The sequence below is a fragment of the Pelodiscus sinensis genome, chromosome 17, assembly GCF_049634645.1.
Source record: "Pelodiscus sinensis isolate JC-2024 chromosome 17, ASM4963464v1, whole genome shotgun sequence".
NCBI lineage: Eukaryota > Metazoa > Chordata > Testudines > Trionychidae > Pelodiscus > Pelodiscus sinensis.
In genome coordinates this window covers 12,928,433-12,989,380 of record NC_134727.1, presented here as the reverse complement: position 1 = coordinate 12,989,380, position 60,948 = coordinate 12,928,433, and the positions used below count along the sequence as shown (strand labels likewise).

General features: G+C 51.3%; 1 long non-coding RNA gene across 1 annotated transcript; it reads left to right on the top strand.

The window, feature by feature from the left end:
* The first annotated feature begins 23,420 nt into the window (after positions 1-23,420).
* LOC142818662 (uncharacterized) lies at positions 23,421-29,020 on the top strand. The gene is made up of 3 exons (XR_012896244.1): positions 23,421-23,524; positions 25,633-25,872; positions 28,343-29,020. It is a non-coding gene; the product is annotated as an uncharacterized LOC142818662 (long non-coding RNA).
* Positions 29,021-60,948: the final 31,928 nt, after the last annotated feature.

The following is a 60,948-nucleotide window of genomic DNA, read 5'->3' as shown; positions in this document are numbered from 1 at the left end:
CACCCCCACACACACTTCTGTTAAATAAAGAAAGTTTGTGTTAATGAAAATACGTGTATTTTATTTGACATCAGGAAGGGAGGTTAGGGAGGGGTAAATGGAAGGACATGAGGGAGGAATGAGGCAAAAGCCACCAGTGGGGCAGACCAGGGAGGCTCTTAGTGCTCCTCAGGGTGGAAGCTCTCTCACAGGGCCTCCTGGATACTGACAGCCCCCCGATGGACCTCCTGGATGGCAGCCTGCAGAAAGAACAGCCATGCTCACAGCAACGCATCCAAGAGAAACACCAGAGTGCCCAGGTGCAGCTCCGGCTCCATGTTGCAGAGTGCTATGATGTCCCAAGTGAGGGCAACCAGAGCACGCAGAGACAAAATGCTTTGCTGTCCCTCATCAAGGTAGACAAGCAAGCAGGGAAACCTGAGAACTGCTTGAAAAAGCACTCATTGCTTTTCCTACTGATATTTGAGCTACTGCAGCATTAGCAATAATCAGAGGGTCTTTTCAAGTCATATTGACTCCATACTGTCCTCTCTAAACCAGACGACTCTTGTGGTCGAATTAGAGGAGAACCAACCTGTAAATATTGGAGGAGAGAGAGAGCTGCATCTCTCTGAACATGAGGAGAGAAAAGGAAGCTCTAGGAATTGAACATAGAGATAGAAAGGCCTAATTTAGTCCTGTGCAGATAGACTTAATTTGAGAATAAAGGGCTGATTTAAAAGAAAAGAGAAAAGCTGACTGTAAAAGAACCATTGGAAGGAAGTCTCTGGGGGAATCCAGATTAGAAGCAGCCATGACCCTGAGTTAGGATGTTGGAAGTCTTTATTATCAGCTCAGGAACTGCAGCTGGTACCATTTTGGAGTCCTTATGTGCAGGAAAAAGAGGCTCAGCCTAGAGTCAGAGGGTATGTCTACACTACAGCACTAATTCGAACTAACTTAATTCGAATTAATTAATTCGAATTAGTGCATCTAGACCTAAAAACTAGTTCGAATTAGTGTTTTGCTAATTCGAACTAGCATGTCCACATTGAGTGGACCCTGAATCAAGGTAAAGGATGGCCGGAAGCAGTGCCAGCAGGGCATCAGATTAGGACTTAGAGCGTGGAGCTACTGTCTCAGGCTAGCCGAGGGTTGTGCTTAAAGGGACCCAAACCCCACCCCGGACAGACAGTTCTCAGGGGTTCCCCGCTCGCTTGTCTAACTTGATGAGGGACAACAAAGCAGTCCTGACTTGGAGTGCCCTGAATGACCATACTCGGCATATCACAGGACTCGGCCATCAGCCCGGCTGCACTTGCCGCAGACTGCCATCCAGGGGAGGGGGCAATCGAGGGGCTGCAGGAGAGCTTCCACCCCCAGAAGCCCGCAGAGCCACCCCAGTTCTCCCCATCGGGGGCTCGTACCCCATTTCTCCCTCACCTCCTTCCACTTACCCCTCCCTAGCCCCCCTTCCTGATGTAAAAACTAAAGGACACGTGTGTTCAAAAATAGAAACTCTCTTTATTTAACAAAACTGGGGTGGGGGATTAACCTCTGGGGAGACTGGGAAAAGGAGGTGGGAGAGGGGAAGAAAGAGGGTGGCAAAGGGGAGGGGGAAAACTGGGAGGAGGGAGCTGGAAGGGAGAAGCCAGGGGAGGAAGGAAGAGGGGAAGTATCAAAGTATGGTATGCCATATCTTCAGTACTGAGTACAGATGTGATCTCCTCACCCCAGAAAAGATATTCAGAAAAGGGCGTTGGAAAAGATTCAGAAAAGGGCAACTAAAATGATCAGGGGTTTGGAACAGGTCCCATATGAAGAGAGGCTAAAGAGACTGGGACTTTTCAGCTTAGAAAAGAGGAGACTGAGGGGGGATATGATAGAGGTCTATAAAAGCATGAGTGGTGTGAAGAGGACCAATAAAGAAAAGTTCTTCATTAGTTCACATAATAGAAGGACTAGAGTACACCAAATGAAATGAATGGGTAGCAGACTTCAAACTAATAACAGAAAGTTCTTCTTCACAAAGCAAATAGTCAACCTGTGGAACTCCTTGCTGCAGGAGGCTGTGAAGGCTAGAACTATAACAGAGTTTAAAGAGAAGTTAGATAAAGTCATGGACGTTGGGTCCATCGAGTGCTATTAGCCAGGGGGTAGGAACGGTGTCCCTGGTCTCTGTTTGTGGAAGGCTGGAGATGGATGGCACGAGACAAATGGCTTAGTCATTGTCTTCGGTCCATCCCCTCAGGTAGACATACCCTAGGTTTGCAAGCCTGCCCATGAAGACAGTCTGTCCTCTCTTGGTTAGGTGGATCCCATCTCTTCCTAACAACCCTTAAGCCCAGAACAGAGTCCCAAGGTCAAAGAAACCAAAGCCCTCTCTCCAACACCACCAGCGCAACCATGCTTTTACTTCCTCAAGTCAATGATCCCTACTTGGACCTTTTCCTTCAACCAGGAGAATGGATGAGAACATCACTTGCACTTCAAATTCCTTGGTCCATCTTCCCAGCGCTAGATAATCTGCAGTGACCTGCTCAAGATATCGTTAGTTCCTACATGGAGAAGCAGGAAGGGGTAGTGATCCAAAGGTTTGATCCATTTTGAAAGGCTCTCGGTAACATCCTGAATGTGAGCTTTTCCCCCACCCCCAGTCCACTGTGTACAGTGCCCACCCCCCTGTCCTGAGGGTCCCCCTTATGCAACGCCACCATCCCCCATGCAGGGGCTGTATCCCGTGATGTACTTACCTGCATGAGGATGGCCCTGATGGTGGACCTCCCCACCCCCAACTGATGTGCCACTGAGCGGTAACTGTTCGAGAGCGTGATGGTGACCCGCTTCTGTAGGCATAGTAGGCAAAAGCTGTGTTGTCCCCAAAAAACACAGTGCAGACGCAGCAGGCACTGCTGAAGCTTTGCTTTGCCAAAGAGGCTAGCAAGCAGGCAGCAGAGTCAGAGAAGCGGCTGGACAGGGAGGGTCCCCTTAAGCACACGTCTCTGGGGGGCTCTGGCAACAGCACTCAGGGAACTGGTGACCTCTAGCCTGGCCAGAACTGGTTCCAGGTGGCTTTTATATGGGGCAGAGCGTCCAATAGTGTAGACACTGTCTTGTGCAAAAGCGTATCACAAAAGCGATTCACTCTGAGGTGTGGACGCATTTTTGCGGAAGAAGTTTTTGCAGAAAAACTTTTGCGCAAAAGGCTTCTTGTGCAAAATCCCTGCAGTGTAGATAAAGCCTGTAAGTAATCACTGTTCACCCAAATACATGAGGAGAGGAAGGAAGAGATGACAAAGGTGCTGGGAACAGAAGACTGTTTAGAGGAGGTGGGGAATTGACCATTTCCTGTCCCATGTAGGGCCCCTGGAAGTGAACATAGGCCAGTGGAGCAGGAAGAATTCAGTCAGCTCTTTTCCTCTGCTCTGCAATGTTCTGGAAGATTCTGTGCCTTCCAAATACAGTGTCCTCCACTGTTGCTGGGGGACCCTCATGAGCCCAGAACTTTGGAATGTTCACTTCTGCTGTTCTTTTGCTAAAAGGTCCCTATGCAACAAAAGAGAGGAGAGGAAAAGGTGATTTTTTAAAAACAGTTTATATCTAGTAAAAACTGAAATAATTTTTTCATGAGATTAACAGAGATACATTTCTAGCCTCAAGGTTTCCTCATTGTCAGACACCAAATGTCTGCTGCACACAATCAGAGTGAGAAGGCTTCTTTGCAAAAACAAAACAAAATAACGCCCCCCCACCCCACCAAGAATCCTTAATAATGGAATGCACTAGGCCAACCAAACATTGGGATACATACAACTTTCCTTCTGTTTTTCTTTAAATATTCTAAAAGAGAAATTACATTATAAGATGTTTATGGGATTGTAAAGTTCTTCCTAGCAAAACTGAGGTTTGTTGGTGAGAGTTATTATTGCTCTGGCTCCTGGTTCAAATTTTGTTCAGATCCCTGTGTTTTTATATTTCAGCAAGAAGACTTACCCAGTGTTGCTTGGGTCCTTCAGGGCAGGGGGCTGGCAGTGTGGGGATGTGAGAGTCAGGGCAGGGTCTCCGGATATGTGCGAGGGGGGGGGGGGGAGAGCAGGGTAGGAAGCTGGTGGTACGAGAGATGCAAAAGTCAGGATGAGGGTTGAAGAGAGGTTCAGGGCAGGGGGGCTAGGGATGTGTAGGGTGGTGCAAGAGTGAGGATTGCAAGGTGAAGGGGGCTGTGGGCAGGGGTCCCATCTGGTGGGGCTTTCTCCTTCCCCCCCAGACAGTAGGGCCTCCTCTCCCTCCCCTGCTGGTGGGGCCTTCTCTCTCTCCCTAGCTCCCCTGGGCAGCAGGGGTCTTCTCTCCCCCAGCCCTCCTGGTTGATATGGGACTTCTGTTAACTTCCAGCCACCCCCCAGCTGGTGGGGGCCTTCTCTCCCCAGTGCAGCAGCCAATGGCTAGGAGGGTTTGGGGCATGGAGGCTATTTACCTAGTCTGGAGGCAGTTAGAGATCCAGCTCAGCTCCAGCTAGCTACTCTCTTGGTGGTGTGGCAGTGGTCACTCTGTATATAGCTCGCTTGTGCACTCAGTGCCCCCTGTGGCCACTCTCAGTATCACATCCCTCCTCTCTGTGGGCATGGCTATGCTGGAAGTTATTTCAAAAGAACTCCCCTTTATTTCGAAATAACAAGGCTAGTGTCCACACTATTATCAAGCCTGTTATTTTGAAATAATGGGCTTGTTATTTCAATATAATAACTCCTGCTTGTAAAGAGAAATTAGCTTATTTAAAAATAGTTATTTCAGGAGTTATTATTTTGAAATATCTTATTTTGACAGTGTAGACATAGCTTGTGACCCCTTCCATTCAATGTTATGGAAAACAGTCTTATTCCCATCACTTCGGCTGTGTCTAGACTGGCCAGTTTTTCCGCAAAATCAGCTGCTTTTATGGAAAAACTTGCCAGCTGTCTACACTGGCCGCTTGAATTTCTGCTAAAGCACTGACGATCTCATGTAAGATTGTCAGTGTTCTTGCGGAAATACTATGCGGCTCCTGTTGGGCAACAGTCCTTTTGCACAAAACTTTTGCGCAAAAGGGCCAGTGTAGACAGCCCAGATTTGTTTTCCGCAAAAAAGCCCCAATCGCAAAAATGGCAATCGAGGCTTTTTTGTGAAAAAGCGCATCTAGCTTGGCACGGACGCTTTTCTGCAAAAAGTGCTTTTGCGGAAAAGTGTCCGTGCCAATCTAGACGCTCTGTTCCGAAATGCTTTTAATGGAAAACTTTTCCATTAAAAGCATTTCCGGAAAATCATGCCAATCTAGACGTAGCCACCTTGTTCTAAGTGAGGATAAGAATAAGCTGCATTCAAAATGTGGTGGTCCTACCTCTTTTTTATAAGAAGTTCTTGAACAAACAGACTCATGGACAGACAGACAGATGCACATTTCTAAAATATATAGACTTAACATCTTTGTAGCAGCTGATATATTACACTGTCCATCATAGGCAGGACTTATTCCTCTTTCCCTTTGCTTCTTTTCCATAAAGAAAAACAAATTAATTCCCTATCCCAAGAATATTATCCTGCAACTATATATATTATTAGGATGCAAAGCAAAGTGACCAGAAACAAATAATGAGTTCCACCCTGTATAACACACAACAACAATTCAGGAACCCCAAAGAATAAAATTTTGAAAGAGGAATACAGGCTGCAAATTCATGGGTCCAGATGTAGAAGTCTGGATTACCCTTACCAAGAGATGGGAGTCATAAGAACATAAGAACGGCCGTACTGGGTCAGACCAAAGGTCCTTCTAGCCCAGTATCCTGTCTACCGACAGTGGCCAACACCAGGTACCCCAGAGAGGGTGGACCGAAGACAATGATCAAGCGATTTGTCTCCTGCCATCTCTCTCCAGCCTCTGACAAACAGAGGCCAAGGACGCCATTTTATCCCCTGGCTAATAGCCTTTTATGGACCTAACTTCCATGAAATTATCTAGCTTCTCTTTAAACTCTATTATAGTCCTAGCCTTCACAGCCTCCTCTGGCAAGGAGTTCCACAGGTTGACTACATACTGTGTGAAGAAGAACTTTCTTTTATTCATTTTAAACCTGCTACCCATTAATTTCATTTGGTGACCTCTAGTTCTTCTATTTAGGGAACTAATAAATAACTTTTCTTTATCGGTCCTCTCCACACCACTCATGATTTTATAGACCTCTATCATATCCCCACTCAATCTCCTTTTTTCTAAACTGAAAAGTCCCAGTCGCTTTAACCTCTCCTCATATGGGACCCGTTCCAAACCCCTAATCATTTTAGTTGCCCTTTTCTGAACCCTTTCCAAGGCCAAAATATCTTTTTTGAGGTGAGGAGACCACATCTGTACACAGTATTCCAGATGTGGGCATACCATAGTTTTATACAGGGGCAGTAAGATATTCTGTGTCTTATTTTCTATCCCTTTCCTAATAATTCCTAGCATCCTATTTGCCTTTTTGACCGCCGCTGCACTCTGCGTGGAAGTTTTCAGAGAACTGTCCAGAATAACTCCAAGATCCCTTTCCTGATTTGTCGTAGCCAAATTAGCCCCCATTATACTGTACGTATAGTTGGGGTTATTTTTCCCAATGTGCATTACTTTACACTTATTCACATTAAATTTCATTTGCCATTTTGCTGCCCAATTTTTTTTTTTGCCATTTTGCTGTGAGATCTTCTTGGAGTCCCTCACAGTCTGCTTCTGTCTTGACTATCCTAAACAGTTTTGTATCATCTGCAAACTTTACTACCCCACTGCTTACCCCTTTCTCCAGATCATTTATGAATAAGTTGAAAAGGATTGGTCCCAGGACTGACGCGTGGGGGACACCACTAGTTACCACTCTCCAATCTGAAAATTTACCATTTATTCCTACCCTTTGTTTCCTGTCTTTTAACCAGTTCTCAATCCAAGAAAGGACCTTTACTCTTATCCCATGGCCATGTAATTTACACAAGAGCCTTTGGTGAGGGACCTTGTCAAAGGCTTTCTGAAAATCCAACTATACTATATCTACTGGACCCCCCTTATCCGCATGCTTCTTAACCCCTTCAAAGAACTCTATGGGTATGTCTACACTACCACCCTAGCTCGAACTAGGGTGGTTAGTGTTGGCAACCGGAGTTGGAAATGAAGCCCGGGATCTGAATTTCCCAGGCTTCATTTGCATGTTGCTGGGCGCCGCCATTTTTAAATGTACGCTGGTTCAGACTCCGTGCCCGCGGCTACACGCGGCACAAACTAGGTAGTTCGGATTACGCTTCCTATTCCGAACTACCGTTACTCCTAGTGGAACTCCGGTTGCTTCTTTCTTGATGGTGGCGTTCCGTTGTTCGCGGGGGAATAGTTTATGGCTTAGATAGGCTAGGGGCTGCTCCTGTCCATCGACATTTTGCTCTAACACTGCTCCCAGCCCTACTGCCGAAGCATCTGTCTGTAAGATAAATTCCTTTGAAAACTCTGGTTGCAATAATATTGGGGCCTGTGTTAAGATTGTCTTTAATCACTGGAAAGTGTGTGCGCATTGTTCAGTCCATACCACCTGCTTTGGATAGTTGTTTTTGGTCAGGTCAATCGAGGGCAAGGCCACCGAAGCAAAGTTGGGAATGAATCGTCTAAAATATCCGGCCAGCCCCAAGAACTGCCGGACCCGCTTTTTCGTCCTCTATCAGGGTCTATACTTTGCTCGCCAGGGGTGAATGAGGAGTAATGGTAGTTCAAACTAGGAAGCCTAGTTCGAACTACCTAGTTCGTGCCCCGTGTAGCCGCGCTGCACGGGGTTCGAACCAGCGGGGTTTTAAAAATGGCGGCTCCCCGCTTATGCAAATGAAGCCTGGGAAATTCAAATCCCGGGCTTCATTTGCAAGTGCGGTATGCCTACATTACCCTCCTAGTTTGAACTAGGAGGGTAGTGTAGACATACCCATAGATAGTTGGGTTTGTGATGACCGGGAGAACCGTATGGTCTCTTGCCTGCCTGGTCAGAAGGTTGCAGATCTCACGATGCATCTAGATAGACTGATGTGTAGTGCTGGGGAGGAGCCGGTGGTCGTGGTACATGTCGGTACCAATGACATAAGGAAGGGTAGGAGAGATGTCCCGGAGGCCAAATTTAGGCTGCTAGGAAAGAGACTGAAATCCAGGACCTCTATGATGGCATTCTCGGAAATGCTTCCAGTTCCACGTGCATGGCCAGGTAGGCAGGCAGAGCTTCAGAGTCTCAATGCGTGGAACTCCTTGCTGCAGGAGGCTGTGAAGGCTAGAACTAGAACAGAGTTTAAAGGGAAGTGAGATCAAGTGAGGGAGGTTGGGTCCATGGAGTGGTATTAGCCTGGGGGTTGGAGTGGTGTCCCTGCCCAAAGTTTGTGGAAGGCTGGAGAGGGATGGCACGAGACAAATGACTTGGTCACTGTCTCCGGTCCATCCCCTCCAGGGTCCCTAAGGTTGGCCGCTGTTGGCAGACAGGCTACTGGGCTAGTTGGACCTTTGGTCTGACCCAGGACGGCCATTGTAAGCTCAGGACTCAGGGTCGGGGGTCTCAGTGGACCACCTTGATTTTCATGCACTCCTGCTCCTGGGTGGCCAGGCTGGCAGGTCTCCTGCCCTAGACGGCCACCTTCCTGTGCCTAGTGCGGAGATCGTGGACGAGGTCCACGATGTCCGCACTAGCCCAGGAGGGTGCCCGCCTCTTGCGGTCCCGGGCAAGCTCCCGGGAGCCGCCAGCCTGGTCCCGGGAAGAGGGGGAGGGCTGAGGGGCATCGGGTGGCTGGCTCGATCCGTGCCTTTAAGGGGTCCGGGGCCGGGAGGGGGGCATAGAGTTTCCCTGGTGTTGGCCAGAGTGGCCACCAGGGAAACCTGGGAAGCCTTAGCCTCCCACTAGTTTGAATTAAGGGTCTACACAGCCCTTAATTCGAACTAGCTAGTTCGAACTAGGCTTAATCCTCATAAAATGAGGTTTACCTAGTTCGAACTAAGCGCTCCGCTAGTTCGAATTAAATTCGAACTAGCGGAGCGCTAGTGTAGTGCCTATTAAAGTTAGTTCGAACTAACGTCTGTTAGTTCGAACTAACTTTGTAGTGTAGACATACCCCAAGTGAGTTATAAGATCAAGAACACATATTCCTGTGCATCCAGAAAAATAATTTATGCTATCATATGCCGAAAGTGTCTGTCTGCTATGTATACTGGACAGACTTCTCAGACACTTCGCCAAAGGATCAATGCCCACAAAACAGATATTAGCCAGGATCACAAAGAAAAAACAGTTTCTTGCCATTTCAGTCAGAAAGGACACTGTCTCTTCGACTTAATTATCTGCATCCTGCTTCAAAAGCCTTTTAAGACTGCACTTGAAAGAGAATCCTCTGAACTGTTATTCATGCTAAAATTCAACACTCTACACCTGAGTCTGAACAAAGGATCTTGTTATCTTACCTATTACAAAGATAGCTTCCCCAATTATCACTTTAATATCATTAGCTCACAGACATTTACCTCCCCCCGCCCCATTCCCCTTCGGTTCTGAAATTTGATTTGTCCTTTTCATATGTGTTCTTTTTTTTAATTGTATCCTTTGGTATATATGGTTGTGACAATTTTCTTCCACTATTTGATCTGAGGAAGTGGGTCTGGCCCACGAAAGCTCATCATCTAATAAACCATCTTGTTAGTCTTTCAAGTGCTACATAGTCCTGTATTTTGTTCCTTTCAAATTAGTGACAGATCACATGCCACTGCGCTGGATCCACACGATGAAAGATTCGAATCCTTGGGTGATGAGGTGGTACCTGGCTCTGCAGCTGTACAAATTTGAGGTGCAACACCGCCCTGGGACGAAAAATAAAAATGCCAACTTCTTTTCAAGGGCAATGGAGGAGGAAGGAGACCCCTTCGACATACCTGTGAGTGACCTAAAATGGGGTGTGTGTGGCGGGGCACCGGGCTCTGATCGGGTGGAGTTCCTGATGCCCCGCACTTCGTGGCCACTGAAGGAGGTGCTCAGCGGCGAGCGTGCCATGAGTAGTCCGGAGGGGGAGGCGCTAAGCCCAGAGATGGCCAAGTGCCTGGACCCCCGTACTGCTCACTGGCGATGTTGTCTGGCCTGCTCCGGGGATGTCAGGGGCCGGGCAGAAGCTGGCAAGGGGAAGACATCAGCTGACGTCATTGGTGAGTGCCGGGGATGGGCCGCCAAGGGATCTTGGGCCAGGACTCGGAGCGGGGGTGGGCCCGAGTCCCCCTCCTTCTCCGCAGAGCACTGGACCAAGTAAGTCTCGCTAAACTGAGACAGACTCGCGGGGATCACTGGGGAACTGTGAGATGAAGAGATCTGGGAAGGAGGAAGCACTGGGGTCGGGGAAAGGGCGAGTGCCCATTGGCAGGTAACCCAGATGATGACAGGGCTGTGAGCCTGAGGGGGAACCCAGAGCATAACGCGGCCATAGAGAGGAGCCCCTGAATGCAGGCATCACAGCCGGACCAAGCAGCCACAGGAAGTATCCCCAGAGTGCTTGTGGGGTGCTCTAAGTTCAAGGCAGTCTCCAATCAGTGTGGACGACTATTTCAGAATAATATTAATAATTTCAAATGATGTGACTTCCATGATTGGTCAGATAAGCTAACCAACAGCAAACTTCTTTAGAGCAATAAAATAATTTTTTGTTCAAATCTTTACTCCAGACAGAGAAAAAAGAAATCATGCTAATGAACACATTCATTACAGTCCCCTGGATATTTTCGGTGTTAACAATATGCAAATCCTAAAATGTTAGGCAAGTGCATGGAAAAGAGAAAGGAAGCTGGAGTAATGAGCCTGTGGAGGATGATTAATGCATTATTGTTTCTCTTTTTGCAACTTATCTATCCACTGATAGGGAAATGCCACATCACATGGTTGTTTGGAAAATATGCATATGTGCCAGAATGATTCTACAGTAGACTTCCGATAATGCAGTACCTTTTGGACCTGGGTGGTGCCGGATTATCAGATTTGCTGGAGAATCAGGAGGTCCGGTACAGCTGCAGGGTTTAACAGCTGGCCAGAAGACAATCTCCTCCCTCTCCCCTCCCCTCCCCCTTCCTCTTTGTGTCTCCTCCATGCTGTAATATGATCCTTCTCCCCCTCCCCTCCCCTTTCCCCTTCACTGAAGGGAGATAGTAGGAATTGACTACTCCCCTGAGAAGTTTGGAGACAGAGGTAGAGGAGAATAATTAGGTGGTAAATGAGTTAGCATTTTGCTTACTATTTTTTTTTAAATATTCAGGATCATCAATATAAGAATGTTTTTATGGGTAGAGGGAAAAAGAAAGGTGGAGGATGGACGATAAGAGAGGAACGAAGAGTTAAAGGGTATGTCTACACTACAGCACTAATTGGAACTAACTTAGTTCGAATTAGTTAATTCGAACTAAGCTAATTAGAACTAACGGATCCAGACTAAAAAACTAGTTCGAATTAGCGTTTTGCTAATTTGAACTAGCATGTCCACATTAAGTGGACCCTGAACCGGGGTTAAGGATGGCCGGAAGCAGTGCCGGCAGGGAATCAGATGAGGCCTTAGAGCGTGGAGCTGTTGCCTCAGGCTAGCCGAGGGCTGTGCTTAAAGGGACCCGACCCCCACCCCGGACAGACAGTTCTCAGGGGTGCTCCGCTTGCAAAGCAGTCCTGGCTTGGAGTGCCCTGAGTGCCCACACTGGGCAAATCACAGCACTCGGCCATCAGACCGGCTGCACTTGCCGCAGGCTGCCATCTGCGGAGAGGGGACAACTGGGGGACTGCAGGAGAGCTTCCACCCCCAGAAGCCCACAGAGCCAGTCCAGTCCTCCCCATCGGGGGCTCGTACCCCATTCCTCCCTCACCTCCTTCCACTTACCCTTCCCTAGCCCCCCTTCCTGATGTACAAAATAAAGAAAACGTGTGGTCAAAAATAGAAACTCTCTTTATTGAACAAAACTCGGGGAGACTGGGAAAAGGAGGTGGGAGAGGGGAAGAGAGAGGGTGGGAGAGGGGAGGGCAACTAAAATGATCAGAGGTTTGGAACAGGTCCCATATGAAGAGAGGCTAAAGAGACTGGGACTTTTCAGGTTAGAAAAGAGGAGACTGAGGGGGGATAGGACAGAGGTCTATAAAAGCATGAATGGGGTGGAGAGGGTGAATCAAGAAAAGTTGTTAATTAGTTCCCATAATAGAAGGACTAAAGGACACCAAAGAAAAGGAATGGGTAGCAGGCTTCAAACTAGTAACAGAAAGTTGTTCTTCACAAAGCAAAGAGTCAACCTGTGGAACTCCTTGCTGCAGGAGGCTGTGAAGGCTACAATTAGAACAGAGTTTAAAGAGAAATGAGATAAAGTGATGGAGGTTGGGTCCATGGAGTGGTATTAGCCAGGGGGTAGGAGTGGTGTCCCTGCCCAAAGTTTGTGGCAGGCTGGAGAGTGATGGCAGGAGACAAATGGCTTGGTCACTGTCTTCAGTCCATCCCCTCCAGGGTCCCTCGGGTTGGCTGCTGTCGGCAGATAGGCTACTGGGGTAGATGGACATTTGGTCTGACCCAGTACGGCCATTGTAAGCTCAGGGCTCAGGTTCGGGGGTCTCAGTGGACCACCTTAATTTTCATGCACACCTGCTCCTGGGTGGCCAGGCTGGCAGCTCTCCTGCCCTAATCGGCCGTTTTCCTGTGCCTAGTGCGGAGGTCGTGGACAAGGTCCACGATGTCTGCACTAGACCAGGTGGATGCCCGCCTCTTATGGTCCCGGGCAAGCTCCTGGGAGCCGCCAGCCTAGTCCCGGGAAGAGGGGGAGGGCTGGGAAGCATCGGGTGGCTGGCTTGAGCCGTGCCAGGTGCAGGGTCTGCTAGCTGGGTGCTGGCAGGCTTGCACCTGGCACGGGCACCGTAGCCAGCCCGTGCCCCTTTAAGGGGTCCGGGGCCGGGAGGGGGGCAGTAGAGTTTCCCTGGTGTTGGCCAGAGTGGCCACCAGGGAAAGCTGGGGAGGGCTAGCCTCCCACTAGTTCGAATTAAGGGGCTACACACCCCTTAATTCGAACTAGTAAGTTCGAACTAGGCTTAGTCCTCGTAGATTGAGGTTTTCCTAGTTCGAACTAAGCGCTCCGCTAGTTCGAATTAAGTTCGAACTAGCGGAGCGCTAGTGTAGCGCCTATCAAAGTTAATTCGAACTAACGTCCATTAGTTCAAATTAACTTTGTAGTGTAGACATACCCAAAGAGAGTAAGGGCATATGACTGAGGTGATAAATTACAACCCTGGGAGAGAGAGGAAGTCTCCCTCCCCCCCCCCCCCCCCCCCGCCACACCCCATCTGTTTTCTATATTTGGATCACAAACTCTGAAATTAGAAGCAGGGCCTGTCAATGACTATGCAGCTGAACCATGACTAGCATAGTTGAACTCTGTTAAAGCTTAATACAGCAGAAGTTACAGATATAATCACATTATATTGATTTATTTTTAGCAAGGGGGAGGGATTTATTCTTACTATGATTCCTTCAAATTACACATCTTGGAAGAAAGAATTGTTGCAATGGTGCTAACTAAACTGTCTGAATATTATAGTCTTCTTCATTTGAATTTTGCTCTACACCCTGGTTGCAGAGTGAAAGATGGATGGAGAATCACATTTTTATCATCATTCTGCAGTTTTCCCTGATCTCACAGATGATTGCAGTGCTGGCCTACCTTAAGCAAAAGAAACAGTGTAATTCAATCTATTTCTGAAAGCTCTCTCTCTTCAGAGTTCTTATTACAATAATAGCAGTGCTGAACAGTCTGTGAAGGGAGCTAGGAGAGATGTGACTGTAGAAAAGATGCTGGGAAACTTCTCAGACATGGAATCTTTTCTGCTCAAAGGATAAATATTTGAACAAAAATTATAATAAGCAATCTTCACACTCAGATAAAGGGCATTATTCTATTTTGAGTCCTGTTTCAAAGATATCTCCATATTGGACCATGAACACTCTTTTGTTTTTTACATGCATAGTTCTCTAGGGAGCATATGCTAAACTGAAATTATAGACATTAAAAACTTCTGTAAAATATGTGTTTTTATGTGATATTATCTTTGAATCAACAGTATACCAGACCAAAAAATATTTTAAATATTTTAAAATTCTAGGGCCTGTCTTATATAAGAAGATAGACTAGATGATTATACTGGTCTCTTCTGGCCTTGGAATCTATGAAGAATGCTGATGACTGAAGCTAGCCCTGACATGTCCAGATGGATTGGTAGTAATAAGATATTTGTCAGGGATTCATCCTTATGGAGTCCCATTTAACCCCCCATTCCCATTTTATAGCCTTTTCTGGACAATAAAAACATATGGAAATCAGCTAACTTTAATGAGCCCAAAGGGAAACAAAAAGCACTCTCCCGCTTCTTAGTACCCAGGTGTTAAGCCTGCTGCCAACACAGATCTAATACCTGATTTCTTTATTATAAAATTCAAGCAAAAATATCACCCAGCTAGCAGACCCTGCACCTGGCACGGATCGAGCCAGCCACCGAATGCCCCCCAGGGACCAGGCTGGCGGCTCCCGGGAGCTTGCCCGGGACCGCAAGAGGTGGGCACCCGCCTGGGCTAGTGCGGACATCGTGGACCTCGTCCACGACCTCCGCACTAGGCACAAGAAGGTGGCCGGCTAGGACAGGAGAGCTGTCAGCCTGGCCACCCAGGAACTCCTGTGCTCTTACACCCTGGCTAATACCACTCTATGGACCCAACCTCCATGACTTCCCTTTAAACTCTGTTCTAGTTCTAGCCTTCACAGTCTCCTGCAGCAAGGAGTTCCACAGGTTGCGCCTATGAAAGTTAGTTCGAACTAACGTCCGTTAATTCGAACTAACTTTGTAGTGTAGACATACCCTTGGACAAGCAGGGACCTCCTCTTTCAAGACACTATCATTCTCTGCTTTTAAATAGGTTGGGAGTCCAACCTGGAAGAAAGCAAAGGACTTGGGCCTGCTGAAACATCCATGGTTCAGATTCGTTCACATTTTCTTCACAACTTGAGGGCTATAAACTCCTTTTTAAAGAAAAGCTCAGATTCTGACATTATTGTGTGACATTATTACCTGACCTCCCCCCCCCCCCCCCCCCCCATACCTAGGGCATGAATCTATAGTGTCTATGGGCACTGGTCTTACAAACACTAATAAGTTAGGGTGTGGCTACACAGCACAGTTATTTTGAAGTAGCTGACATTATTTCGAAATAACAATGTGAGTGGGCTACACGGCAATTCTGTTATTTTGAAATAATTTCAAAATAATGGACGACTTCTTTTGAAATCTGTAAACCTCATTCCATGAGAAATAATGCTTCGGAATAGAAGTAGTGGGGATGCTCCACTGCTGCTATTTCAAAATAGCTCCTCCCTAGGGCCATTCAAAGTAATTACTCCCCAGTGCCTCCTGGAGCTGTAAATTGAGGTAGCACATCCACATTAGGAAAGCCTGCCTTGGACTAATTTTGAGGCTTCCCTGTAGTGTAGATGTGCTATTTTGAAATAAGCTATTTTGGGAAAAAAATCCAAAATAGCTTACTTTGAAATAAGTGTGCTGTGTGTATCACAGCATTGTGGGGTGGGTTCCCACGTGGCTCAGGGGATAGGGCATTGGCCATGTTGTTGAGACCTAACAAAACAAATTTGCGACAGGAAGTGAAGAAGAGTCCATTTGAAACTGTGGGGGAATTTAGAATAATAAAATAAATATACACCTATGTTAGAATATGGCCAGGAAGCATCAAAACCCTGATTCACAGAACAGTATGCACTAGGACAGTGGTCCCCAACCTTTTGAGGTTGTCGGGTGCCAGGGGGCGTGGTCGTTCGCCCGCTGGGCGCCAGGGGGCGGGGACACTTGCGCGCCCGGGGGCGCCCCCCCATAGCCGCATGCCCGGGGCCGGGGTCCCCCCATAGCCACATGCCCAGGGCCCCCCCATAGCCACGCGCCCGGGGCCCCCCCATAGCCACGCGCCCGGGGCCCCCCCATAGCCGCACGCCCGGGGCCGCCGCTCCCCCCCCCCCCGCAAGTGCCGTGCGCCCAGGGCCGGGGCCGGGGCCAGCGCTTCCTCCCCCCCCAAAAGCGCCACGTGCCCAGGGCCGGGGCTGGGGCCGGGGCCGGGGCTGGCGCTTCCCCCTCTCTCCCCGGCAAGCGCCGCGTGCCCGGGGCCGACTCTCCCCGCAAGCACCGGGCACTTGGTGGGCACATGCAAGGAATATTGGGAAAGGGAGTGAATTGAGCCTTGAAGTATGGATCAGCACAGACTGTGAGTAGAGAGGAAAATGTATGTTTAGTCACAATCAATCTATTTTTCCTTATTTTGGTTGGTTGGTTAAGCTTCTCTGTGTAAAATCCATGTGCTCCCACTGTTCACTATTTAAGTTGTACCCGGAGATACTATGTTCTCTGTGTTTTGATTTGTTTTTCTCAGTTGCTTTGTAACACCTGGCAACCAAGTATGCTATATCAAGTGTATCTCTTTTATTTTGTTAATAAAATCACCCTTTTAAGATGATGTTTTGATTCTTGTGTCTTGGAAGGTAACAGGAGGTTTCTATGTGGATCTACCTAGCCTGGGAGGTCAGCTAACAAAGATACAGTGTGCTTTTTGTTTCTTTTTTCTAAGTCTCTTGGGGCAAAAGAGCTTGGGGGTACCCCTGGGAAAGGAATTCAAGTGTTCCTATTTTTCAGGTTAAATCACTTAATCGTGGCCGACTCTTTTTTTCAGAGCCAGTCATTTTCCTGAAATGGTATGATTTCTTTAATAGGTTAGTTGTCTTGCAAACCTGTACAGTTCCCACCTGTAGGTGCACCTCCATCCACTCCCCTGCAAAGTATTCTAGTCTCTGGTCCCAGAAAGAGAGCTAGCAGCACCTAATCCAAATCTTCAGCTTCCTTTCATTGTTTGCCCAAGTCTAATGCCTTCTGTTCTTCCCACAGTTCTGTGTTTAGTTTCTTTGCTTCCTTCATGTCTCTGATGGATTTCTACTTTTTAATTTGCCTTTCTCTTGTTCTCTGGTCAAACTAAATTAACCGTCTAGTACCTCAGTAAAGACTAACTGTTCATTCCCTGCTCTGCTTTCCCAGGATTTTGCAACAAAAACAACTGTCAAGATCAAATATCCATGTCCAGGATCAAAACTTAGGTTTAGGGTTGTGGGCTTCCTTTAATAACCTTGGTCTGAAAGATTCCTGACTCTAAAACAGTGGTTCCCAACCTGTGGTCTGTGGACCCCTGGTGGTCCTTGATGGTACTGTAGGGGGTCCACAGAAAGTTGGGAGCTGAGAGGCTCCGTGCCAGCAGCCAGCAAGTCCCTAAGCCTGGGCTCATTCCAGAGCGGGCTGAGGGACACAGCTCAGCTTGGGAAGCAGTGCAGGCTGAGGGGTATGCAGACTGCAAGCACAGCTATATTGTTTGGGGACAATGAGAAGTCCTGTGGCACCTTATAGATTAACAGATTTATGGGAGCATAAGCTTTTGTGGGCAAAGACCCACATCATCAGATGCATTTAATGGAAATTCCAGAGGCAGATATAAATATACAGGCATAAGAAAAGCGTTCCAATCAAGAGTAAGGCTAGAGATAACGAGGTCAATTCAGTTAAGGAGGATGAGGCCCACTTCTAGCAGCTGATGAGGAGGTGTGTGGCCACCAAGAGAGGAGAAACTGCTTTTGTAGTTAGCTAGCCATTGTTTGGGGAGACCATAACATTTTAATAGTTTGAAAAGCGGTGTGTATGCTGGTAAAGGTTGGGAGACAGTCTAAAATTGCTACACATCTCACCATTTCACCACCACCCTGCGTTCTTTTCTTGCTTAATTGTATGTGTTTTGATAGAGCACACAGATCACTAACTAACTAACAAACAAACAGACTGAGTAAATTCTCAAGGAATGGCATGTCCTTTGCCTGGTTGCCACCACCACTGCTGCGTCAGCTGTGGGGAATTGACCATTTCCTTGCCTCAACAGTTGTGAGGTTTGTCCATCCTGTTACAACATCCTAAGAGGTGATACTTCATGGGACTCAGAGAAACCTGCCACACCAGTTCTAGTTGCCATCTTGGGATTATTTACTCAAATGGGCAAAATTTCCAGAATTAAGTAACACAGATTTTGTCTCTTGGTACCAAATTGTTCATTGATCCTGCTTAAACAAAAGGGGTATGTCTACACTGAAAAGTTAGTTCGAACTAAGGGACATTAGTTCGAACTAACTTTCCTAGGTGCTACACTAGCGCTCCGTTAGTTCGAACTTAATTCGAACTAACGGAGCGCTTAGTTCGAACTAGGTAAACCTCATTTTACGAGGACTAACGCCTAGTTCGTACTAGCTAGTTCGAATTAAGGGCTGTGTAGACCCTTAATTCGAACTAGTGGGAGGCTAAGGCTTCCCAGGTTTCCCTGGTGGCCACTCTGGCCAACACCAGGGAAACTCTATTGCCCCCCTCCCGGCCCCGGAGCCCTTAAAGGGCCACGGGCTGGCTACTCACTTTGTGCCAGTTGCAAGGCTGCAAGCACCCGTGCCTGCACAGCCTGCACCTGCCACACCATGAGCCAGCCATCCGAGGGCTCCCAGCCCTCCACTGCTCCCCAGGACCAGCCTGGCGGCTCCCAGGAGCCTGCCCGGGGGCGCAAAAGGTGGGCGCCCGCCTGGTCAAGTGCGGAGATCGTGGACCTCATCGAGGTTTGGGGGGAAGCCTCCAATGTCCACGATCTCCGCACTAGCCACCGGAATGCGGCCGTCTACGGACGCATGGCTGCCAGCCTGGCCGCCAGGGGCCACCAGCGCAGCCGGGAGCAGGTGCGCTGCAAAATTAAGGACTTGCGGCAGTCCTACTCCCGGGCTTGCCTGCCAGGGGCCGACCCGGAGGCCTGCCCCCACTTCCATGCCCTGGACCGCATCCTGGGGCCTCATGCCGTCCCTGCCCCCTGGGACGTGATTGACCCCGGGGCAGAGGGACCGCTCCTGGACACAGAGGAGGAGGAAGAGGGCTCTGAGAGCCAGGAGCCTGCCGCCAGCCTGCCCAGGACCCGGGACCCCCGAGGCACGCCACAGAGTGCCTGCATCGCCTGCATCGTCTGAGGCCGGGGAGGCGTCCACCTGTGAGTACCCTCGTGTTCCCCTTATGTGTACGGGGGGCTGGGGCGAGAGGGAGCCCCGGGACCGTGCGCCTGGGCCTTGCCCACCACGGAGCAGCAGCTGGGGATCCTGCAGGGGCCCTGGCCTTGCAGAGGGAAGCTGGGTTTCACACACCTGGGCCCCTGGGGTAATTGACCGCTGGTCTTGTTGCACCACAGCTGCAGCACCTGGGCCTGCAGGGAGCACCACCCCGCCTGCAGCAGCCGCCCGCGCCCGGGCAAGCAGGACAGCCAGGAACCAGGAGGACTACCAGAGGTGGCACCTCCGGTTCCTGGATCGACAGCTCCGTGTCCAGGACCACTGGGTCCAGGAGGACCTCAGGCTGTGCCGGAGGAGTCTGGAGGCCCTGGAGGAGCAGGGCCGTGCCCTGCAAGGCCACCTCCAGAGCCTGCTGGACCGCTTCCCATTTCCTCCTCCCCCTGCTCCCCCTCTTGCTCCCCCTGTTCCCCCTCTTTCTCCCCCTGCTCCCCCTGCTCCCACTCCTGCTTCCGCTCCTGCTTCCTCCACACCCCCCGTCCCTCCTGCCCCACCCTCCACAACCATTCCCCACCAACACCCCCGGACCCGCAGTGTGGCGAGACAGGAGAGGCAGCCGGACTCCCACCCCTGAGCTTTCCTTTCCCTTCCTCCCTTCCCTCCCCTCCCCTTCCAGCTCCCTCGTCCCAGGTTTCCCCCTCCCTTCTCCCACCTTCATTCCTCCCTCCCCCCACCCCAGTTCTGTGAAATAAACAGACGTTTTTGTTTGAAAAACAGGTGTCTTTATTTGACAGTAGGTAGGGAGGGGAAAGGGGAAGGGGGGTTGGGTGGAAGAAGGCCCCAGTGGGGCATGCAAGGGAGAGGTCAGTCCTCCTCCTCCTCCACCTGGAAGCTCTCCCGCAGGGCTTCCCGGATCCGGACGGCCCCCCGCTGGGCTTCCCGGATGGCGGCGGTGCGGGGCTGACCGTAGTGTCCAACCATGCGGTCAGCCTCAGCCATCCAGGCTGGCAGGAAAGCCTCCCCCTTCCGCTCACACAAATTGTGGAGCACACAACATGCCGCCACCACGGGAGGGATGTTGTGCTCGGCCAGGGCCAGACGGGTGAGGAGGCATCGAAAGCGGGCTTTCAGTCGTCCGAAGGCCCCCTCCACCACGATGCGGGTCCTGGTCAGCCTGGCATTGAAGGCCTGGCGGGAGGGATTGAGGTGCCCCGTGTAGGGCTTCATGAGTTAGGGCTGCAGTGGGTAGGCGGCATCCCCCACCAGGCACACGGTCATGTCCACGTCCCCGACCCTGATGTGGCGGTCGGGGAAGAAGGTCCCGTCCTGCAGCCGCTGGCACACGGAGGAGTTGCGGTACACGCGTGCGTCGTGTGCTTTGCCGCAGAGCCCACATTAATGTCCGTGAACTGTCCCCGGTGGTCACACACAGCCTGCAGGATCACAGAGAAGTACCCCTTTCTGTTGACGTACCGGGACGCCTGGTGTTCCGGAGCACGGATGGGGATGTGCGTCCCGTCGATGGCCCCCCCGCAGTTGGGGAAGCCGAGGGTGCCGAATCCCCGGATGACGGCATCCGGGTCGGCGAGGCGGACCACCCTGCGGAGCAGCACCCGGTTGATGGCCTTGACCACCTGCGGAGAGAGACACAGCAAAGCGCCAATGAGCGGGGCGCCCGGGTGGCTGGGAGCGTGCGTGTCCTGGCAGTGCCCCTCGCCCCACTCCTAGAAGCAGCCCCCCCGGCAGCGTGAAGTACGGCCGGGACAGCCCGACCCCTCTGGTGTGGGGCGCCTCCTCCCGCCCCCCCCCCTTTGTCCCTGGGGCAGCCCATCCCCTCCTCGCAGCCCCCCTTCCCCTCCGGCTCGGTGGCCGACGAGCGCCTTACCTGCATGAGCACCGCTCCGACGGTGGATCTCCCCACGCCGAACTGGTTCCCGATGGATCGGTAGCTGTCCGGCGTGGAGAGCTTCCAGAGGGCGATGGCCACCTGCTTCTGGAGGGGGATGGCGGGTCTCATGCGAGTGTCCCTTCTTTGCAGGGCAGGGGCGAGCCACTCGCAGAGCTCCAGGATGGTGTCCCTCCTCATCCTAAAGTTCTGGGTCCACTGTCGGTCGTCCCAGTGCTCCAGGATGATGCGGTCCCACCAGTCGCTGCTGGTGTCCAGACGCCAGACGCGGCGGGGCACGCCGGTGCCGGGGCGCCGCCGCGGCTCCTCCACGGCCCCCAGGGAGGCCAGGCGGAGAGGCAGGGGGCTGACGTTCCCCAGGTGGTGCCAGGCAGCCTCGAGCCATTGCTGGCAGGCTTTCAGCAGCAAGTCCAGAACGTTCACCAGAAGGTGCAGGGCGAGCTGTGGCTCCATGTTGCCACCTGCGGCAGCCCCCCCCCCCCGAAGGGAAGCACCGACACAGACGGGCACAGAGACCAACGCTTTGCTGTCCCTCGGCGAGGTTGGCAAGGAAGCAGGAAAAGCTGAGAACCGGCTGTCAAGGGGGGTCCCTTTAAGCACGAGCCTCAGACAGCAGCCACACAAAGCAACTACTGACCTGATGCCCTGCCAGAACCGGTTTCAGCTGCCCTTAAATGCCCCCCTGCGTCCAATCAGTGTGGACGCGCTAGTTCGAATTAGCAAAACGCTAATTCGAACTAGTTTTTAGTTCTAGACGCGTTAGTTCGAATTAGCTTAGTTCGAATTAACTAATTCGAACTAAGTTAGTTCGAATTAACGTTGTAGTGTAGACGTACCCAAGTTGATTAAAATTAGAAAACAAATTTTCAAACACTACAAACTGCTCATTAGGATACATTTCACCTAGGGATGGTATCCCAGGATACTCCCTATAGCCTACGCCTTTTTGTCTCATATATTCACCATGAGTAGTGTATTAGGAATAAGAATGTTCCACAGTCATCAGATGTTGTGAAGACCAGGACTTCAACAGGGTTCAAAAAATAACTAGATAAATTCATGGAGGATACTTACATCAATGGCTATTAGCCAGGCTGGGTAGGTATGGGTCTAACCTCGATTTGTCAGAAGCTGGGAATGGGCAGCAGGGGAGGGAACAAATGATGATTTCCTGTTCTGTTCATTCCCTCTGAGACATCTAGCATTGGCCACTGTAGGAAGGCAGGATACTGGTCTAGATGGACCTTTGGTCTAACCCAGTATGTTCTTATGTTTTTTGAATACATCTACACATTAAGATCAGTGACCTAATAGCATAACAAATCCATTATAGGGATATTTTATTAATAAGTTTTAGAAATTTAAGTTTCTTAGCTGGATATTAACTTACTGATAAAGAAAAGAAAAGAATACCAGGCTACTTATAAATTATGCTGATTCATCCATCCTTACAATAAAGGGAGACAGGGAATGCAGGAAACTGAAATTGCCACTACTGACTATCTTAAAGTTAAAATAGCCTCAAAGGAAAGCACTGTTTATCATCAAAGACAGCTTTGCATACAAGCACTTTGAAACAATGACCTCAAAGGACATGTGCTTCTTAGCATGCCAATTGCTTCAGACTCTGGGTAGTCATGAAGTTCCATTTAACTGTTTTGCTTGCACGGTGCATAATCTGCATATTCAACACCTAAAATGCACATAGAAACAGAATTCTAATTATATGTTTCATTAACTTGCAGAAAAATAATATGCACTGGTGGCTTACAGGTGCCATAATATATACTATTGGTTATGTTATTTCCCATCTTCTTCCACAGCTAATTTATTCTGTTTTAAACAAAAATGTTGTGGAAATAGTGGAAGAATCTGCAGGAGAAATATTTTCTTTTAACTTCTGACTATTATTGGAAAAGGGAAATTGTTATAGTGTCATGTCACAAATCTGTAAAAAGAGAATTAGAAGGAACAATGTTTGAAATCAACAGAAAAAGTACATATATTGTCTATTTTGATTGGCTCATATAGTTTCACTTTCTGTGAGTGTTATGTACCATATCAAGGTGTGACGGAGCGGGCCGCCTCCACCCTGTGGACGCAGACCCCCCCCCCCCGCACTGAACCCGCGGTCACCCTGACGCTCCTGGGGACAACCCAAGGAGTGGGGGTGAATTGCTGCGCTTGTTCTGCCGACGCCGCCCAGCTGACGAGCAGCACGCAAGGAACATGGCCGGCAGAGGGGCGGAGACTGGGGGAAGGGGCGGAGCTAACCTGTGCGGCGACCGACGTCATCGCGTCGGGAAGCTGACGCAGGTTCTTTAAAACCCCCCTTGGGCTGGAGACAGAGGGAAGGAGGGAGGAGCGGAGAGGGGGGAGAACACAGGAGCGAAACAAGAGGAGGACGGAGGAACGGAACGGGAGGAGGGCGCAGGAGTGGAGTAGAAAGAAGCAAGGGACGCACGGGGGTGAGGCCAATACGGAGAAGGTGTGAATCACGGGGGAGCTAGGGTTGGGGGATAGGAAGTATCCCAGGGCTGGGTAAGCCCGGCGTGCTGGTGAGTTTCGGGCAGGCACAGGGCAGGTCTCTGTGTACCTGTCCTTAGGGCCCTGGGCTGGGATCCGGGAGAGAGGGTGGGCCCGGATCCCCCTATCTCCTTTCTCCCCCCCCCCCCATTGGTGGCAATAATCAAGGGGCCACAACTAGAAACTGGAGAGAACAGGAGGAGGGACTAGACTCTCCTGTTACACAAGGGTTAACAAAATATCCCCTAATTTTCCGATTTTTATAACATGTCTTAAAACTCAGAAGCCCTTACCTGTGAACAGAAGAAAACAAGTTTATATAAACACAAGAAGATCCTTAACACAATTATTTTTAGTTTTTTGGAAAAAAAATGACAATGCACATCATTTGTATCATTGTTCTGAAGTGGGTCTTAGGAACTGCCCCAGGAAGACAGGATGATCCCAGCCCTCTTCACTGCAGCAACTTGGGGCCAGGTGATAAGTGTCTCTTCATGGTTGCTGCGGATCCAGTGGGCAAAACTGGGGGAGGGATTCATGTTCCCAGCTAGGGAAAGTTCAGGTTCATCTGTCCCGTGTGCCTCCCACTCCCAGCCAGTGTGAAGAATTCAGAAAACTGTGCACTTTCCCCTTGCTCCCTGATGAAGGAGAACAGCCAGCACTGTTCCTGTACAAATCAGGGAGGGAGCTTCTAACCCCCCTGCTCCATCTCTAAAGAGCACCTGGGGGTGGGATGCTCAGGTCGAGTGCAGTTCCAGAGGGAGAGGGCACCTCCAGCCAGCCCCTGTCAGCTGGCTGGTGATTCCGTCTCTTTTCTGTGTGGTTTTATGAGACACAAACTCATTGCAGGCATATCTCATTTTCCTGGCACAACCAAACCCTGACCTTGTTTTAAGTTATGATAAGAGGAAGCAGTATACTGAATTTGGTGGTCCTAGCTCTTACCATTTAGGAGGAGTTCTTGAACAAACAGAAAGATGGACACAGACAAACACACAAACTTTCTCAAATATATTGTAGATAGACATAGATGTTTCATGCCAAAACATCTTGTTTTCTTTGAGGCTGTGTCTACATTGGCATCCCTTTCCGGAAAAGGGATGCTAATGAGACACTTCGGAATTGCAAATCCGCGGGGGATTTAAATATCCCCCGCGGCATTTGCATTTACATGGCTACCGCTTTTTTCCGGCTCAGGGTTTTTGCCGGAGAAAAGCGCCAGTATAGACGCGATTCTCCGGAAAATAAGCCCTTTTCTGGAAGATCCCTTATTCCTACTTGAAATATTCCGAAGTGTCTCATTAGCATCCCTTTTCTGGAAAGGGATGCCAATGTAGACACAGCCTGACAGTGTAACAAGCATGGTACGGTGTGTCTAGACTATAGGGTTTTTTCAAAAATCTGTACCTGTGTCTAGACTGCCACCGCATTCTATCGCCAATAAATCAAAAGAACGCGGTGGTTTTGTCGATGGCAATAAACCTTGTTTTACGAGGAATAATGCCTTTTTCGACAGACATCTGTCAAAAAAAGATGAGTATGGATGCAGGGAACCTGTTCTTTCAGAAAAAAAGGCCTCCAGGAAGAAGCCCTGGTGGACAGTCCATCCTTTACATGCTGAGCACCTCTATGGTTCCTGTCTGCAGCCTCTTAAAAGCACAGGCACCCAGACAGGCATTGCTTTCAGGAAGCCAGCCAGAGCACCTGTGTAGCCATATCCCAGCCTCAAGGCCCTCCTGGCCCTTCTCGGGACAGTGAGGAGAACATACCCAGGGGCACCAAAAGGCGGGCATCAGCCTGGTCAGGGCCAGAAATTAAAAACCTCCCGGAGTTCTGGTCCCAGGAAGAATCCCTTCAGGCCCTCAGTCGCGCCACAGGAATGTGGACATATATGAATGCATCACCCAGGGTCTGGCCAAGAAAGGGCATCACCCCCGCACCATGGATCAAGTGAAGGCCAAGGTGAAAGAACTGCATCAGGGGTATGCCAAGGCCCAAGCCCAGTGCTTCCATGCTGGGGCAGCCCCACAAAGCTGCCCATACTATACAGGGTTGGAGCAGATGCTGGGAGGTGAGGAAGCCCAGACTCCACTGCGTGTGGTGGAGTCCGGTTTACCCCACCATATTATGGACCAACTCCTGAGGGACGACAACCAGGAAGGAGGGATGGGAGAGCTGCACCTGGAGGAGAAGGAGGAGGAAGAAACAGCAGGGACCCTCTCCCAGGAGCCAGTCATCCAGACCCTAGAGGCCTCCCAGGCATCTGTGGACATCGGGGAGGGAACATCAGGTGAGTGCTTTCAGGGGTCACCACACATGGGTGGGTTGGCAGTGTGGGGGAGAGGGGAAGGGGAAGCCACCAAGAGACAAATGGCAGGGGGCCAAGTGCAGACAATGAGGGAAAGGGAAGGAGGGGAGGTATCAGTGGGAGGGGGGACAGGGTGATGCTGGGAGAGGAGAGGAGAGGGGAAGGGCATTGGGGGTTAGAGGGGGAGGGGAGGTGCTGGGAGAAGGCTTGAAAGAAGGGGTGGGCATGAGAAAGGTGGGGATGGAGCAAGTCACGTGTGAGGGCACAGAGGTGCAGGAGGGGAACAGGGCAGAGACTGGTGAGGGGGTAGGCATAAGGGAAAAAGAGGGCAAAGGGGACAGGGGCAGTAAGGGAAGGGGGAGGCACCAGGAGGGTGCTGGGCTAAGGGAAGGTGCAGGTGCCAGGGGATTCTGGGGTGAAGCAGAAGGGCAGACACCTGGGCCGTGTCCAGACTCAGGTTTTTTTTTGGGAAAAGTAGCCTTTTCCCGAAAAAACTTCCCCTGCGTCCAGACTCAAGCCGCGTTCTTTCGAAATTATTTCGAAAGAACGCGGCTTTTCTTTCGATGGCGGTAAACCTCATTTCACGAGGAAGAACGCCTTCTTTCGAAAGTTCCTCTTTCGAAAGAAGGCGTTCTTCAATGTAAAGAGGCCGTCTTCGAAAGAGAGCATCCAGACTCGCTGGGTGCTCTCTTTCGAAAAAGCGGATTTCTCTTTCGAAAGATCCGCCTGCAGTCTAGATGCGATCTTTCGAAAGAGGCTCTTTCGAAAGAAGCCTGCAGTCTAGACATAGCACCAGCACCAGAGGAGAGAGGCAGGGCAGGTGTGTAGAGGGAGGTGTTAGAAGAGGGGATGAGGAGGGGTAGCTCACATGATCATAGTGGGGCTACTGGAGAAGTGGGCACAGGGAGGAGAGAAGGGCTGGTGGAGGAGGGCAGGTTGCAGGAGGGCTGAGGGCAGTGAGAGGGGCAGGAGTCAGGACTGCAGATGAGGGTGAGGAGTTGGGGGGCAGCAAGCACCAGGGTAGATGATGGAGCAAGGAGAGGAGACATAGCAGCAGAGAGAAAAGGTAAAGATTTAAAAATATTTATTAATAACTTGGTATGCTACCCATAGTCAGTTTCTTTGCACCCCTCGATGCACTTTGGGTTTATGTGGGTATCAACACGTGGCCGGTGAGTGGGAGCCAAAACAAAAAAGTAGTCAGTGTAATGATGTTCTGTTGATATGCCTTTTAATAGTTAAATTCTTGGACTGTCGTTGCTCATGAAAAGTGCTATCACATGGGTAGAAATCAGGTAAATATTGCATTTTATTAATATCAGCAGAACTGACTTAGATGGGGCCTGTGTGTTGTGTAGTCTTGCCTTAATCTTTGTATTCATGCCTGTCAGTATGAGGGAAGCTATTTGTATATACTTGCTTGCATAAGCAACCACACTTAAGTTGAGGCCCTCAGCATGTTCTGTAAGTATCTGTATGGCCCCTGGGGATTCCAAAGTTGAGTTGCCCTAGCTCATCCCTGGTCTTAAATATCTCCAGTGATGGAGATTCTGCAATCTCCCTAGGCAATTTATTCCAGGGTTTAACCACCCTGACAGACAGAAAGTTTTTCCTAATGTCCAACCTAAACCTCCCTTGCTGCAATTTAAGCCCATTGCTTCTCATCCTAACCTCAGAGGCCAAGGAGAACAATTTTTCTTCCTCCTCCTTAGGATACTCTTTTAGGGTATGTCTACACTACAAAGTTAATTCGAACTAACAGCGGTTAGTTCGAATTAACTTTGATAGGCGCTACACTAGTGAACCGCTAGTTCGAACTTTATTCAAACTAGCGGAGCTCTTCATTCAAACTAGATAAACCTCACTCCATGAGGACTAACGCCTAGTTCGAATTAATTAGTTTGAATTAAGGGCTGTGTAGCCACTTAATTCGAACTAGTGGGAGGCTAGCCCTTCCCAGGTTCCCCAGGTGGCCACACTGGCCAACACCAGGGAAACTCTTCTGCCCCCCTCCCGGCCCCGGAGCCCTTAAAGGGGCACGGGCTGGCTACAGTGTTTGTGCCAGTTGCAAGTCTGCCAGCACCCAGCCAGCAGACCCTGCACCTGGCACAAGATGAGCCAGCCACCCGCTGCCACCCAGCCCTCCCCCTCTTCCCAGGACCAGGCTGACAACTCCCAGGAGCCTGCCCGGGGCCGCAAGAGGCGGGCGCCTGCTTGGTCAAGTGCGGAGATCGTGAACCTCATCGAGGTTTGGGAGGAAGCCTCCAATGTCCACGATCTCCGCACTAGCCACAGGAACGGGGCTGTTTACGGCCGCATGGCTGCCAGCCTGGCCACCAGAGGCCACCAGTGGACCCGGGAGCAGGTCTGCTACAAAATTAAGGACCTGCGGCAGGCCTACTCCCGGGCCTGCCAGCCAGAGGCCAACCCGGAGGCATGCCCCCACTTTCAGGCCCTGGACTACATCCTGGGGGCTCACGCCGTCCCTGCCCCAAGGGTGGTGATTGACCCCGGGGCAGAGGGCCCCGTCCCGGACACGGAGGAGGAGGAGGAGGACGCCAAGAGTCAGGATCCTGCCCGGAGCCTGCCCAGGACTCAGGACCCCCGAGGCACCCCACAGAGCACAACGCCTGTGTCGTCTGAGGCCGGGGAGGCCTCCACATGTGAGTACCATCATGCTCCCCTTATGTGTCTTGCAGAGAGGGGCTGGGTTTCACCCACCTTGTCCACAGGGAGAATTGACCACTGCTCTTGTTTCACCACAGCCGCAGCACCTACGACTGCAGGGCGCACCACCCCGCCTGCAACAGCCACCCGCACCCGGGCCATCAGGCATGCCAGGAACGAGGAGGAGTACCAGCAACGGCACCTGCAGTTCCTGGATCACCAGCTCCGCACCCAGGACCACTGGGTCCAGGAGGACCTTCGGCTGTGCCAGTGGAGCTTGGAGGCACTGGAGGAGCAGGGCCGTGCCCTCAGAGGCCACCTCCAGACCCTGGTGGACAGGTTTCTGCCTCCTCCTGCTCTGGCTCCTGCGGCTGCCCCAGCTCTCGCTTCTCCTCCCACCCCTGCTCCCCTTGCTCCTGCTGCCCCTGCTCCTCCTGCCCCTGCTTCCCCTGCTCCCCCTCCCACTTCCTCCGCACCCCCCGTCTTTCCTGCCCCACCCTCCACACCCATTCCCCCCCACACCTCCACACCCACAGTGCTGTGAGACGGGAGAGCCAGCTGGACCCCCAACCCTGAGCTTTCCCTTCCCTTCCTCCCTTTCCTCCCCTTCCAGCTTCCTCCTCCCAGGTTTCCCCCTCCCCTCTCCCACCCCCAATCTTCCCCCACCCCAGCCAATTATGTAAAATAAAAAGAATTTTGTTGGCAAAAAAGGTGACTTTATTTGACATTAGGAAGCGGGGGCTAGGGAGGGGAAGAGGGGGAGGGTGGAAGAAGGCCCCAGTGGGGCATGCAGGGAGAGTTCAGTCCTCCTCCTCCACATGGAAGCTCTCCCGCAGGGCTTCCCGAATCCGGACGGCCCCCCGCTGGGCTTCCCGGACGGCGGCGGTGCGGAGCTGAGTGTAGTGTCCAGCCCTGCGCTCAGCCTCAGCCATCCAGGCTGGCAGGAAAGCCTCCCCCTTCCTCTCGCACAAATTGTGCAGCACACAACAAGCTGCTACCACGGGAGGGATATTGTGCTCTGCGAGGTCGAGACTGGTGAGGAGGCATCTAAATCGGGCTTTCAGTCACCCAAAGGCCCCCTCAATGATGATGCGGGCCCTGGTCAGCCTGGCATTAAAGGCCTGGCGGGATGGGTTAAGGTGCCCCGTGTAGGGCTTCATGAACCAGGGCTGTAGAGGGTAGGCTGCACCCCCCCACCAGGCACACGGGCATGTCCATGTCCCCGACCCTGATTTGGCGGTCAGGAAGAAGGTCCCGGCCTGCAGCCTCTGGCACATGGAGGAGTTCCGGTACACCTGTGTGTCGTGTGCCTTGCTGGACCAGCCCACATTAATGTCCATGAACTGGCCCCAGTGGTCACACACGGCCTGCAGGAGCACGGAGAAGTACCCCTTGCGGTTCATGTACTGGGAGGCCTGGTGTTCCGGGGCATGGATGGGGATGTGTGTCCCGTCAATGGCCCCCCCGCAGTTGGGGAAGCCGAGGGCGGTGAACCCCCAGATGACGGCATCCGGGTTGGCGAGGCAGACTACCCTGCGGAGCAGCACCCGGTTGATGGCCTTGACCACCTGCAAAGAGATACAGCAAAGCATGAATCACTGGGGCGCCCGGGTGGCTGGGAGTGTTCATGCCCTGGCAGTGTCCCGCGCCCCACTCGTGGAAGCAACCCACCCGGGGCGGCGTGTAGTACGGCCGGGACAGACCGACCCCTCCGGTGTGGGGCACTTTTGCCTCCTCCCCCCCATTTTCCCTGGGGCGGCCCATCCCCTCCTTGTAGCCCCCTTCCCCTCCGGCCCAGTGGCCGGCGAGTGCCGTACCTGCATGAGCACCACTCCGACGGTGGATCTCCCCACGCCGAATTGGTTCCCGACGGATCGGTAGCTGTCTGGCATGGAGAGCTTCCAGAGGGCGATGGCCATACGCTTCTGAAGGGGGATGGCGGGCCTCATGCGAGTGTCCCTTCTGCGCAGAGCAGGGGCGAGCCACTCGCAGAGCTCCAGGAATGTGTCCCTCTTCATCCTGAAGTTCTGGGTCCACTGCCTGTCTCCCCAGTGCTCCAGGATGATGCGGTCCCACCAGTTGGTGCTGGTGTCCAGACGCCAAATGTGGCGGGGCACGCCGGCATCCGGGCACCGCAGCGGCTCCTCCACGGCCCCCAGGATGGCCAGGCAGAGAGGCAGAGGGCTGACGTGCACCAGGTGGTGCCAGGCAGCCTCCAGCCATTGCTGGCAGGCTTGCAGCAGCAAGTCCACAAACTGCACCAGAAACTGCAGGGCGAGCTCTGGCTCCATGTTGCCACCTGCGGCGGCATCCCCGAAGGGAAGCACCGACACTGATGGGCCCTTAAAGGGGTCCCTTTAAGCACGAGCCTCAGATAGCCTCAGATAGCAGCCACACAAAGCAACTACTGACCTGATGCCCTGACAGAACCGGTTACAGCCGCCTTTAAGTGCGCCCCAGTGTCCAATCAGTGTGGACGCGCTAGTTCGAATTAGCAAAACGCTAATTCGAACTAGTTTTTAAGATGCGCTAGATGCGCTAATTCGAATTAGCTTAGTTTGAATTAACTAATTCGAACTAAGTTAGTTCGAATTAGCACTGTAGTGTAGACATACCCTTAGATACTTGAAAGCTGCTCTCATGTCCCTTTTCGGTCTTCTCTTTTCCAAGGCAAACAAGCCCAATTCCTTCAGCCTTGCCTCATACCTCATGTTCTGTAGACCTTTCATCATTTGTGTTGATCTTCTTTGGACTTTCTCCAGTTTCTCCACGTTTCCTGAAATATGGCGCCCAGAACTGGACATGATACTTCATCTGGGGCCTAATGTAGATGGCTCATTCCCTGCCTAGGGGACATGAGACTGGGTGGGTTAATTTCCAATCCTCCTGTTTATTCTTTTCCTAAGCCAGGAGGACACGGTAGTTCTGATGGGGGCTCTGCAGGAAGGCAGCCTGCACTGCCCCTGCCTGAAACCTTGTGCAAGTGTTAAACAGCTGTCCAGTCCACCCTAGAGGTGACTGCATTTCAGCGTTCCTGAAGCAACACTGCACCAGCAATGGACAGGAGAATGGCTCCCGGTCATGGCTTGCTCATGACTGCTTCAGTCCCACTGGATGGGCCTTAGGCTCTTTTCTTCCCCTCCCCTGCTTTGCAATGGGGCTGTAGACTCTGGGGGAGAGGGGTGGAGGCAGGCAGAGGTGTCCCCCTGCAGCAGATGTAGACATGTCTCTGTATTAATCATTCTCTCATTGAAGTTTTTAGCTTGGTAGTGAGTCCTTTTACATGGAAACTTTGTATTACGTCTTGGTAGAATAGTCCCTAGGACAAGTGAGGCAGAGACTGTCCCTGTGGGGTGAATGAGGTGGGAATGGATAAGGCAGAAGGTGAGCACCTCTGGGCAGTTGCAAAGGTTGGAGAGGGGATGGAAGCCAGATCCAAGATCAATGAGCCCTGGGAAGTGGGCCCATTGAAAGGAGACTGGACCTGTGGATGCCTTGGGGGTCAGCAGCAAAGGCCTGCTTTGGGAAGCCCCCTCTTTCGAGGTGACTGTGGCAGCATTGAGACACCACCCAGAAGCAGGCGCCACAGACACTAACTGCAGATTCATGGGACGGCTCTCATAGATCTTGCACATGCATAAGATGATAGATCTGCAGGAGGGGGGGCATAGTAGTGAGGGGGCTGGAAGGGGTCAGTTGCCCCTGGGAGAAAAATAATATAAAATTTAGTTTAAAATAGATGTCACACGTTTTTAAAAGGAATACCGTATCTCCTGCCTTTTGTCTCTTTAGGCCCCCAGGTAAAATTTTCAAAAGCACTTGAGTGACTAAAGTCACTTTTGAAATTTGGATTTGGAAATCTAAGCTCAGATTTTCAAAGGTAATTAAGCTCCTAAACAGACAGCTGACAACTCGGATCTTCAAAGATAACTATCTGATCTTTACACACCTTTGAAAATCTGGTCATAAGTGTCCTAATCAGTTCTGAACATGAGATGTAGGATCCCAGTCCTAATTCCTTCAGGCTTTTTTTTTTTAAAAAAAATTTGAACATTTATGTACACTAATTCCCCTCCTTTCTCTTTCACTATCCAATAAATGCATGGATCAAAATTATAGGTGCTTTGTGAATATGCTGACTTGAGAGTGGAAAGATTTCCTATTGTCATGTATGATTCCTGGTAACCCATCTCAAATATGAAAAACTAGGTTGATGCCTGTTCATATCAGAAGCTGTTGAATTCAGTTCACCATTTGCAGTATCTCATTAGGATGTTTAGCGGAGAAGATATTGTTTTTTTTTTATTTATACTGTGGGCATAGCATGGGCTCACAAGAATTCCTCCATTGTTTTACCATGAGTTTCAAAACATTTGGTGTTTTTCTAAAGGCCTGGAGTCATAGATTATGTAGGAATCTCAGCTTTCATTTAAAAAAGTTCTCTATACTTCTGGGCCTTACAGCTAAGGAGGAAAGCTTTAAAACATGAACCCTAAATACTCAAGAAACAAAAGGCCAATAAAAATCCAACATGTTTTATTTTTAAAAAATCTTATGATTTGTAGACCATTCTCATAACTTTGTGTAGGCATTCCTTGTGATTTTTGGGTTGGCAATACTGATCTTTGATTGGTGAATTGAGTCACATCTAACTGAAAATCACCGAAGATGGAAACAGGTTTTATTTCTGGTGGTGTAGAGTCTATTTGGGAGTCCTCAATTATATCTGACACTTTAAAGTGTTTAAAGGCAGAGCTGACTAGAATCAATTGAGAGTCCTTGTCTTGTCTCTGTGATCACTTGAGCAAAAATCATTGATAAAATCTTGTGTAGACTGACCTTGTACTCAACCTGCAGGCAGTGTGTTGAAGGGTAGCGCAAAGGAGGCAATGATGGGGAGGTACCATATTACCTAGTGCAGTGTTTCCCAATTGGTGCTCCGCGGAACCCTAGGGTTCCGCGGAGCAAAACGAGGGGTTCCGCGAGGAGCCGGTGCTCCCCCGCCCCCTCTGAAAAAGAGAAAGAAAGAGCCGGCTAGCCAGCAGAGGCATGGGTAGTGAGTTGTGTGGGCTTGTGGTGCCCATGCTCCAGCAATATTTGGAGCTGGAGCTGGAGCTGGAGCTGGAGCTGGAGCTGGAGCTGGAGCTGGAGCAGGTCCTGACCCCCCCATCTCCTCATGTGTCCTCCCACCCTGTCCCCAGAGGGTCTTTCCCCCATCCCCATCCCCATCCCCGTCCCCGGACCCGTCCCTGCTGTGCACAACCTTCCCTAAGCTTCCCCTCGCTGGCTGCTGCTGCCCTGTGCAGCACGCTCAAACCAGTGGGTGGAGAGACGCCCGGATGTGATGTAACGTCACGGCCTGGGATTTTAAACCTGCTGGGCGCTGTGATGCACCGCATGGCTGGGTTGCGGGTTCGGAGTCCAGGGACAGAGCGCAGACTCTGGCCCCACAAAGTGGAAGGCAGAAGGTACGGGAGAGGGAGAGGGAGAGGGACAGGGAGAGGGAGAGGGAAGGGGCTTGTGCAGAGGGAAAGGGGAAGTGCTGGGAAAGGAAGGTGCTTGTGCGGAGGTGGAGGGGAAGGGGAAGGCACCAAATGGACAGGGGTGGAGGAGAGACAAATGGCAGGGGGCCAAGCGCAGACAATGAGGAAAAGGGCAGGAGGGAAGAGGTGTCAGTGGGAGGGGGACAGGGTGATGCTGGGAGGGGAGAGGTTAAGGGCACTGGGGACTAGAGGGGTGAGGGGAGGTGCTGGGAGAAGGCTTGAAAGAAGGGGTGGGCATGAGGAAGGTTGGGATGGAGCAAGTCATGTGAGAGGGCACAGGGACATGAGGGGAACGGGGGCAGAGGGTGGTGAGGGGTGGGCATCAGGGAAAATGGAGCAAAGGGGGCAGGAGAAGTGAGGGAAGGGGGAGGCACCAGGAGGGTGCAGGGGTAAGGGAAGGTGCAGGTGCCAGGGGATTCTGGGGGTGAAGTAGAAGGGCAGACACCTTCAGTAGAGGGACCACCATCAGAGGAGAGAGGCAGGGCAGGTGTGTAGAGGGAGGTGTTAGAAGAGGAGATGAGGAGGGGTAGCTCACATGATCAGAGTGGGGCTACTGGAGAAGGAGGAGAGAAAGGCTGGTGGAGGGGGGCAGGTTGCAGGAGGGCTGAAGACAGTGAGAAGAGCAGGAGTCAGGACTGCAGAGGAGGGTGAGGAGTGGGGGGGCAGCAGGCACCAGGGGAGCTGACATGGCAGCAGAGGGAAAAGGTAGAGGTTTAAAAATATTTATTAATAACTTGGGTGGCACATCCAAACAAGCCACGTGAACTCAATACTGGTGCACAACACAAAATTCATTTTGCTCCTGTGAGGAAACTCTCAGGCTATGTCTACACTGGTTGTTTCTTGCGCAAGAACACATCCACTCTTCCATGTGCGAGCTGTGCTTTTGCACAAGAGCATCTATGGCAGTGTGGACACTCTCTTGCCCAAGAAAGTGCCGATGGCCATTTTAGCCGTAGGGCTTTCTTGCTCAAGAAATTCATGTTGCCTGTCTACACTGGCCTCTTGCGCAAGAATAGTTGCTCAAAAGGGCTTATTCCTGAGTGGGAGCATCGTAGTTCTTGCGGCAGAAGCCCTGATTTCATACATGAGAACGTTAGTGCACTTGCGCAAGAACACACGGCCAGTGTAGACAGGCAGCAATTTTTTGCGCAAGAGCAGCCGCTTTGGCGCAAGATCGTGCCAGTGTAGACACAGCCAAGGGGAGGGAGGAAGGCAGGGGCAGGGAATCAGCACTGGCTCAGCATGTCTACATGGTTTGGGGGAAGGTGCAGGGAAACTGAGCTCAGCTGGGTTGCAGAGTGGGGTGGTCTGGGGAGCTGGGCTGGGCGGTGTGTGTGTGTGTGTGTGTGTGTGTGTGTGTGTGTGTGTGTGTGTAGAGCTCAGAGCTCAGAGCTCAGAGCTCAGTTTGACTGCAGGAGGAGGGAGGAGCCAGGAACCGGGGCTAGACTCAAGGGAAGGGAGGGACAGGGAATTGGCTCTTGGCTCAGCAGTTTTGTGGGGCTTGGAGGAGGTGCAGGGAAACAGGGCTCAGCTGTGCTGTGGGGGAGGCATGCAGGAAACCAGTGCAGGGCTCAGCTGGGCTGAGGTGGATGGGGGAGGGCATACAGAACAGACGGGCAGCTCAGCTGGGCTGTGAGGGGCTGCAGGGAACTGGTGCTACACTCCCTTGGATTGTGAGGGATGGTTTTGAGGGAAGTGCAGGGAACCAACAGGGGTGGGCAGCTTAGTTCGGTTGCAGGGGATAGAGGTGCAAAGAAGCCTAGTGGGGAAGGGGGGAGGGAACCAGGAGCCCTGAAATGACCTTCCCTGGTCCAAAAATCCCTCATCTGGGACCAGTCAGGTCTAGAGGGTGCCAGATCAGGGAGGTCCAACGCCTACCCAAGTCCCCTCCTCGTACCCTCCCTCCTAGCCAGACACCCAACATCCAGCCTGCTTCAGCACCCTACCTACCACCTGGACCTTGTCCCCTTCCGCCCCCCAGCTCCCTCCCAGATCCTGCACCCCATCCCTATCCCGCTCCCGCTCCTTTGCAGCCCTGCCATCCACCCTAGCACCGCCCTGGCCCCAGCACCTTGCCTCACACCCCAGGACTCAGCACCATCCTGGCCCTGGCCCTGGCCCTGGCCCCAGCACCCTGCCATCCACGCTAGCACCTAGCAGCACCCTGTTCCTTTTCCCAGCACCCTGCCAGTCACTCTAGTGCCCAGCAGGACCATGTCCCTGACCCCAGCACCCTGCCACCTGCCTGTCCCAGCACCTTGCCCCAGCACCCTGGCACCTGAGCCAGCATCCTTCCACCCAGCAGCAAGCACCCTCTCCCCAGCCCCAGCACCCACTAGCACTCTGTCCCCTACCCCCACCAGCACATTTGGGACCACATTAGTGAGGCTTGGGGGTTTTGGGAGGAGCTTTTTTTTTTGTTTTTTTTGCATCTCACTTGTGTGGCCCCAACTGACTTTTCTGTGGGTCAGTGACCTTTGACTCAAAACAGGTTCCTCACCCCTCTCATATATAAAGACAATGCTAAAACCTTTTGAGTTTGACATAATATTTTATTTAAAAATGAAGCCAGGCCAACAAGCCCCCAATTGGGACCAAACCCCCATTTCACTGCAGCATCATAACACTCCTGCACCACCTGACCCCAAATCTGAGCCTATCATACACTGGAACCCCCATCCTGAGTCTCTTACATCCCCAAACTCCTGCGTCCCCATATCCTCAGTCTTCTGCCACAACATTCCTGCACCATCCACACTTCACAAATCTGTGTCCTGAGCCCATCATACTCACAATCTTCTTGCCCTGAGTCCCTCACCTATCCAGACCAAACTCCTGCACCCTCACATCCACAAACCCTGGCTTGCTCAGCACCCCAACCTTCCACCTGAACCCAACACTCCCCAGCCTAGAGCCCCCTCCCTGAGTCAACAGCCCCTTCTTCTGCATCCAAATTCCCTCCCAGAGCTTGTACTTCTCACCCCTTCCCACACCCAAATCCCTCATTCCCACCCCACACCGCACTCTCACTAGGTTGAGACAGGGGGGTCTTGGGGAAGGAATGTGATTTTCATGAATTGGTGGCCCCCCCCCCCTTTTTTTTGGCTTGACAAACCTAGGGGTTCCTTGAAATTCTGAAAAGGGTTCCTCAGCCAAATAAAATTGGGAAACACTGACCTCGTGAAATCATTGGTGCTGAAATCACTAAGGACTGGAATTTGATCACAGAACTGACACTTTCTTAACAAAGACTCAATTTTTGCTATTTAAAAAGTAAATCAATGTAACAGAAAACTGCAACGCTCTCTGGTAACTTTTTAAAAATCAAACTTTAAACTTTATTGAAAAGATTGGATAGTTTGCAATTGAAAATATTTGACCTGCACTTAAGGCAACTGATTTAATTTTGTGTAATTTTGCATAATAAAGGATGTCATTTTTTTTAAATGTTCAACTATATTGATATACATTTTGATCAGATCTACTTCTGATGTGATATTTGTGTGTGGTTGGGGGGTGTGGGTGGGGTTTTTTTGGTTTGTTTTTGCTCAACAAAAAATCCTGGGTGGTGGGACCCCACCAAAAATGTTTGAATTTGTCCCCCCACTTCCTAAAGCCGGCCCTAGTCTCTGATACTTCTCTGGAGTTCTCCTAGTTGATCCAGGATCGCTTCTTTAACTTTAGGGTAGTGCAGTGCATCCCGTGAAGAGAGGCTCTTGTAGGCAAGCTGGGTCTGGCCTGTTAAATACAGAGCCAGCAACATGGCCCAATGTTCCTTGGGCCACCGTGCCACCGTCACCACTCACTCAAAGGTTACAAGGAATGCTTCTGGGTCATCAGTGGCCCCCAGTTTGGTCAATGGGATCGGGAATTGCAGTGTCTGCTCTGCCTCCCCTTCATCCATGGTTGTCAGACCCACACCTCTTCGTCCTGCTCTGACCTGGTGCTGCATCCAGTGCTCCTTCCGCATCTGTTTCTGCTCTGCTAGTTCTTGTAGCAAATGCCAATGCTGTTCTTGGTATTGTGCAGACAACTGCTGGATCAGGAGGGTTTGCTGCTGCTGCTGCTGCTGCTGCTGTCTCTGGTTCTCCGTGAGCCACTCCAGCACCTTCACCGTCTCCATACCTGCCACAAAGCACCTTATAGTCTCTCCGCTAGCCTATCTCTCTCTGCAGGTATGGGGTCACGCACTCACATTCTCCACCACGTGTTACACCATAACCAGGCAGGGTATGTGTTTCACCAGGTTTAGTGCCCTTTTTCCCTTCTGATGAGCCCAATATACCCTCCACCCAAATAAGCTGATGCCTGCCCCAGTCCGAATGGGTCGCCATTAGTCCCTCTAACTTGTCCGATTTATCAAAGTACCGCCAACTGCTCTTGTCATATGGGTCATGGCTCCCGTTTATATCGGACACCAAGGGGAAGGATTAGTTGAGGGTGGCAGGGTAGGGGGACCTGGGCTCACCACCACTCCTGGGTCCCGGCCCAGGGTCCTAAGGTGGAGATCAAAGTTCCCCTACCAGGCTGATGGGGGCGTCTCCCCTAAACATGTCAGCTCATGGGTTCCACAACCCCTGCCCCGGGCCACTTCCTACTTGCCTTCTACAGTCCCCTTACCTCTGTCCCCTTTGCTTCCATACCACTCTTGCTCTGCTGCACCTCCACTCCCCTCCCACGATTATACTCCACCTTCCCCCCTTCTGCTCTGCTGCCCTCCACCTTTTAAACTCCCTGCTGTCCAGCCCATCCCAGCAGCAGGGTTCCGGCGGATCAGCGGTTCCACTGCCGCCAGGCCGGCTGGTAAAGTCATTCACCTGTGCCGGCACCAAACGTGCCGCATTGCCACTGCTTCTCCTGTGGCAGCAGCTGTCCCCCCAGTGCTGGTACTGTGCCGGTCGGAGTGCAGGGTGCAACCGCCCCATCACAGGAGGGGCTGGAGTTCATTCATGCTTGCTCAGTTTCCTTCCTCAGTGTCTGCTACTCATCACTTCCTGAGACAGTGTTATTTTCTCATCCCACAGAAGCTTGCAGCCAGGAGAGGATAGGGTTCAGTCCTGTTGGGTGCAGGACGGTGGTCCATGTGGGTTCCCTCCTCTATGTCTCATTGCAGGAGGAGTAACGGTAGTTCGAATTAGGAGCTTTAATTCGTACTACCTAGCCCGTGCCGCATGTAGCCGTGGGCAGGGGGTTCGAACTCCGGGCACTTAAAAATGGCAGTGCCCGGGAACATGCAAATAAAGCCCAGGATATTTTAATCCCGGGCTCCATTTGTAAGTTCAAATGACTACATTAGCTACCCTAGTTCAAACTAGGGTTGCAGTGTAGACATATCCTCGATGCTATCCTTGAGCCATTATTTGTGTGTGATTTCTTTAGCACAGAGCAATATGCAGAAAACTATCATGAAGAAAAATAGATCAGTGGACACTCATGCTCAGTAAACACAGACTGGATCGAGCTATGCATTAACTGCTTTCTGAGATGTTAGAACAATTAAATGGTAGTGATTAACTATTGGAGTAGGATATGTGGCTATAGCATTACAGTAAATTTATGTTTTCACTATGGGTATGTCTACACTACAGCGCTATTTCGAATTAACTTATTTTGAATTAGTTAATTTGAAATAAGCTAATTTGAAATAATGCATCTAGACTTAAAAACTAATATGAAATAGCATTTTGCTATTTCAAAATAGTGTGTACACACTGATTGGACGCAGGGGGGAATTTAAGGGCAGTTTCAGCAGGGCGGCAGGTCAGTAGTTGCTTTGTGTGGCTGCTGTCTGAGGCTATCTGAGACTCATGCTTAAAGGGACCCCCCCAGGCAGCTGGTTCTCAGCTTTCCCGCTTGCTTGCCTATCTCGCCGCGGGACAGCAAAGCGTTTTCCTCTCTGTCTGCTTTGCTCACTCTCATTTGGGACACCACTGCAGGCAGCACCATAGAGCCAGAGCCGCCCTTGGGCACTCTGGTGCTCATGCTGAACATCTTTCTGCAAGCCTGGCAGCAATTGCTGGAGGCTGCCTGGCACCTTCTGCTGCAGGCCAGCCCCCTGGCCCTCCCCCTGCACTCCCTGGTGGGACTGGTGGAACCACATCATCCTGTAGTGCTGGGGAGACCAACAGTGGACCTAGAACTTCAGGATGAAGAAGGACACCTTTCTGGAGCTCTGCAAGTGGCTTGCCTTTGCTCTGCAGCAAAGGGACACATGCATGAGGCCAGCCATTCCCCTCCACAAATGGGTGGCCATCACCCTCTGGAAGCTCTCCACACCGGATAGCTCTCCACACCGGATACTGATTCATCAGCAACCAGTTCGGCGTGGGGAGGTCCACCATCGGAGCGGTGCTCATGCAGGTACGGCACTCACTGGCCACTGGGCCAGGACGGGGGGCTGCAAGGAGGACATGGGCTGCCCCAGGAAAAAAGGGGGGGAAGTGGTGTAAATACCCTCCCCGGGATGGGTTGGTCCATTTCGGCCATGCTATAGACCACCTGCTGTGGCCAGGATTGCAGCGGGGGTTGCTCCTGGGAGTGGGGCGAGGGAAGTGGCAAGGAAAGAACACTCTTGGTTTTGTTTGTCTCTCTGCAGGTGGACAAGGCCATCAACAGGGTGCTGCTCCACAGAGTCGTCTGCCTCACCGAGCTGGACGCAGTCATCCAGGGGTTCGGTGCCCTGGGTGTCCCCAACTGCAGGGGGGGCAATTGACGGGACGCACATTCCCATCCATGCCCCGGACCACCAGGCCTCCCTGTTCATCAACAGGAAGGGGTACTTCTCCGTGATCCTGCAGGCCGTGTCCGACCATTGGGACCAGTTCACAGACATCAATGTGGGCCGGGCCGGCAAGGCACACGATGCGCGGGTGTACCGCAACTCCTCCGTGTGCCAGAGGCTGCATGCCGGGACTTTCTTCCTCGACCGCCACATCAGGGTCGGGGATATGTACATGCCAGTGTGCCTGCTAGGAGATGCACTCTACCCCCAGAGCCCTGGCTCATGAAGCCCTACACGGGACAACTCAGCCCCTCCCGGCAGGTCTTCAATGCCAGGCTCAGCAGGGCCCGTATCATGGTCAAGGGGGCCTTTGGCTGACTGAAAGCATGGTTAAAGTGACTCCTCACCCACCTTGACCTCTCCCAGCACAATACTCTGCATGTGGTGGCAATGTGCTGTGTGCTCCACAATTTGTGTGAGAGGAAGGAGGAGACTTTCCTGGATGGCAGAGGCTAACCGCCTGAATGGCCAATACATACAGCCCTGCATGGCTGCCAGCTGGGAGGCTCTTCGGGGGGCTGTCCCCATCTGGGAAACCCTGCTGGAGAGCTTCCAGGTGGACGAGGACTGAAGTCCCCCGGGGTGCCCCACTGGGGTCTGGGGCCTTACATTCCTCCCTCACCTCCTTCCCCTTTCCCCTCCCTAACCCCCTTTCCTGATCTACAATAAAAACACCTGTGTTGCACAAAAAAGATCTTTTTTCACATAACTGCGGTGGGGGGAGGTTAGGAATGAGGGTGGGAGAGGGGAGGGAGGAAACCTGGGAGGAGGGAGCTGGAAGCGGGAGGTAAGGGGAGGAAGGAGAAGGGGAAGCTCAGGGTTGGGGGGTCTTGCTGGTTCTCCCATCTTGCAGCACTGCAGGTGCAGGGGCATCGGAGGGGAGTGGGTGTGGAGGGTGGGGAAGGAGGGACAGGGGGGGTGGAAGAAGTGGGAGGGGGAGGACGGTGGGAGGAGAAGAGATAGCTGGGGTGGCCGCAGGTGCTGGAGCAGCAGGAGGCAGCAATCGGTCCGCCAGGGCCTGCAGGTGCTCACGGAGGGCATGGCCCTGCTCCTGCAGCTCCTGCAAGTTCTCCCACTGCAGCTGCAAGTCCTCTTGCACCCACTGCTCCTGGCTGTGGACCTGCCACCCCTGTAACCTCAGCTACTGCCTCTGGAACTCCTCCAGGCTGCGGGTGTGCCTGCTGGCCCGGGTTCGGGTGGATGGTCCAGGCAGGTTGGTGTGTCCTGCACTCGCAGGTGATACAGATGTGGTGAAACAGGAGAAGTGGTCAGTTCTCCTTGGGGACACAGTGGGTGAAACCCAGCCCCCCTCTGCAAGGTGAGGATGGCAGGTCTCCGCACCATCATGTCCTGCTATCCCCGGGAGTGTGAGCTGGCCCAGGACTGCACTCCAGCCTCTTTGATGCCTCTAGAGTGGTGTGTGTGGGGGGGAGGGGAGATGTGCCCTGCCTCCGTGTAGAGGGGGCATCTGGAGGGAGGGCAGTGTGCAGTGTCTCTCCCCGGGGTAAGGTCCCTGGTCTCTCCCTCCCTGCCCACCTTACATAAGGGGACCGTGGTGTCACTCACATGTGGAGGCCTCCCTGGCCTCAGATGAGGTTGCTGACGGGCTCTCTGGGATGGCTCGGGGTTCCTAGGTGCACGGCAGGCTCCCTGCAGGCTCTTGGATGCCGTTATCCTCCTCCTCCTCTTCCCTTGTGTCAGGGGCAGGGCCCTCTGCCCCAGGGTCAATGATGTCCAGGGGGACATGGACTGTCTGACCCCCCAGAATGTGGTCCAGGGCCTCCCAACCAGGGGCTGACTCGGAGGCCTGCCCCTACTATGAGGCCCTGGACCGCATCCTGGGGGTGGGGGGTCAGACGGTCCATGCCCCCTGGACATCATCGACCCTGGGGCAGAGGGCCCTGCCCCGACACAAGGGAAGAGGAGGAGGAGGATAACGGCATCCAAGAGCCTGCAGGGAGCCTGCTGTGCACCTAGGAACCCCGAGCCATCCCAGGGCCTCATAGTAGGGGCAGGCCTCCGAGTCAGCCCCTGGTTGGGAGGCCCTGGTATAGGCCTGCCACAGTTCTTTAATTTTGCTGTGCACCTGCTCTTGGTTATGCATGTGGCCTCTGGTGGCCAGGCTCGCAGCCATGCGGCTGTAGACGGCTGCATTCCTGTGCCTAGTGCAGAGGTTGTGGGCATTGGAGGCCTCCCCCCAAATCTCAATGAGGCCCACGATCTCTGCACTTGACCAGGAAGGCGCCTGCCTTTTATGGCCCCTGGCAGGCTCCTGGGAAACGCCAGCCTGGTCCTGGGGAGCGGTGGAGGGCTGGGTGGCAGCAGGTGGCTGGCTCATGCTGTGCCAGGTGCATGGTCTGCTGGCTGCGTGCCGGCAGGCTGGCAACTGGCACAGGCACTGTGGCCAGAGTCTTTTCCAAAAGATCCCTTATCCCTCATTTTAAGAGGAATAAGGGATCTTTCAGAAAAGGCTTTATTTTCCGAACGATCCGCATCTAGACTGGTGCTTTTTTCCGGCAAAGCTCCGAGCTGGAAAAAAGCAGCAGCCATTTTTATGCTAATGAAGCGGGGGGGATTTAAATCCCCACTTCATTTGTAATTGTGATATGTCTAATTTGCATCCCTTTTACGGAAAAGGGATGCAGTCTAGAAACAGCCTATATGATTATTGACAGAGGTATAAGCATGTCATATGACTTGTTAAAGGGCAGGGAGTAATCCAGGTCGCCTAGGGTATGTCTACACTACAAAGTTAGTTCAAACTAACGGATGTTAGTTCGAACTAACTTTCATAGGCGCTACACTAGTGCTCCGTTAGTTCGAAATAATTTGAACTAACGGAGCGCTTAGTTCGAAATAGGTAAACCTCATTTTACGAGGATTAAGCCTAGTTCGAACTAGCTAGTTCGAATTAAGGGCTGTGTAGACCCTTAATTCAAACTAGTGGGAGGCTAATCCTTCCCAGGTTTCCCTGGTGGCCACTCTGGCCAACACCAGGGAAACTCTATTGCCCCTCTCCCGGCCCCGGAGCCCTTAAAGGGCCACGGGCTGGCTACACAGTTTGTGCCAATTGCAAGGCTGCCAGCACCCGTGCCAGCAGACCCTGCACCTGGCAAACCATGAGCCAGCCACCCGAGGACACCCAGCCCTCCACTGCTCCCCAGGACCAGCCTGGTGGCTCCCAGGAGCCTGCCCAGGGACGCAAGAGGCGGGCACCCGCTTGGTCAAGTGCGGAGATCGTGGACCTCATCGAGGTTTGGGGGGAAGCCTCCAATGTCCACGATCTCCGCACTAGCCACAGGAACGCGGCCGTCTACAGCCGCATGGCTGACAGCCTGGCCACCAAGGGCCACCAGCGCAGCCGGGAGCAGGTGCGCTGCAAGATTAAAGACCTGTGGCAGTCCTACTCCCGGGACTGCCTGCCAGGGGCCGACCCAGAGGCCTGCCCCCACTTCCACGCCCTGGACTGCTTCCTGGGGGCTCATGCCGTCCCTCCCCCCCGGGGCGTGATATACCCCGGAGCAGAGGGACTGCTCCAGGAGACGGAGGAGGAGGAGGAGGGCTCTGAGAGCCAGGAGCCTGCCGGCAGCCTGCCCAGGACCCGGGACCTCCGAAGCACCCCACAGAGCCGCTCGCCTGTGTCGTCCGAGGCCGGGGAGGCGTCCACCTGTGAGTACCATCGTGCTTCCCTTATGTGTATGGGAGGCAGGGGCGAGAGGGAGCCCTGGGACCGTACACCTGGGCCTTGCCCACCACGGAGCAGCAGCTGGGGATCCTGCAGGGACCCTGGCCTTGCAGAGGGGAGCTGGGTTTCACACACCTTGGCCCCTGGGGTAATTGACCGCTGGTCTTGTTGCACCACAGCTGCAGCACCTGGGCCTGCAGGACACAGCACACCGCCTGCAGCAGCTGCCCGTGCCCGGGCAAGCAGGAGAGCCAGGAATGAGGAGGAGTACCAGAGGCGGCACCTCCGGTTCCTGGATCACCAGCTCCGCACCCAGGACCACTGGGTCCAGGAGGACCTGAGGACTCGCCGGAGGAGTTTGGAGGCCCTGGAGGAGTAGGGCCATGCCCTGCGAGGCCACCTCCAAAGCCTGCTCGACCGCTTCCCATTTCCTCCTGCTCCTGCTCCCCCTGCTCTCCCTGCTCCCCCTCCTGCTCCCGCTCCTGCTTCCTCCATACCCCTCATCCCTCCTGCCCCCCCCTCCACAACCATTCCCCACTGACGCCCCCGGACCCGCAGTGTGGCGAGACGGGAGAGGCAGCCGGACTCCCACCCCTGAGCTTTCCTTTCCCTTCCTCCCTTCCCTCCCCTTCCAGCTCCCTCGTCCCAGGTTTCCCCCTCCCCTCTCCAACCCTCATTCCTCCCTTCCCCCACCCCAGTTATGTGAAATAAACATACGTTTTTGTTTGAAAAACAGGTGTCTTTATTTTACAGTAGGTAGGGAGGGGAAAGAGGAAGGGGGGTAGGGTGGAAGAAGGCCCCAGTGGGGCATGCAAGGGTGAGGTCAGTCCTCCTCCTCCAACTGGAAGCTTTCCCGCAGGGCTTCCCGGATGGCGGCGGTGCGGGGCTGACCGTAGTGTCCAGCCATGTGGTCAGCCTCAGCCATCCAGGCCGGCAGGAAAGTCTCCCCCTTTCGCTCACACAAATTGTGGAGCACACAACATGCTGCCACCACGGGAGGGATGTTGTGCTCGGCAAGGTCCAGATGGGTGAGGAGGCATCGAAAGCGGGCTTTCAGTCGCCCGAAGGCCCCCTCCACCACGATGCGGGCCCTGGTCAGCCTGGCATTGAAGGCCTGGCGGGAGGGATTGAGGTGCCCCGTGTAGGGCTTCATGAGTTAGGGCTGCAGTGGGTAGGCGGCATCCCCCACCAGGCACACGGGCATGTCCACGTCCCCGACCCTGATGTGGCGGTCGGGGAAGAAGGTCCCGTCCTGCAGCTGCTGGCACACGGAGGAGTTGCGGTACACCCGGGCGTCGTGTGCTTTGCCAGACCAGCCCACATTAATGTCCGTGAACTGGCCCTGGTGGTCACACACGTCCTGCAGGAGGATGGAGAAGTACCCCTTGCGGTTGACGTACCAGGACGCCTGGTGTTCTGGGGCACGGATGGGGATGTGCGTCCTGTCGATGGCCCACCCGCAGTTGGGGAAGCCGAGGGCGCCGAACCCCCGGATGACGGCGTCCGGGTCGGCGAGGCGGACCACCCTGCGGAGCAGCACCCGGTTGATGGCCTTGACCACCTGCGGAGAGAGAAACAGCAAAGCGCCAATCAGTGGGGCGACCGGGTGGCTGGGAGCTTTCGTGCCCTGGCAGTGCCCCACGCCCCACTCCCGGAAGCAACCCCCCTGGCGGCGTGTAGTACGGCCGGGACAAACCGACCCCTCCGGTGAGGGGTGCTTTCGCCTCCTCCCGCCCCCCCTTTGTCCCTGGGGCGGCCCATCCCCTCCTTGCAGTCCCCCTCCCCCCTGGCTCAGTGGCCGACGAGTGCCATACCTGCATGAGCACCGCTCCGACGGTGGATCTCCCCACGCCGAACTGGTTCCCGACGGATCGGTAGCTGTCCGGCGTGGAGAGCTTCCAGAGGGCGATGGCCACCCGCTTCTGGAGGGGGATGGTGGGTCTCATGCGAGTGTCCCTTCTTTGCAGGGCAGGAGCGAGCCACTCGCAGAGCTCCAGGAAGGTGTCCCTCCTCATACTGAAGTTCTGGGTCCACTGTTGGTCCTCCCAGCGCTCCAGGACGATGCGGTCCCACCAGTCGGTGCTGGTGTCCAGACGCCAGACGCGGCGGGGCACGCCGGTGCCGGGGCGCCGCCGCGGCTCCTTCACGGCCCCAGGGTGGCCAGGTGGAGAGGCAGGGGGCTGACGTGCACCAGGAGGTGCCAGGCAGCCTCGAGCCATTGGTGGCAGGCTTGCAGCAGCAAGTCCAGAAAGTGCACCAGAAGGTGCAGGGCGAGCTGTAGCTCCATGTTGCCACCTGCCGCGGCCCCCCCGAAGGGAAGCACCGACACAGACGGGCACAGAGACTGACGCTTTGCTGTCCCTCGGCGAGGTTGGCAAGCAAGCAGGAAAAGCTGAGAACCGGCTGTCCAGGGGCGTCCCTTTAAGCACGAGCCTCAGATAGCCTCAGACAGCAGCCACACAACGCAACTACTGACCTGGTGCCCTGCCAGAACCAGTTTCAGCTGCCCTTAAATGTCCCCCTGCGTCCAATCAGTGTGGACGCGCTAGTTCGAATTAGCAAAACGCTAATTCGAACTGGTTTTTAGTTCTAGACGCGTTAGTTCGAATTAGCTTAGTTCGAATTAACTAATTAGTTCGAATTAGCGCTGTAGTATAGACGTACCCCTAGATACCTGGTCCTTTGCTCCTTCCAACAAACTTAGTGCCATGGATCTCATTGAGCAGTTTTTCTTTTGGGGGCACTGAGTTGTTCAAAGAAGAGTGAGGAAATGAAAGCATTTTAAGTTAAATATATCTTCATCCCAATTATATCTACCAAAGAACAGAAGCAGGGCTATAGAGAGGGCACTTCACTCTTTTGCAAACTTAATTAATTCATGAACACATGAAATTACATCACATTTCAGGATTTAGAGCCTCCACTGAATCAGTAACTGATAGATATAGATCTTTAGCTGATGTCAAACCATGGTGGCTCCATTTGACTCTGGGTGAGTCTTCAGAGAATTCTGCAGCAAAGACAAGAAAACAGTGATATTTTGTCCATTTTTCTGTTTTCTAATATCTCAGTTTTCCAGTAAGCATTTTTTAAGAAGGATGCATGATTTTTCATTTCCCTGCTTCCCAATTATGCAGAGAACATTTCTATAAACTAGAAATATAGTAACATTTCCAAGCTGTCTTATTCTTTATCAGATTCTACTTTTTCAACCAATGCATCGAGATTAATACACTAGAGAACACTGAGAAGATAATCTTCTGCCATCAGCTGGAATCATAGATGGGAGGTGCCTCTGAGAACACAAGATAAAAAGCATATCTTTTTCTTCTTATTAATAATTCATAAGCTCTTTACTGGTATCTTACAGGAATGTCTGGTTCAGAGAAGAATGCCCAGCATTAAATAACCTTATTCTTCATGACAATGGATTCTGAGTGGAACATTCAATGCTTTTTTGTAGAATTTTCCCTTTCTGTTTCTGTCTTTCTCATAGTGATGGATTAGATCAGGATTGAACACAGATGATATGATCTCAGGGATAGAATAATTTTTGAGTGAGTCTCAAGCTTGATGACTACACTCTACTCTCCATGGAAATACATGAGTAGAGTTGAGTCCTCTATTTCTAATGATATCACAAAATGTGATAATTTCCCCTTCTTGGAAAAGCAGATTAGGGACCTTGTGTTTTGTATCCTTCCCAGACACATAATCGATAGAATTCACTTGACATTTCTCACAGCTGATTTTTTTTATACCAGAATACTAAGGGCATCTAGACTGGCAAGATTTTGCTTTGCGCAAAGCATCTACACTGGCTGCTTGAATTTGCACAAGAGCACTGACTTTGTAATGTACAAAATCAGTGCTTCTTGCACAAATACTTTCACGCTCCTGCTCAGGAAAAAGCCCTCTTGCACAAGAATACTTGCTCAAGAGGGCCAGTGTAGACAGGGAAGAACTGTTTTGTGCAAAAAAGCCCCTGTGGCTAAAATGGCGATCAGAGCTTTCTTGCACAAAATCGCATCTAGACTGGCCACGAATGCTTTTGCGCAAAAGCACTTTTTGCGCAAAAGCATCCTTGCCAATCGAGACGTGCTTTTGTGGAAATACTTTTAACAGGAAAACTTTTCCGTTAAAAGTATTTCCGCAAAATCATGCCAATCTAGACGCAGCCTAATTGATGTCTCTCTTCCTCATCCAGACTTTTCACAGTAAATGCCTGCTGAGGCTCTAGAAAATAAAAACCACAACTGGTTATGCTGTTATTTCTAAAATATACATGTAAGCAGGGGCTGAACTACTGCTTGTTATCAGTCAGCTAAAAGGAGGGAGCTGATCTGGGAGTTTGTTTAGCTCTGCAAAATAACTAACTGTTAACTGTTGATATGTAAATATAGCTCATGGCAGGAGAGGGAAGGAATTTGAGGTGTGGTTACGTAAATCCAACTCAGCCAGGGCTGATGGAAGATCAGTGTTGGAATGGAATGTGGCGTATTGTAAATAATTTGGGGCTGTTGTGGGGATCACAGATCATGCTACCCCTAGCATGCTACCCATGATGTGGGAACTGTAAAACATGACACCAGTGCTTGCAGGAGAGACACCATCTCTGTAACACTGTAACTGTCTCAGAGAAACAAGCCTCCCCCCCTTCCAGAGTTGAGTGAACTGAGTTGGGAGGAAGAGGGAAAGGGCTTGGGTCAGCCTTCTTCATGCCTGCCAGGTGTGAGCTGTAAGACTGGCCCAACCTGCCTGCCTGGCTGTGTCTATATTGGCATGATTTTGCGCAAAAACATGCTGCCTGTCTACATTGGTGGGGAGTTCTTGTGCAAGAACACTGATGTTCTAATGTATGAAATCAGTGCTTCTTGTGCAAGAACTATGATGCTCCTGCTCAGGAATAAGCCCTCTTGCGCAACTGTTCTTGTGCCAGAGGCCAGTGTAGACAGGCAACATGAATTTCTTGCGCAAGAAAGCCCTATGGCTAAAATGGCCATTGGAGCTTTCTTGCGCAAGAGAGCATCTACACTGGCACAGATGCTTTTGCGCAAAAGCACATCTCTTGCGCAAAAGCACATGCCAGTGTAGATGCTCTCTTGCGCAAATACTTTAATGCAAAAACTCTTGGGCTGCATCTAGATTGGCATGATTTTCCGGAAATGCTTTTAATGGAAAAGTTTTCCGTTAAAAGCATTTGCGGAACAGAGCATCTAGATTGGCACAGACACTTTTCTGCAAAAGCACTTTTTGCGGAAAAGCATCCGTGCCAATCTAGACGCGCTTTTCCGTAAAAAAGCCCCGATCGCCATTTTCGCGATCAGGGCTTTTTTGCTGCTGTGGGGGAGCAAGCGGCACAAGCAGCCATTTGGGCGCCATGGTCCCCATGCAGCATGAGTGCCACAGCGGGAGGGGAACGGGGGCGGGGTGGTGACATACACGGCCAGGGGGTGGGGCCTGGCCATGTATGTCATCACCCTGCCCCCTTTCGTACTTCTCTTTGCCTCCTGCCATGGCGCTCAGCTGACTTCTGTGCCACTCAGCCGGGCCACTGTAGGGGAGCCCAAACAGCTGCTTGCGCTGCTTGCTCCCCCATGGCGGCCTGGCTGAGTGGCGCAGAAGTCAGCCGAGTGCCACGGCAGGAGGCAAAGGGGGGCGGGGCGGTGACATGTGGTGTGACAGCGTCTTCAGGCCCTGCCACCCTTCACCTCCTGCAGTGGGGCTCAGATGACTTCTGCACCACTTAGCCAGGCCATTGCATGGGAACAAGCAAAGCAAGTGGCCACTTGGGCTCCCCGGCAGAGGCCCAGCTGAGCGGCACAGAAATCAGCCGAGCGCCACGGCGGGAGGTGAAGGGGGGAGAGGCGGTGATGTGCGGTGTGACAGTGGCTCCAGGGCCCGTCCCCTTTGTCTCCTGCACTGGGGCTGTGGTGACTTCTGCACCGCTCAGCTGGGCTGCCACGTGGGAGCAAGTGACACAAGCGACCGTTTGGGCTCCGCGGTCCCCCGAGTGAGAGGCAGGAGGGAGAGGAGAAGAGAAAGAGAGAGACAGAGAGGGTATGTCTACACTACCCCCCTAGCTCGAACTAGGGGGGGTAATGTAGTCATACGGAGTTGAATGGCCAAGAGGAGGAGTTATTTCAAAATAAGAGCACTAGAGCAGCCACAATACTCCTATTCCGAAATAGCTATGTCAGAAGAAGTGCTATTCCTCATGGAATGAGGTTTGCAGAATCCAGAATAAACCGCCTGTTATTTTGATATTACTGTATTTCAAAATAACAGAATTGCTGTGTAAATGCTTGCAAAATTATTTCATAATAAGATCCGTTATTCCGAAAAAATATTGCCGTGCAGATGCACCCTCATAGATTAACTGTTTATCTACTATGGTTTCTCCCTTTTAGATGACGATTATTCACATCCCTTTTGTTGGATGCATGTTGCAAATTTCCAAGCACATATTCCAATATCTAACTTTTTCCTAATAATGTGGATATTATGCTAAACATTAAGGAGCTAAACACTCCTCTCTCACTAAAGTAAAATTTCCACTCTTAATAAAAGTTACATAACTTAACATTACTAGCACAAAATATTCTGTAAGCTTTCTAGAGGTTTGGTTCACTGGACAATAGGGCTTTAGTTAGCAACAGGCACTTTGGCCCTAGTATTCAACAGAGAGCTTTTTTCTAGAATGATTCTGCTCTCACATTTGTCACAGAAGTCTGCAGGCTGGATGAGAAATCACCTTTCTCCCTTAAAGTAATAGTTTATAATCCCAGAAGAATCCTCAGTTACCCTCTCCCCGTTTCTATGTAACTTTTGCCAGTCTCACTGGTGACTTTGGTATCTGAGCTCAGCCACTGTTTCCTCTGCTCCTCTTTAAATTCAGCAGTAACCCTGATTACAGACTTAAGGGTAACTATCCTGCCTAGTTTCCAGATGCTTTCACAGACTTCCAATAAACAAATCCAGAAATAAGAAGGAAGAATCAGCACAATATGACTAGTCAGTTCTCTATGGATCACAAACAAGAATTTTGGAGCTGTTTTACATTTTCTTCACTCAATGTAATTTAAAAATATTCTACTTGGCCTAGGTGATGTTTGCTTGTCTGACCACTATATTCAGTAACAGAGAGTAATTATAATTCTAACGTATTATTAAAAATTGCAATTTATATAGTATCACACATTTACATGTGCTACACAATCACACTATCTGACCTGAAAAGCTTACAGATTTCAGACTTGCAGGCTTTCCAACGCCTACCTTTTCTTTTAAGTGGAATCTTAACATTGCATTTCAATGCTGTCGAGTTTATTTACAATGTTTTCCAAAAAGGTCACCATTATTTCATCTCAACCTTACTTCTTACTTTCTGATTAACAAAGTTTCTTTTTTCCTGGAATTGTTACCTAGAGAGCTAGGGTTACCAAATTTGGTATGCAGCTTTCTCTTACCCTAACTTAAAGCAAGGTCAGTGGTTGGTTATGCCAGGAAAAGAGAAAGTGCCCCTGGAATGGAACTGTTTTCTAAAACATGGAAAGGGACGGGGGCAGAGAGGAGGAATGCAATATTGCATATTGGGGCACACATACCAGCAGCCGAGTGCCCAGCTGCAGATGGGGCTCTGCATGTCACCAGCCACTGGACCCGATAAGAGGTCCCCTGCCACAAGGATCAGAGGGGTAGCCATGTTATTCTGAATCTGCAAAAGCAGTGAGGAGTCCTGTGGCACCTTATAGACTAACTGAAGCATTGGAGCATAAGCTTTCGTGGGCAAAGACCCACTTTGTCAGATGCATGTTAGTCTACAAGGTGCCATAGGACTCCTCGCTGTTTCTGCCACTAGGAGACAGTCCCCAGGAGACAGTCTGCTGGAAGACAGGCTGTAGCCCGGGAGGGGCAGCTTCAGACTGGGGCTGGATCCCAGAGCCTCATCTACTTGGCCTGGGCCGACCCTTGGAGCATTGCTCCCCTCCGAAGGCTGCAGGGCCAGGGAGGAGATACTAGAGGCCAGGGTCAGCCCAGACTCTTGTCCCCCCTGAACAGATTGCAGGGCTGGTGTTGAACAGTAGTGGCAGGGCTGCGAGGGAGTTGGACACACTGCAGGGTCAGGGGGCATCAGTCGCTGGCTGACACTGGCCCCTGAAGTCTAGTCCTCTCTTCATGGACAGCTGTAGGGCCAGAAGGGAACCACTGGAGGTTGGGGCTAGTCCTCAACCCCAGTCCCCATCCTGGACAGTCTGCAGGGCTGGGGAGTCAGCTGTAGGCTGGGACCAGCCCCCAGAGCCTTAGCCCCCAGACAGGTGGCAGGGCTGGGGAGGGCGGGGGGGCTGTTGGAGCTGAGGCCAAACTGCAGACTCTCACCCCCCACGACAAATTGTAAGACTGGGGGGCTGTTGGAGGCTAGGTCCAGATCCTGAAACCTCACTGCCTCCTTACGGACAGCCTGCAGGGCTGGGAGGGGGCTACCGGAGGCTAAGGTTGGCCCCTGGAGTCTCACCCCCAACAGAACAGACTGCAGAGCCAGGGAGGCAGAGTTTGAGGGGGGGGTCTGCTGGAGGCTGGAGCCAACATCTAGACCATGCCCTCCCCGGATATGCTGCAGGGCCAGGGGAGGGGCCAGCTGAAGGATGAGGCTGGTCTCCAGAGAGTTACTTGCCCTACCCCAGATTGGCTGTAGGACTGGGGGATGGCTGCTGAAGGCTGGGGTCAGGTTGTGAACCCTCACTCTTCCCATCCAGGCTGCAGAGCTGGGCCACTGGAGGCAGGGACCAATTTCAGGTCAGGGAGGAACAGTTAGAGGCCTGAGCCATCCCCCCATCTCCAGCCCCTGGGAAAAATTGTAGCACTGGTAAGTTCACCTCTCTAGCTTCCCAGCCCTTTGCCCTGAGTCCTTTACACACAGCTCATCCTGAGCACCACCCCACAAACTCTGTGCCCTGAGACCACCCACCTCTGTCCTCACTCTACCACCCTCCACCCCTTGCTCTGAGCTCCTCCAACCCTCCCAGTGCCCGTCCTCATTCCAGCACTCCCAATCCCTGCCCTGAACCTTGTCCCACAACCAACCCTATACTCTGAGGCTTCCTCAACCACCTGCATTGTACAATCTTTCAAATAAAGCATGCACATTTTCCTCTTTGTTAAAAAAGCCCAACTCCAGACATTAGTTCAGTTAAGGACCCGAGCAACACTGGTTACTTCTTCTAGTTTCATAGAAGTGTGTGCTATCATTTTCTATTCTAATAAAAGAGGAAGGTCACATTATTGACCTTTGTTATTTATATGGCAATCTAGTAAAAAATGCAGAATTAGTTTAGTCCTTTTCCACAGCTAAAACTGACATTAAATGAAAACAAAATTAGATGAGAGTATTTGATTATTCATGTGAATATGAAACTCTTTCTACAAAGCACTGTGAAAACTGATTATTCTCATTAACTCGTGACTTTTTTCCAGGTAAAATGATGAGTCAGCTCAACATAAAGTACAGAGTATTACAATAAAGTATATTTATGTAGTCTATTATATTATTAGAAAGCGATATTTCACAGGTTTTATGATCTTATAGAGATGAAACTGGATAATAAGTGTAGTAAGTTGAGGGTCAGTAACATGGAGTCAGCAGGCCTAAATAGAGGCCTGTAACATAAAAACAGCAACAGGCCTTGCAATCTAGTGAGCAAGACTTTGGTTCAGTAACACAGGAGCCAAGAAAGAAGCCCTATTGATAATTGTGTGATTGTGTAAGTTAGGTCGAGCATGGAAGGACACAGGGAGGCACTGGGTACAGACTGTAAGCCAAAGGGGAGTAATGGAACATCTTAATAAGAAATGCCTTGGTACAAAGACTCCCTAAAAACTAATGCACATAACGACCTAGGTTCAGGATCGGGTCGAAACTGACAGCATGAAGGACAGTAAGTAAACCCCCCTTCCATAAGGTGAGGGGTGGTAACTAGGCAACAGAGGGTGGTAACCTGGTACGAAAAGAAATGATGTAAGTTGTTTGTACCTGTCTATAAAAGGACACCACAGAGGGTGCTCTCCAGCCGACCTTGGAGGGGGGGGGGGGCCGCACTAGGTGCCTGAACGGCAGGTGTCATTGCCTGAACATATAGAAGTACAGTAGCTTAACTTTGACTAACTGCTGTTAATATCTGTTACATGGCAATAGGCCTGCCCGGTGTTGGTACCTTGTCAACACAGGCCATAGTGCCCAGTGGTGCAACATTGTACTGATCTCTGTTACCAACTGGTAGAGCTTCGCATTTGACAATAAACCTGCTCGATTGATTTCAAACCTTGACTGCACCTGTCGTTTCCGGGGCCTCTCAGAAATCTCTTGTGTTGACCCAAGTCTAACACTCTAGATAAAGGGAGTACGGATTGTTACACACGCAGCTGAAAGTTTATTGTCACCGACAGAATAGAGGTCCTGTCAGGAGCGCTCCAGGACAACCCTGACCAGACGACGCTGACACTGACAGTCCAGACCACCGAAGGTACCGAGGTATGAAAACACCGAGGTACAACAATAAGATTATAAAACTAACATTCATATTATTTTCAATATTAGGTTTTCACAGTGCAAATTAATTAGTCAATTCTGTATTTTTGTTGTGTGGCGTACCACTGGTACCAAAAACTGTCTTGTGCATTATTCTGAGATGATATTAGCTGTGATGCACTGCTCAATGTGCACAGGATAGGAAAGGGAACACCAAGGAGAATGGAAATATATACATGGGATATTAAACAGAAGTCACCCTAATTACAAGAGAAGATTACGTCTGTGGTGGAACTTCCTTAGCACAAAATATGATTAGGCAGAGGCATGTGAAATTGCCAGTGAATGGCTTACAAACAGACAACCCACCAACTCTGTCTTTTTTGTACAGCATTTGCAAAATTCGATACCACTAAACATTGGGGCTACGTCTACACTGGCATAATTTTCTGAAAATGCTTTTAACGGAAAAGTTTTCCGTTAAAAGCATTTTTGGAAAAGCGCGTTTAGATTGGCAGGATGCTTTTCCGCAAAAGCACTTTTTGCGGAAAAGCGTCTGTGGCCAATCTAGACGCGGTTTTCCACAAAAAAGCCCCGATTGCCATTTTCGCGATCGTGGCTTTTTTGCGGAAAATACTACTGTGCTGTTTACACTGGCCCTTTTGCGCAAAAGTCTTTCAGAAAAAGACTTTTGCCCAAACAGGAGCAGCATAGTATTTCTGGAAAATCACAGACGATCTTACATGAGATCGTCAGTGCTTTTCCGGAAATTCAAGCGGCCAGTGTAGACAGCTGGCAAGTTTTTCTGCAAAATCACATGATTTTGTAGAAAAACTTGCCAGTCTAGACACAGCCTGGGACAATAATGAAAGAAAACACTCAGGATAAACCTCAGTTGCCAAAGGGGGATGTAGGCAAACTCAGCACCAAAGTCTGTTGTCTACCAACCCCAGGGTATGTCTACACTGCACGGCTATTTTGGGATACCGGCAGCATCCCAGAATACCTACCCCACATCTACACAGGCTGCCTGTTATTTCGAAATATTTTTTTAAAATAACGGGCACGCTATTTCACCATCCTCATTGCACGAGGGAAAAGGGATGGCTCAAAATAGTGAGCTATTTCAAAATTTGGCACTCTGTAGACACTCCAAATTTAAAAATAAGCTATTTTGAAATAAGTTATGCAAATTGTGTATCTTATTTTGAGTTTAGGGTGCTGTGTAGATGGACCCCCAATGTCAGAGAAAATGGTATTGCAGGTATTCTGTGCTGGACCTAGTAGAGGTAGATCCTAAACTTTCCTGTACTTCAGGGAATACCAGAAGACTCATATAACTAAACGCTGCCAAGAGAACTAAAAATATTCACAACTAGATCTGATGAGAAAACCAATTAATGATCTACACACCAAGAAGAAATTTAAACTATTTCAGATAATAATAATTTCAACATAATAACTTCTGCTTTTCACGAGGAATAACACTAATTTCTTAATAATTATTTCAAAATAGTGCTGCTGTTTCAAAATAACTGCTCCCCAGAGTAATTCAAACTAATTACTTCCCAGTGCTTCCTGGGGCACTAAGTCGAGGCAGCACATCCACATTAACAGAGTCTGGCTTGGACTAATTTCGAGGCTTCCCTGTAGTGTGGACACACTATTTTGAAATTATTATTTCAGGAATTATAATTTTGAAATAATTTCCTAGTGAAGACATGCCCCTAGTTATTTATCCCAATACACAATTTATCATTAAAAAGAAAATAAATGAATTTAAAAATTATTCGAACAGAGGAAAGCACTGAGACAATTTTCTGGAATGAGAAAAAAAGACCATGGCTGCGTCTAGACTGACATAATTTTGCGCAAATACTTTTAACCCCCTGCTAAACGGAAAAACACCCCCTGCTAAAAGGAAGGAGCAAGTTTCAACATCATGGCTGCCACTACCTCCATCTCCTGGAAACCCATAAAACTAGAGTACAAAATTGTATCTGTTTTTCTTATCCCTCTCCTTTTATTTTATAGCTAATAGAAGTCTGTTATAGTCAGTCAAAACTATATATTTTGTAATGCTACTGTGACCAACAGGCCCACCAATGGGAGAGGGCAAAAGGCACTGGTGCCCCAGGGCCCGGCAATTCAAAAGGGCCCAGGAATCCCAGCTGCTATGCTGCTACTGTGGCAATAGCAGCAGCCAGAACCCTGGGCCCTTTAAATCACCACCCAAGTGCTGAGTGGGGTTCTCTGGGCAGTGCTGAAGGGCTGGTGGGGGGAGGCTAGCCTTGTCCCTTCTGCCTAAAGCCCTGCCCTTTTGGGAGCCCAGAGCCAGATCCTCCACACCTTGCCCAGGGGCCAGGCAAGTCTGTCAGCCTCCTTGATGATAGAAAATAAATTATCTACACAGGCCTATTCTAATACAAGTTGCCAGGTGCTGAAGTGACTGATAAGATTGTGTGCCACATCTTTGTTTCTCCAACACTGAGATTGTAAATAAAAGTCAAGACCAGAGACAGGAGGCATTCTCAAAGGCCTCAGGTTAGATAAGAAAGGAAGATCTGGCTTAAAAATCCTACGGGTTACTGAGCACCAAACAACTTGTCATTGACATGACTTAGGCAGTTTTGTGAATATTCACTAGCATGTGAATATTCCCTGGGGACCCTATCTGTGGAAACTTAGATGCCTTGGGAATTTAGAATTAAATTAGGGTATGTCTACACTACAGCGCTAATTCGAACTAACTTAATTCGAATTAGTTAATTCAAACTAAGCTAATTCGAACTAGTGTATCTAGACCTAAAAACTAGTTTGAATTAGCATTTTGCTAATTTGAACTAGCATGTCCACATTGAGTGGACCCTGAACCGAAGTTAAAGCTGGCCAGAACCAGTGCCGGCAGGGCATCAGATTAGGTCTTAGAGGGTGGAGCTGCTGCTTCAGGCTAGCCGAGGGCTGTGCTTAAAGGGACAAAACTGGGGGGAGGGTATTAACCTCTGGGGATACTGGGAAAAGGAGGTGGGAGAGGGGAAGAGAGAGGGTGGGGGGGGGGAAATCTGGGAGGAGGGAGCTAGAAGGGGGAAGCCAGGGGAAGAAGGAGGAGAGGAAGTATTAAACTATGGTACTCCATATCTTCAGTACTGTGTACAGATGTGATCTCCTCACCCCAGAAAAGATATTTTGGCCTTGGAAAGGGTTCAGAAAAGGGCAACTAAAATGATCCGGGGTTTGGAACAGGTCCCATATGAAGAGAGGCTAAAGAGACTGGGACTTTTCAGCTTAGAAAAGAGGAGACTGAGGGGGGATAAGATAGAGGTCTATAAAAGCATGAGTGGTATGGAGAGGGTGCATACAGAAAAGTTCTTCATTAGTTTCCATAATATAAGGACTAGAGGACACCAAATGAAATGAATGGGTAGCAGGCTTCAAACTAATAACAGAAAGTTCTTCTTCACAAAACAAATAATCAACCTGTGGAACTCCCCCTTGCTGCAGGAGGCTGTGAAGGCTAGAATTATAACAGAGTTTAAAGAGAAGTTTAGGCCAAAAGAGCTTGGGTTACCTATGAGGTGGGTTCAAGTGTTCACATCTGATTTTAGGGATAAAATCACTTGATGGTGGCAGCTTGTTTTATTTGTTTTTTGATTAGTTTATTTTTCAGAGCCAGGGAATCTGTGACTCGGGGAGTTTTGTAAGCAGAGCCTGTAGAGGAAAGGTTTTTTTTTCTTTTTGGAGCTCTTTGCAGGCCCTCACCTTCTGCACTCAGGCTACATCTCCACTGTAGGCTTCTTGCACAAGAAGGTTTATGCAGAAGAGATCTTGGCCACACGGCCATGCTGCAGTTCTTTCAGAATTTGCTTCCAACTGCCTACAATTTCCTGCTGGACATGGACTCGGAACTCCTCATCACTCTCTCCGTGGCTGTGGCTGCTCCTGTCTGGTTGCTGCACCCCCCTATACACAGAAGGTTCTTGAGGCTGGAGACCAGTTTGGACTGGTGGGACTGGCGGGTTATGGAGCTGTGGGATGACCAGCGGTGGCTGTACAACTTTCACATGTTCAAGGCCACCTTCCTCGAGCTCTGTACCTGGCTCGCATCCACCCTCCAGAGACAATACTCCCATCTACAGCCTGCCATCCCCCTACAGAAGCGGATCACAATCACCCTCTGGAAGCTGGCCACCCCAGAGAGCTACAATCAGTGGGCAACAACTTTGGGGTGGGGAAGTCCACCATTGGGGCCCTCCTGATGCAGGTAAGGAGGTCACGGGCTGCAGTCCTTGCCTGGGGGAGAAGGATGTTGGATAAGGAGAAGCCGCAGGAGAGGGGGGCTGGAGACTGTAGGGGATAGAATTAGGAAAGCCCTGGCCTCGGGTGCTTGTGCCCTGGGGTTCTCCGACTGCGGGGGAGCCATTGACGGCACACACATCTCCATCTGGGCCCCAGACCATCAAGTGGCCCAATTTTTTAACAGAAAAGGCTACTTTTCTGTAGTCTTGCAGGTCCTGGTGGACCACCGGGGCCAATGTACAAATGTGTATGTTCGGTGGTTGGGCAGGTTGTGCTGTGTGCTCCACAATCTTGTGGAGCGCAAGGGGGAGGCCTTCCTCCCGGGGTGGGGGGCAAACACCGGCTGTGAGGGCTGAGCATTTGAGAAGCCCCAGAGAGCTGCCACCTGCCAGGCCCATCAGTTGGGGGTGTGCATCAGGGAGACCCTGAGGGAGAGGTTCTCTTAGCCCCCCCCAGTAATTCTCACCAGGGCCTCCCCCACAGGGGCTTCTTCCTCCCCCTTTCACTCCCTCCACTTGCTTCTTCCCTGACCTCCCAATAAACACACCTGTTTGCTTGCACAAGAAAAGGTGTCTTTATTGATTATACATGAAGAAAAGATGAGCAGGGGGGATCCTGAACTGGGAGAGAGGATCAGGACTGGGAGGAGTAGTGGGGTTGTTTGCTGTGCCACCTCAGGTGCGGGGACCACTTTGGGGTTGTGTGAGTCTGGGGGCCACAAAGGAGTGGGCAGGAGGGGCAGTGATAGTAGGTTAAGGGTTGGCAGGGGGAATAGGAGGACGCATAGGCATTGTTATGGGATGGAGCAGAGGCATGGTATGGGGAGGGATCAGAGTAGTAGGGTGGGCAATGGCCATAGGAGGGGGGGCAGGAGAGTGGAAGGCAGGAGCAGTGGCATCAGGCGGGTGTTCCCCCATGCAGGATATGATGCCACACTTGGTGTCATACCACACCATCATTTGCACCCAGGCATGCTCTCGCCATTCCAGGTCTGCACTGATGCTCCATGACAAGGTGTTGTGGATGTCGCAGAGGATGCCGACATGTTGCTGCATCAGGTCCTCCTGCACCCTGGCTCATCTGCAGGTCCCCAGACTCTGGCAGGTGGCTGTGGTGGTGTGCCTCTGTCCTGGCTGGTCCAGCTGTGGAGAACACACAAGGGGGAGAGATGGTCAGTCATCCTTGCACATGCATTCCCTGAGGCCATGCCCTCCTGTGAGTGTTGACCACAAAAGTCTGCTGCCCACATAAGGGGTATGTCCTGGGTGCAAGGCCATGTGTGGCCTGCACAGCACGCCCTGTCTCACAGGGGCCCTGATGTGCCTAGAGGACCATGCTGCCTGCTTTCCCCCCTCCCCACCCACACCTACCCACCCACCTAACCTATGGCCAGGCAGGCATGGGAAGTGTTTGGCTACAGTGGGATCCCCTCATGGGCAGCAGAGGAGCTGTGAGCAGCCTGGCCCTCCCTGGAGTCTGCACACACAGCTGCAGCTCGCTGTGATGTCTGTGGGAGCAGCCTCACACATGCAGGCATTCCTGTGTGCTTTGTGGAGAA